The 54,038-nt window shown below is 40.0% G+C and overlaps 1 long non-coding RNA gene and 2 pseudogenes across 1 annotated transcript; all 3 read left to right on the forward strand.

Moving 5' to 3' along the window:
• The first annotated feature begins 4,894 nt into the window (after window positions 1-4,894).
• On the forward strand, window positions 4,895-9,038 carry LOC135319949 (uncharacterized). Its single transcript, XR_010379036.1, has 5 exons — window positions 4,895-4,954; window positions 5,808-5,936; window positions 6,346-6,407; window positions 8,241-8,316; window positions 8,887-9,038. It is a non-coding gene; the product is annotated as an uncharacterized LOC135319949 (long non-coding RNA).
• Window positions 9,039-10,761: 1,723 nt separating this feature from the next.
• LOC135319948 (actin, cytoplasmic 1-like) lies at window positions 10,762-12,089 on the forward strand (annotated as a pseudogene).
• A 10,770-nt stretch (window positions 12,090-22,859) lies between these two features.
• Window positions 22,860-48,092, forward strand: LOC135319979 (kinesin-like protein KIF21A; annotated as a pseudogene).
• Window positions 48,093-54,038: the final 5,946 nt, after the last annotated feature.

Raw genomic sequence — 54,038 nt, forward strand, 5'->3', positions numbered from 1 at the left:
AATATTAAGTTGCTAAGAATTTCCTGGTCCCCAGTGCTGGCCAGACTGTGTGGAAGGACGGTTCACAGAGATGTTTCTGAAGGTGCTATAAACTCTTCTCAACCTGAGAACAGCAGTTTGGTGTAGCGTCAGTCGGACCAATAAATATGCCCGTGCCACTGTGGAGACCGACGTGTTGTAAGGCTGAGAAATAGAGTCAGGTGTAAGGAAAGGAAGAATCAAGCTTTATGATGAAAGACGCTCAGCACAGGACACGTGAGGGAAATGCTGAGAACGGGACAGGGAATTGTGTCCGCGCAGGACCCGGCAGGCGTTCAACAACAGTGACGGGAGGAGTGGCTGCGGCGACAGCTTGGCACCCGCTGTGCTGCTGCAGCCATGTGCAGTGCGCCGTATGCGGTGAGATGCTGTGTGTGAGTGTGCAGTGCGGATAACGTGGGATGGGGCAGGGTATTTAACAGCATACCCAGAGTTGTGTCTTCTCTGATGGAACAATTTGTAACTCGTAGAAGACTTGAAGAATGTCACGGGCAAATGCGGGAAGCAGAGATCACTTGGAGACACCAGGTAATCTGCCTTCCTCCTGACAATCTGAGTCCTCAGCACCTGAAGCAGACGGTTATCGTGGCCCTGAGAACCCCTCACCATGGGGTGTTTCTTGATGTGTTGACTTTTTAAGGTTGCTCTTGCTGAGAAGAAGGCCCAAGACAACTGGGTAAGAATTTGTTAACTTCCTTCCTTTTGTGCACAGTTGGCCACAACTGAACCCAAGACAACTGGGTAAGAATTTGTTTCCTTCCTTTTGTGCACAGTCGGCCACAACTGAACGTGGATGTGTTTTTCTCCCACAGCTCAGGGCTCAGGAGCTGGAGAGGGAAAATGCTGAGTTGAGAAGGGAGAATGCCCACCTGAAACAAAGGTACAGAATTTTGACACATTTTGAAGGGTGTTTTGAGATTCTTAAGGATTGGCTGTTTTGTATCTAGTAGAGGAACTGATGATGTAATACTTATTGAAGCCATTCTTTCTCCATCATTAAGACTGGACATAACATTCAGAGAGAGGCAGGCAGAGGAATACATGAGGCAGGAGCCCACCCCAGGAGGACCACACAGGCTGTCTCCTCCCCTGAGAGGTAAGGAGCGCACTGTGAAGTGTGGCAGCTTCATTTCTGCTGCAGAAGCCACCGAATGGGCTTCTTGTCCCCGTGGGTAATTTTTGGCTTTCCTGGACACCACACCACACACTCACCACAGGGAACAGTGTCTCAGCTGGTTGACAAGATGCTGTTTTCTTCACTTGCCACCACCTAGCTGGGCTCTGTCCTCTGTGCCTCTGGAGCTCATGCCCCTCCAGGGACTGTGAACTGCCCCCCAGGCCCTTGGGTGGCTGGCGTGGCTGGTTTCTGTGCGCTGGAAGACATGAGCGTCAGCACCCTCTTCCATCCTGGACACAATATTGAAGGCTGAATTCTCCTTGTCATTGAGAAAAATAACATGCACAGGGTTTTAGAATGAAGGCAGTGTGTCCTGGTGAGAAAAAATTTTCTCTTCACTTGTCTTGGTGGATAACTAACTATTCTATCCAAGATCTGCTTTAAGACAGCAGGCATTTCATCACTAATTTTGCAGGTCCCTTTGTTCTTATAAAAAAAGTTGCACAGTGACCTAGAGTAGCCAGTTAGCAAGTGGCATTACTACGTGGAGTATCACGTCTAGAGTTAAAAGTGTAACTCTAAAATCTGCCAGTAGGGTTTCCATAAAATTCACTGTTCTTTTGCCACTTATTAGAATACTAGTCTTTCTCAGGCCACTTCTGTCGTAAAGATTTACATGACACCTGGTTACTTACACAAGACATGTGCTGCCAGAAGGATTGTAACAGCTTCCCAGCGGGCTGAGGAGGGAGAGGTGGAGCTCATGGTCAGGGGTTGTTGATACTCTTCCAATGAAAGACTCTTCCTATTTCAATATTTAGCCTGTGTAGAAACTGCGATTTCCCCTCAAGTGTGAGGTGAGTTCCCTGTGTTAGTGCTGATGTCCGGGCATCTGAGCCCTGCGCTCCCATCCTGGGCGATTAGTTATGGAAACACCTGAACCAGGGCTCTGGTCTCTTCCTCAAGGGTCAGGAGACCTGTCTCCCCCTGGTTCTGGTGGGGGGAAGAGTGTAATATGGTGAAGGGGGTCTTGGAAGCTTTGTTTTCTTCAGCAAAGTCTGCAGCAAAGCGTAATCTTCCATCCTTTCTTTGTTTTTTTGTTTTTTTTTTATCAGATTCAGGACCTAGTGCAGCTCCAGTGCAGAACGGCAACTCCTGCCCTCCTGAGGCGGCCACAGAGGCCCAGGTAAATGGGGTGATCATTCTCTGTTGGAACTCTTTCTGGCAACTTTGATTTTTTTTTTCCCAGCTGCCCTTGCTGGCCTCATCTCCAGATTGTGTGTTCTGTGACAGGTCTAGCGTGTCATTCCTTTCCAAATTCAAACCCTTGCCCAGGAGCCAGAGGGCTTCTCCCCTCAGCCCGTCACCTTTGGTGGTGCCTGCAGAAGCCATCAGGGAGTGAGTGCTTAGGGGCTGAGGACCGCAGGCTTTGTGTGTTTCTTGAAATAACAGGAGGAGGGGGACCCCTCACTCCAAACTTCCTTCTCTTGGCACGGCTGACTCCTTCCTGACCTCTGTCACCCGGGATTGCCCCTCGGTCACTGAGACAGATTCCTGTCATCATTATTTTGCTCTTTTCTTGTCTCAGACCAGGTGATTCGCCTGTTGAGAATGTTCATTCAAATCCTCGTAACTGAAAACTGAGCAAAGCCCTCCCTCCAGCTTTATCCCATGTGCTAGGGGCAGCTTTGAGTCCTCTTGGGTGTAGTAAGTGTCACAGCCCATCATTGTCTTTCCTGGGGAGGTAAATGTGTCTTCCACGCTCCCTCCAGTTGTCCTCTGGGTAGGAAAGCCTGACTCTCAGAGATGTTGCATTTGTAGTAGGAGATAGATGCCGGAAGGGATAGGGCCCGCAGCGAAGAGGCCTATTTCCCTGCAGCGGGATTCCGATTGACACCACAGTCCTTACCTTGTGCTCCCCATCCTGAGCTGGGCCGGTCCTGCCCTGGAAGCTGTCAGAGCTGCTCCTCTATCTCATCACACACCATGGGATTTTGCGCATGAGCTGAAATCCCTTCTGTGTCAGTTGTGGGGTTGAGACTTCCCGCTTTGCTTTTCCATAGGACACACGTACTGTGCGTTTTGTAATGAACTTAAAATCCAGAGCTACCTGAGAATCAGGATGATTGACTGCCTTCTGAGGACAGCCTTGTCCCCTCAGAAGCACTTTGCAGGCTCCCCCGCAGGCCTCCAGGGTGCCCAGCTCCCCAGGGCTCTGTGTGCCCAGGGGCAGCCCCTGCGGGGAGGACAAGGGCCCTTTGCGAGGTGGGGGCAGAGAGGGCCGGGTGGGCGCCAGGTGTGGCTCTGCTTCCACATGTGGAGAATGGGCTCTTCACGTCCATCCCTTCTCCGTGTTCCTGGTCACGCAGAGCCAGCTTCTGTGGCGCCGGGGAAGGTGGCGGGGAGGGCCGTCCTGCCCGGAGTGGCTGCCTGTTGGGAAGACGCTACTTTGTCAGTGTGCTGGCACCTGTCTGTGCATCCTCTAGGGCAGGCCGCTTTGCTTCCTCCACTTACAGACACCGGCGGTGACGTGCGGTGACCGTGTCTTATCCCCGTGGCAACCTGTGCAGGCAGGCCCCCGATGGGAGGGTGAAGTGTGTGACACTCTGCTGCTGTCTGGGCACCCGGGGGAGGGGAGGGTGCCTGGTGCTGACGGCTGCTGCGTTGGGTTCCAGCTTTTGTTGGTGTTGGTGCTTTTGTCTGTCATCCAACACTGCTCTCCATTCTGTTCTGCAGGTTACTTTTGATGCAAGAGGGCCCCATCCTTTCCCTGGGCCACCTCCACCTGAGCCACCCTTGTGCCCTGTGCAGCCTCGCCCAGCACCACCAACTGCTCCACTTGGTGAGACGAAAGCGTATTCCTCTGTTCTTTCTTGAGTCACTGAAGAAGAAGGGGAGATCGCTCTCCAGGGCTTCATAAAGCATGGGGAAACCTGACTGAGGACATTGTCATGTTCCTCTAGTCTGTTTGCACACACATTTGGACTGTGACTTCCCCAACCTGACATGGGAAGGAGGTGTCTCTTGTAGAGTAAAAAAGAGTCCTCTGACAGAAGGCAGAAGTGTCAGGTTTGCACATGTGCCTTCAACATGCACCGCATTCTGAGTTTTGAGAGAGAAGCACACCCGTATCATTTTCTCCAGTGAGTGGAGCCCTGGCCTTCCGCAGTTGATCATTAGTTAGGAAAACACCTGAACCAGTGGTCTGTGGTCGCTCCCTCAAGTGATAGTAGACCTGTCTCCCCCTTGTTCGGATGTGAGAAATAGTGCAAGATGGAGAAAGAAGGCTCAAAAGTTTTGTTCTGCTTCAGCAAATTAACATCTTAACTACAATAGTGAACAGGGAAGGAGTTTTTCAGTTTTAGTTTTCTCTATGCTTAGAAGGTAGCGTGCAGCAGGGAAGGGCACAGCTCATTAGTAGATGAAATGCATGCTTAGCAATCAGGAGTTGCTGGGATGAATCTCCAGTACCACCATTTAAAAAAAACTTCAAATATCAAAAATATAAATTGTGCAGCTCCAAATATGATATTAAATAATTTTACGTGTTTTTTTTATACGTCTTCAAAAATATCCAAACCATAACTAAGCTTTTCTTTTGGAAAATACTTTAATTCTCTAAAGTTCTTTCTGCCAATTTTTATATTGAAATATCCATGAATGTACATAGATGAACATGGGTATATAAAATTTACAGTGGTAATATTCTTATTAACATATATGTAACTACATTTTACAGATGGAATGTCAATCTGCCAATTTGGAGAAGGCAAAGATAAAGAATCTACTGATAAGGAGGTACTGTATTCCTAGGTTAATATTTTTCTTAGTTTAAAATATAAGCATCACGGAATGCTTAAAGATAAACAGATGGTTGTTTTCACTTTGCATTTTGACGTTAGCAATTGACGATGAAAATTTTTGACAGTTTTTAATCTATACTTCAGTGAAGTCTGTGCTTAATGTCAGATGCCTGCATCATGTACTTCTGATAATTTTCCTGACTCACCTGATGAAACCAGTGTCTGTATCTAAATTTTTGTTTTTGAGTTCTTTTCTGGTATGGTTTATTACAGGACATTGAATATAGAGTTTACTGTGAAAGTGAGGTTGTTTCCTTTTCTTCGTGTTTAGCAGTCCTCATGTGAAATTAATCTAGTGATATCCCTTGCTGAACCTAGGATATTGGGGCTTTGCATTCCCTTCCAAGCAACAGTGTTCTAGTTTTCCTTATACCTTATGATGTTGTTTCACACCTCATCCTTTTGCTCAGGCTGCCTTTCCTCAAACCCCCTTCACGTCCCCCTCCTCTGCACTGCGGCTGTCTTTTGAGACACAGTCATGTTCCCAGCATTCCCTGAGCCATGGATGTGCAACAGGCTCTCCTGTCCTTTGTGCCCTGACATTGTCCATTCACTTCACTTGTAGAGCTGTTCAGAATTTTCTGTGGTGATTCGCTTTCATGGATCTGTGCCTCTGGCCGAGTAGAGAGCCGCATGTGTCTTTGATTTGTATTGCCAGCTTCTCGCAGGATAGTGCTAGTGACCTGATAGATACAGTACGCAACTGTTGTGTTCCTGACTGATTGAATGACCATGTATGAATATGATGGTTTCTGAAGTTTGGTTCTGGTTTTACTTTGTTTTCATAGGAAGGGGCGACTGAGCCAGAAATTGAAACACCAGAAGGTGTTCCTGAGACTGTTGAAATTGCTCCAGAGGAAGTAACACTTCCTAATGCGTTGACCTCTGTTGATGGAGCACAGCAAACTAACATGTCGGTAAGTTAGTGAACATGTATTACCTTGTTTTCTCTCTGCTCAGAAGCTAGTTTCCTCTGTGGGAAGGGTATAGATCAGTGGTAGATAGAATGCTTACTTAGCATGCAGAGGTTCCTGGGTTCATTCCCCATTACCTTCATTAAAAAATATAGTTCATTGAATACTCTGAGTTGTCTAGATTTAAATATTATATGTGTTAGTTTTTAAGTGTTTTACTCGTACCACATGTCTTTATAAATATCTCAAGTATACCTTAGCTTTTCCTACAAAAAATGGTACAAGTTTTTGAAATTCTTTTGTGCTAGTTTAGTTTATAGAGATATCCATAATTTGCAATAGATGCATATGTGTATTCAAAATTTACATTGGTTAATATTCTCATTCATGTATCTTTAACATCATTTTATAGATGGCGTATCAGCTTTCAATTTAGGAGTAGAGGGAGATACAGAATCCCTTTCTCATCTGGAGGTACTATTGTATCATTATTATTATTACTATTTTCAAGTAGAAGCTTTGAGTTATGTTAATACATAAATTAGGGGATGCCCTGAGATTAGTTACTCACCTTTGCATTTGCCCATCAAACTTTCTCTTAGTTTTTTCATCCACAATTAAGAGCTTCATTGTGTGCTTGATGTCATACCAGTGCCTATGACACTCTGAACTTTCCAGGCTCACCTAATGAAACCAGTGTATGTAGCCCAGAAAGCAATGTTGAGAAGTCCCATGGAATTGAGTCGGCTTCTTGAGTTGTTTTCTCTAAAAAGTAAAGATGTATTCTTTTTCAGCCTGTGACCAATTGTGTGTTTCTTTTGTATAAATGGATTGGTCAGACTCTCAGGCAGGTGCAGAGAAAAGTAGGTTAGATTAAAAAGAAGAGTGTTTTTGTGTTGTTGCGTTTTGTTTTATGTTTTTGCCACATTGACCTTGAAAGCAAATCCCTGTGAAATGGAATTATTATAGTTTCCTTGTCATAGATCTTCAGGGATTACTTCACGAGAATCAGAAGCATGGTGAAGAGTGATAAATATGTGGGGTTAGTATACCAACAGTTTGGGTTAGTGATGTTTTAATGAGGTGAGCCCCTTTTGGATAGTTAGTGTGGCCTGCGTGTTGTGTTTTGATCATGACCGTAGTTGAAGCGACGTAAGTAACAGTGATGACGTGTTCGAAGCTGACAGCTGTGGGGAGAGGTAAGGAGGCCCTGAGCTCTTGGATCTGGGCGGCTGCTGCCTAGTGGCCCAGCACTGTGTTTGAAGTCAACAGATATGTCGGCATGCGCTAGCTGTGGGGACTTGGAAAAACTTGTTGGAGCTGTTTGAATGTCAGCGAGTTTGTTGGTAAATTGGTACTGACACCTGCGAGGTATGTGCAATGAACAAACGTGGTAACAAATGTGAAAACATGTATTCTGTAACTGGTGCTATCGAGTGTAAGACAGAGTGATCACTGGCAATGCATGGCTAAGTGTTGAGGACGCTTTTTTGACACCTGAGGACAATAAACAGCAGTGGAGTTAAGAATGGGAAAGTCAGAGTGGGCACGTGGATTTCTCATTTGGGGTGTGTCACGTTTCAGTGGACTTAGTGGAGATCTCTGATAGGTACAGAGTGTTTTGGTACTTGAGGCCATCTTGAGATTTTAGATGTTTTCACCTTAAAGAAATTCCTGCTCCTGAACACCCACTGCGTGCTTGGCAGTTAGACACTGAATGTACCGGTTGAGGGGTTAGGCTGTAGGGGTAGGAACAGAAGAACCAGTAAACAGGAATCCTCTGTCAGTCACAGTAAGTCCTTCAGGTAAAGAAAACGGAGAACGTCAGTTTTTTACAAAAGTGAGTGCTTGTAGCTAGGATGGGGGCGGGGCAAGAGTGGAATTTACATAGTCGGCACAGATAGGAGTGTGACCACAGCTGCCAAGGGAAGGACTGGAAGGAGCCAGTCACATGATGGCCCAGAGGAGTGACATTTGACAGATAACAGGGGGTCACTTCTGGTTATCGTTGTTCCCCAGCACCTTAGAGTGACGAGGAAGGAGCAAGTGGGTAGCTGTCCTTATAACCATTTTTATTATTTTTTGTGTGTAGAAAAGAAAATGTGCACAGTGAGGGCTGGGCACGTGCAGAGGGTTGGGAAATAAATGTCCTCATCCTTCCCTTATGACAGTCCCTGTGCTTTTTTGACGAGTCACATAACTACATTTAAAGGTTTTTGCTGTTATTAAAACATCAGTGTTTTTCTTACTACTTTGCTAATTTATTCAACTAGTTTTCCTAACTATAAAAGTTTTATCAAATAATAGATTGTGCTGAGCCGTTGTTTACTGAAATGAAGCAGCTTCTACAGTGCTGTCAGGACTCAGTGTGACACACTCCGAGGTTTGTTTTCATGCCAAGGATCTCATTTTAATGCTAAATCCGTATCTGTCCTTAGAAATATTTTAAATTTATAGCAAGTATACTTACTAAAATATTTGTTTAAAAATAAGTGTATTTTAAATTTTGCTTTTTTATAGAAGTGTAGTCAGTTTACAATGTTAGTTTCATATGTACAGCAAAGCAATTCAGCTTTACCTACAAAAATATGTATTTTTAAAAATGTCTTCCTCTTTGTGGGGGAATTCAAAGTGGAGTTAGGTGTTTTGAAGTTAATTCTTTGTTGAAATCTGAATATAAGTCAGTATTTTGCATGTGAAAATACTTGCTCTGGCTTTCCACGTTCAGTTTACTGAATCAAAAGCCAAATGAAGATAAAAGATAGAATTGATCTAGAGAATATATATGAAGTTTTCTATTTAAATGTTTGGTTTCCCTAGATATTTTTCTCTTATTTTAAGTATAATTGTTTTCAAAATAGGAAAATTTTTTAAAGTTAGAAAATGCAGGGATTTTTTTACAAAGGGATCCGGAAATCTTTATGCAACTCATTATTAATATTGATTTTAACAGAGTATCTCTGAGAGTCGACCACAGAAGTGTGTGGATAATTCATCTGGAGCTGCAGGTCAAACAGGAAAAAATACATTAAGTGAAGAAATAGAAGGTAAGAACTGTATTTTATTAAAAAGTCATTTGACAGAATGTTGATTTCAGACATGAATTCTGATATATTCTAAAAGCCAAAGAAAATCACCTGGTGAAGGTATAGTGAGGGGAAAGGTGAGAAAAGGAGGTCAGTTACATAACTCAGGCACCCACAGCAGGTCAGACTGAGATGCCGCTTAAGGAGCTGAGTTGTTGGGTTCACTTCCAGATGCTCTGTGACCAAAGGACAGTCAGGAAATGAGGGAAAGAGGGGATGAAGAATGAGCACAGCAGAGGGGACATGAAGTGAATGAAGGGAAAGGAGGGAGGGGACTGTGGGGGAAGGTGGGAAGGCAGAACAGCTCTTTGGAAAGAGGAAGAGTGTCTGAAATGTGAGATGCACCTGAAGTGAGCTTCCAGCACCACAGCTTGTCCGAGAAGCACGAATGTTCCCACTGTCCCCATCCTCCTCACTGTTAGGAGGGCTATGAGGGCTGAGGTGCCTGATCAGGCAGATCTGGGTTCTCCCTGCTGTGGGTGAACACAGGCAGGTGCGGGCAGCTGTAAATGTCTGGACCTTCATGTCATGTAGTGTGGTGCTGCCTTATAGGATGGTGTCACCTCGGCCAAGAGAAGAGAATAAGGAAGAGGAAGAGAGCAGGGTGTGTTATGGGGGGCGCAGGGAAGCTGCTTCCTGATTAAGAGACCGTTAGAAAGTGTGCACCTTCTAATGCAGTCTCAGGTTGGGGAAGCGTTACAGTGGGCACTTGAGGCGAGATTTCAGAAGGATCAATTAAGTCGAGTAGACTCAGTATAGACCAGGGTTTCTCAAATTGTAATTAGTCACCCGGGGACCCAGTGAACAGTGCACATTCTGAGCAGCAAGCTTGAGATTCTGCATTTCTAACAAGTTCTAAGGTGACACTCTTGTTGCTGGTCTTGAGACCCCGCTCAGAGCAGCAAGAGGGTAGACGTGTGTTTAGAGTAATCTGGAAGAAGAGCCCCTGGAGAGTTCAAGACATAACAGCATCAGGAAAAGCATGGCTTTGTTTTTCTATCTGAGCACGTTTATAGCCAGAGGGAGGCAAAGAGCTGAAGTAGAAATTACCCATGTAAGGTACTGTGATCAAGCAGAGAGGAAAAAGAAGTGGTGGGGGCCATCCATCCAAAGAATCCAAAAGGGGAAGAATTACGACCACAGATCTAGGGATACCTTTGAAGAGGGAAGGATGCAATGAAAGGAAGGAAGGAGGAGAAAGGTGGAAGGTAAGTGATGTGGGAATTGATGAGGAAACTTGAGAGAACTCATTTTAGATGGCATCATATGTTTGCACTGAAGCAAGATTAGATCATTGCCACTGCAGAGAATTCCAGAAGCAGGAAGGGGATGGAACTGGGGTAAACCACAGCCACTGCTCACAACTATCAGGCATCAAGGATGTATGTTGCATTGGTATTTGTTATTCAAATGAGATTAGTTTGAGTATGGAAACAGTGGCTTTTTTTCTTTTAGGATAGCTAATTTTTTGATAAGTTGGTTGTTTCACAAAAAGCCTTTTAAACATTAGCATGGGATACCAAACCAAACTAACTTTGGAAACAAAAGAAATTAATAGGGTTCATTCCCTAAATGCTAAAATTGTTGTTTTCAGTAACTACTACAGTGACTTTGAAATATAAAAGACTTTTAGTATCTAATAATTCTGTGGCAATCAAGTTTATTTTTTCCTTTTTTGATAATCATATTTCAATGTGGAAAACTTAATATACATTATTTCTTAGGTGTGTCTTATTTACCGTATTGCACTAATGGATCAAGGAACTTTGAGATGACAGCTGAGACCACTTCCATCCCGACAGCACGGGCCCCTCATTGCTCCGCCGTCGCCACTGGGCTGCACTACCACCAGTTCGCTGTGGGCAATGACATTGCTGCACTTGTGGTCGACAATGGAAACTGGCATGTGCAAGGCCGGCTTTGCAGGCGATGATGTCCCCCGGGCCATCTTTCCCTCCATCGTGGGACGCCCCTGGTACCAGGGCGTCATGGTGGGCATGGGCCAGAAGGACTCCTACATGGGTGATGAGGCCCAGAACAAGAGAGGCAGCCTGACCCTCAAGTACCGCATTGAGCATGGAATTGTCACCAACTGGGACAACATGGAGAAGATCTGGCACCACGCCTTCTACAATGAGCTGCGTGTGGCCCCCAAAGAGCACCCCATCCTGCTGACTGAGGCCCCCCTGAACCCCAAGGCCAATCGTGAGAAAATGACCCAGATCATGTTCGAGGCCTTCAACACCCCAGCCATGTACGTGGCCATCCAGGCCGTGCTGTCCCTGTACATCTCTGGCCGCACCACTGGCATTGTGATGGACTCTGGTGGTGGGGTCACTCACACTGTGCCCACCTATGAAGGGTATGCCCTCAACCATGCCATCTTGCATCTGGACCTGGCTGGACGGGACCTGACGGACTTCCTCATGAAGATCCTCATGGAGCGTGGCTGCAGCTTCACCACCATGGCCAAGCAGGAGATCATGCGTGACATAAAGGAGAAGCTCTGCTACATCGCCCTGGACTTGGAGCAGGAGATGGCCACCACCGCCTCCAGCTCCTCCCTGGAGAAGAGCTACGAGCTTCCTGACAGGTCATCACCATCAGCAGCGAGTGCTTCCGCTGCCCCGAGGCTCTCTTCCAGCCCGCCTTCCTGGGCCTGGAAGCCTGTGGCATCCATGAGACTACTTTCAACTCCATCATGAAGTGTGATGTGGACATCCTCAAGGACCTCTACGCCAACACGGTGCTGTCCGGCGGGACCACCATGTACCCCGGCATGAACAGCAGGATGCAGGAGGAGCTCACCGCCCCGGCCCCCAGCACGGTGAAGGTCAAGATCATCGCGCCCCCCGAGAGCAAGTACTCCGTGTGGATGGGCGGCTCCATCCTGGCCTCGCTGCCCACCTCCCAGCAGATGTGGATCAGCAAGCAAGACTACGACGAACCCGGCCCCTCCATCATCCACCGCAAGTGCTTCTAGGCGGACTGAGTTACCGTCCACCGTTCTCTTGACAAAACCTAACTTGCGTGGAAAAGGAGATGAGAGTGGCATAGCTTTATTTTGTTTTGTTTTTTATTTTCTTTAAAAAAATTTTTTTTTTGGTACTTGACTCAGGATTTAAAAACAGTGAACGTGACAGCAGGCAGTTGGATCAAGCATCTCCAAAGTTCTACCTTGTGACCGAGGACTTTGTACATTTTTTAAAATAGTCACCCCAAATATCATGAGATGCATTGTTACAGGAAGTCCCCTGCCTTCCCCAAACTACCCGGCTTCTCTAAGGAAGTCCTTGCGGAAGCCCACAAGGGAGGGTGATGGCATTGCTTTTGTGTAAGTGATGTTCTGCAAATTAAAAAAAAAAAACTTTACCTTAATACTTGTTTTTGTTTGTTTTATTTTGAATGGTCAGTCCCCCTTTTTTGTCCCTAAACTTGAGATGTATGAAGGCTTTTGGTCCCCGTGAGAGTGGGCTGAGGCATGGAGGCAGCCAGGGCTTACCTTTACACTGACTTGAGACCAGTTCAATAAAGTGCACACCTTAAAAAAAAAAAAAGGAAAAAATTTAAGTTGGTTAAGCTAGAGGATCCAAGAAATGTAGGCATATCAGTAGCCCACATGGGTATGGGAAAAAATATTTTTATGAACTATTATTCACCAATTGTGTACACAAGCTGATCAACTCATAACACTTTCTCTCATGAGAACTGAATTACACATTCAAATAAAGTATCATCACAACTGTGGGCTTCCTAAATTACAGGGGAATTGAGAACATGATACATCCTCGTGGTCGATGGTGTCAACTGCTTTAAAGATGTGCTTGCTGCATTAGTCTTCTTGGAGTCATGACTTATTCTGATTAAAGCTCACTTTTCTTCTCATCAATCAGCATGTTCCCATTGGTATATGTGCACTTTTCTATTTTATAAAGTCATTTGAAACATAATCATACTTTTGAAATCTTAACCTATATTCCTGTTTTTATTCATTATCTGTAATGGATTCATGTTTCTGTCTTGTTGCTGTCTTAACTGCCCCTCAAAAATAAAAACACCAAAACCTAACGTGTTCATTTCCAAAGCAAGCAGAAGGGTTACGCTCAGCAGTAACTCTGCGTCACTGTACAGTTGGCTTTCGTGTTTACATATCATTGGTTAAGTGTCCCTTTTGTGTTTAAGATTCTACTGAAGAATATCCTCACTTGAAGGTAAAATATTTTATACTTTTATCTTGAATTTTTTAGTGGTGGTACTGGGAATTGAACCCAGGACCTCGTGCATGCGAAGCAGGTGCTCTACCCCTGAGGTGTACCCTCTCCCCTTGAATTACTACTATAGATTATAGCAAGCGTACATTATGTATTAATCTGCTTCAAAACCATTCAGCCTACAGTTGGAGTGAGATTCTGTTCTTAATAAAACAGGAGGAATGGAGGATTTACAAACATCCAGATCAGGCAAATTTTGCAATACAAATTTAACTCTGAAAAGAAGTACACTAAAATATTTTAAATGCTCACAGTCTTCTCATTTCTAATTCCTTTTTGTTTGTAAATTTAATTGAAAGATTTGACAGAAATAAGACAGATTTTTGTTACTATCTATGTTTGGGAAAAGATGCTCATAAGCATAAGAAAAAGATTTTTACAATGTCAGCTTTAGCTCAGAAGTTCGCATTTCTGTTGGGATACACTAAAGTGCTCAGTTTGGAGTCCCTGTACTTCTTACGGATTCTAAGAGATTAATTATTAGATGCTGAGGTTTTTTTCCAGTGTTTTAAAATCCTTAATTGAATTCTGACCTCTATGTAGAGTAAAGCTTCACTTGCTAACATGTTAATTGTATTTCAACTTTAAAATTTCATTTTAGTGTTGTTACATTGATGATATTTATTTTTTTTATTTAATGGAGGTACTGGGATTGAACCCAGGGCCTTTTTCATGCTAAGCACATGCTCTACCACTGAGCTATACCCTCCCCTCTGAAGGAGATTTTCTGAAATAAATGTTTTACTCATATACAGAAAGCAAAATACATTTGTTTAATTTTTCCCAGTAGAATTTTCACAAAACATTACAACAGAACCACTTTCTTCATTTTATGTATTTAAGATTCTGTGCTAAAAAAATTATTAGCATGGAACATACATTAACAATTTAGTTTTATAAAAGGCAAGAATGGAAAGCTCATTTTAAGGAAAAATCCATTAAAGTAAAAAAACTGACCAAACTTTTATAAAGGGAAATTTTTCTAAGAATTGCAAGGTAATGCATTTAGTGTAAAATATGACTTGAATTGTTTAAGCAACAAAATCTGAAATTATATATATTCAATAGGCCAACATTTATTGTAGTTTTCATCAGATGAATCTAAATAGCATTACATATATATGTTCTCTATTATCTAAAACCAAAAAAGGTAGGAATTTATTTTATTTTATTCATGTGATTTTTTTTCTATTTAAGCAATCCCCAAGTTGATCTAGTCTCTAAAAGTATTATTTAAAAGTCACATTTTATAAGCTAGCTCTCTTTCCCATGATACTGTCTCTTATTTAATTTAAACATTATAAATATTATTTGACTTATTTCAGATGCAGCAGGAGTTGGAAAAAATATAACTAGAGAACTAGAAGAAGGTATGTTGCCAAAATGTATGAATTACATTTAGACATTGATTTCCGAAATAAACTGTGAATAGTAAATAACATCTCTTTCCATTGTTTGAATAACAGACACTGTTACATTTTTTCTTATCCATACCTAGTGAAAATTGTGAAAACAAAACCATCCATAATGAAAAATATACTTCTCATTTATTCATTATGATCCATAGCTTTAAAAAATCTCAAGCCTATGTTCTGTGTTTATTTCTGGCTGTATCCTTCCTCTCCTCCTGCTAGCCCTGTGTGACTGTCACCCTGCACATTGATACTGTCATCAGAAAACCTGGAGGTCATCAGCTTCTCAAGTTTCTGGTCGTGACTGAGGCCAAAAACCCAGACTCAAGCAATCACAGTCCATGTAGCTGCCACTGGTGGATGACAATTAAGTTTCCTGTCATTGGTTAATCTTTTGCCCTCAGGAAAAATTCCAAATTCCTTACCTTGGAATAAACACAACAATTGGTTTCTTGCCAAATATTCAGATGTATCTCTTTACTCCCCTGCTCTGCTGCTTTGCTCCAGCGTCTGGCCCAGCTAGACTGCTTCCATTTCCACATGTGCCCTTCCCTGCCTCTTGTCTTTGTGTTTGCTTCTTCCCTCTCCCTCCCACACTTTGTCCTCGTCCTCCAGGTATCTGCTTACATATCACTGCCACCAAAAGGGGCAGTATTGGCACAAAGCTGGATGTCCCTTCTAAGTGTTCCAGTTGTGCCCCCTTTTATACCTGCCGTGCTGTTTATGACTCTGTATGGAAGTTGCCTGTTTTTCCAGTTTATGGTTTGTGATTCTTCAGGGTGGACTGTGTCATCTTCAACTTGCAGTTCCAGTGCTTTTCACAGTGTCTCAGCACATGGTTGTTGAGCCAATGAATAATGAAAACCAGAAACTTCGTTCCTCAGCCACATGAGCAGGTGATTCAACGTGCAGCCCCGGGCAGATTCTAGAATCATCATCTTGCATTTTGTATTGTAGTCGTATACAGATACTTTTCATTCTTCATAACACTTAGGTCTCAGCTTTTTAAAAAACTAACATATTTAGTTACCTATGAAGTATTTTAGATAAAGAATCTTAATTCTGTTTCTTTCCAGCTACTGCTGAACTTGAATCTGGGTCCTATAGACCTTCCACTCTAGGACCCTCAGCAGCGCACGGGGAAGCCGCTCTGGGCGGCTTTGTGTGGGGCCTGGAGGCTCCCTCTCTCAGCTCTGGGTGCCTCTGTTGCTAACCCTTCCTAGCTGTCTGGCCGCTGGAAACCCACTCTGCCTGCTGTACCCTTAAGATGGGTTGTTTGTAACTTACTTCTACTCCTTGGAAAACAATTCCATGAAAACTCAATTGGTTTTCCCCCAGCTGTGGGCAGGGATGAGGAATAGCAAATTATTTTTTTTTATAAAAGATATAAATAATAAAAGAAGTCATAAAACAGCCCTGGGAGCAGCAGAGTCAGTAATGCCTCCCGGCCTAAAGCAGAAGTGACGGCTCAGTGTTCCATGGCTGCTGGGCATGCTGAGCTGGTTACTCCTTTCCTTCCTTACACTTTTTTCACTGAGAAAGAAATATGTGCATATGGTAAAAAAATTCAGAGCACAAAAATACACCAAGGAAAGATTTCCCTCATCCTGTTGTCTCAGCCCTCCCTGGAGATGTCACTGTTTACAGCCCTTTGTGTGTTTTTCCAAATAGGCTGTGCACATTCACACCTATGCATGTAAGTTCCTTTAACATTTTACTTATTTTTAACCTAAAGGAATTTAAATCCTTAAGTGGCTTCTGCCTTGTGATAGAAAAGAACAAATCTGATTCTGTATTAGATCTGTTCCTTTGACTTTAACCCTGTGTCCTGTTTCCTAGGCGTAGACTTGCCGGCTCTGCACCTTTTGCAAAACAATGTTGCCAATAGGCTGAAATATACAGGAGAGCCTGTTCTCAAGGCTCTGACCTTTAAGGATATTAGTACTTCCACATTCATAAAGATAACAAGTTGAAGAAGAGAAAGTAACTTTTGTTGGATTTACAGGGGCACCATGATCTGACTCACATGGACAGCTACAAGAAAGAAGGATTCCAAGAACAAAGAATTCCTTCACCAAGAAATTTGCAACAAGTGACCACACCCCCTCCCCTTTTCAGTATAAAAAGAGCTTGAATACTGACTTGGGGAATATGGTTCTCCAGGACGTCAGTCAGCCATCTTCTCAGTCTGCTGGCTTTCTGAATAAAGTCTCTATTCCTTTCTGATTAATTCATTGTAGTTTTGTTCATCTTTCTCCAATGATCCTTTCCTTTGTAATATGGAGGAAGATAAAGAATCTTTTATTTACATCAATTCCATTAGCTTGTCATCATTTGTGCTTGTGTATTAGAACAGATATACAACATAAAGAATAAAATAATTTCTATTTTCCTTTAACAAAGGAAAATTAAAACAAAAATCCCTTGGGGTGCAAATAAATTTAGAGTCAATTTTGATTTAATACTGATTCTTTACAGCTCAAAAAAGACAGGGGAAAACAAAATACAGTTGCTCTCTCCTTACCTTAAGCAACTTTTGCCTAAATGTTGAAAGTGATAATGATTCCTGATTCACCATTTTTCTCATGTTGAGACAGTGCGAGACCCTTTATGTTTAGCTCTCTCACTTAATCTTGACAACATAAAAGGGAGTGATATTGTTCATACCATTTTGAATATGAGGAAACTGAGAATCAGGAAGATAAGGTAACTTACTCAGTGTCACCAGGCCTGGAAGTGGAGGGGCTGGGATGAATCAAAGTATCTGATGTCAGAGTTCATACATCATATGCATTCACTATTTGATAGAGATCTTTGTGTGTAGATTCTGTTTTGTGTGATCTAAGATAATTTTTTTTGGGGGTGGTGGTGTTGAGTCCTCAGGCTGCCCAGAAGGATGCTCAAATTAAAGTACTTGAAGGTCGTCTTTAACAAACTGGAATAACCAGTGCTGCACAAAACCAGCCCTTATTCTACATGTCGAAAGATAAAGCAGAATACATCCTGAGCTAGATGCGCTACCTGGCCATGCTTTACAAGGTAATGTGGATGAAGTTTTTATTTAAATAAACTGCATGGTAATTTTGCTCTTTGAGTTTGCTATACTGTTCCCTTGTCCCCTGTAGCCAGATTGAACAGCTGCTGTATTTACTTACGCTTTTAATAATCATTCCTTTAATTTGCAAGCATAAATTTAGGGGGATGTAATTATTGTCATTGCAAGAAATGAGTAGCAACTTAAAAGGGCTTATTTAACAGTATTAAGCAACTAGATTTAGGAATAAAAATATCAACCATGTTTCTGAATTGGTTATTTAAATTGTTTAAAGTATTAACCAGTTTCATTACTCTGCATATCTAATTGCCTTAAAAATAAGTTTATAAGCGTTTGCTGTGGCATCTGTTCACACACCTTACAAATGGTGCATAATCTTGTCTTACGTGGGGGGTTTTAACATTGGGTCTGTTTTGGTTGGAGTGTTGCTGTTTGTTTCCCTTTTGCTGTTACTTACACAGATCCAGATGGTGCACCTTTAGGTAAGTGGGTTTAGCTTTCTGTTTACCTACAGCTGCATGAATTACCAATTGTTCACATACACTAATTGTGGTTCATCTTATTTTAAACATTTTTATTGGCGGCCAGCTGGTTTCTGCATGACCATTTTTTGAAATGTACCTGTGACCACAAACATACTAAGTCTTTTGCCTTTCTTACACATTTCTTGATTTTTAAATTCTTAGATATTTAAATAAGTACGTTAGTTAATTTTCTGTTTCATTATTTGAACTCCAGGTTCAGCTCCTGTTTCATAAGCCCTTCTTTTTTTTCTTATAGGAAAAAAAGGGAACATATATTCCTTTTTAATTTTTAAATATATCTGTTAACTCGTATCTGTTGTTTTACCCTCATAAATAACTTTGTTATTTATCTTTGGCATATATTTTTTTGGCATATATTTGCTAGATTTTTAGCTGTTCTTAAGTTTTATAAAATTAAGCACATATATTATAATTTGAAAAAAAAACTATCCAAAGGATTTTATAGGAATAGATTGAAACAATATTTATAATCGTAACATGGTATTTTCAGGTTGGAAAGAGCTTTAGGTTTCATTGAATATTGAGATTTTCAGTTTTTTTCTCTTGTCACTGCAATATTCACGTGAACCACACCCAGCCTGAGTAATATCTATGCTCCTCCTGATGATTTATATACACGGAGGGCCAAGCGTATCAGGGTAATTTTATTCCTTGTGATTTTTCTGAATGATTATTTTGGAGCAGTTTTTATTAAAAGTATTTCAAAATCTGATCTTAATTTTTTTTTCTAATCACACAACTGTCAAGATTTTTCTAAATACTTATACTTGAAGGAGAGGAATGTAACTGAAAGATTAAATGTAAGTACCTTTCTAGGTCATTAAACATAATCTATGAATCAATTTAAAATAAATTTATGTTAAATAAGTTGTTACACAAATAAAATAGATGAGCTACTTGATTTTCTTTACATGTTTACACTGTGTGTTAATCTCAAAATAGTATTTCCTTGAGATCAATTCTGTAATATAGATACGGACAGAAAAATCTCAAAACAGTATTTCCTTGAGATCAGCCCCGTAATGTAGATACGGACAGGCTACTCCTTTGAACCCGCTCAAGCTGTGACAAGGACGGGTGGAGAGCAGAACCGTGGCTGTATTAAGGAACCATGTTAGACTGCCCACGGTCCTGGATCATAACCTGAATTTTTACCATTCCAAGTTTTATCAAGCACGTTTCTGCTCCTCTTCCTCCTTGTTCTTGTTCTGCTCCCACCTTCCTCCTCCACCTTCTCTTTGTTCTTCTTCATCCTCATGGCTCCTTTATCCCTTTTAACTTGGAAGAAAAATGCAGTGCCTCCTTTGATGACCTTTTGTGCAGAAAAATATTAAACTGCTATTTGATGAGTGCTGTTACTTTTCACAGCTTTCCAACATCTGTAGCTTAAAGAAGGGTCGGAAACAGAGAGGGAAAACGCATTTAGCTAATATGACCTGTGACTCGTGACAGAAATTTTCCCTGAGGGCTGGGGCCGTGATCCAACCCCCAGGTTCCTGAAAGAAAGGGTGTGGAAGGAGAAAAGCACGGACGTTAAATCCGTGGAAGCTACATAGTCACAAATGCATTGCTTTGAAAAATACTTATTTAGTTCCAATTTATCTCAAGTATTGGACTGGGTGCTGAAATTGGAAGATAAGACAAAAAATCTTGCACTCACAGACTTGATGCCTTGCTGAGGGTGACAGGCCGTGAACAGCTTGTGATACATTGCAGTGAGGGCAGAGACTGAAAATTGTACAGGGAATTATGGGGGTACAAAATGGGGTTACCCAGCAAGAATGGAGGAACTGGTGAAGGCTTTCTGGAGGGGGTAAAATTTGAGCTGAAATATAAAGGAAGAAAAGAATTAGGCAAGAGACAATGTAGAAGGGGGTGCAGTAAAGAGTTGCTCTGCGCAGTGAGTAAGTTAAAGCGTGGGCATTTAGCCACAGTATTATAGGTGTGACCCCTTCAAGCAGGTTGGTGCCTGGGAGCAACAAGGCTGTGGTGTAGGGTGATGGGACATGAGGCTGGAGGGGGAGCCGGGCCAGTACCTCATACCTAATAGGTTTGTGTTGTAGTCTTTGAAGAATATTTTTATTTCCCCTTCCTTTTCCTCCTTTTTTAATGCTTCTAGAATATTTCCGTTTTTGGAGATTTGCTAGAAGACTCACGGGGTTCAGCAGATAGTTGTATTCATGGCAAAGATTCAAGAGAGCAATGTAGGAAGGATCCACAACAGGACTATGTGGGGAAAAGATGCAGATAAGCGTTGGGGGGAATCCATGTCCAGGCTTCCTTATGCGCTCTCCCTCCCATGAGAGATCACACAGAGCGCACGCTTCCCCCTGGAACAAAATGCAGCAACGTGTGTGCATTGTTTGTGCCCATTGTTATTAGCTTACATCCAACTGAAATATTCATTTGCATTACCTAACTGACCACTGTAATATTTTAATACATTTATCTTGTTGCATCAATTACCATAAGAGAAATAATTTTGGAGTTTATGACAATAAATTTGGAGTTAAGTGAAGAGCACCAGAAACAGTAATATCGAAACGAAGCTGAGTAATGCTTAAACTTCAAAAACTTTAAAAAATAATGGGATATTTAAGGAAGGAAAATGAATTATTTTAATTCATTTGTTTTGATTTTGAATATTGTCATTCTGTGTTTTCCACAGGCATATACATTTTCCCCCATATTTATACTGAGAGAGGACATACAGTTTTCTATAATAAGTTCCCGTTTCATCTTATGGTTAATTATCTGCACATAGCTCACTGTCTTCAGACCTTATGAAGCTTCGTGGTGAAGTGAAACCTAAAAACAAAGTAAGGAGATTTGAAAATACCACGTGAACACTCTTAATGCTGTTCTTCATGATTCCTATTGAACACGGAGGGCGCAGGCTCGGCTCTTCACAGGCTCGCAGGTGGGCATGTTTTCACCAAAGGTGTCACGTGTGGGAAGGTTAGTGCTTTATCGTGTTCCCCTTAGAACAAAAAGCTATATTGAACAGTTTTCTCCTTTATGGGGCTTGTGACCTACTCTATTCTTGCACTTTTCCCACCAGATAAGAGATGATTATGGAGAGCAGTCCTTCAAAATAGTTTAGATTGATAGGAGTTTTTTGAAATTTTAGCTTTCTAATATGTTCTTAAGTGTTCCTTATTTATTTTGTTTAATTGTCTCCAGAAGTGGTTTGAATAGGCCAACTCTTAATCATCATTTTGTTTTAAAAACTGAGGCTATAATGGATACTTGTGAAGTTTAAAAAATATGAGTAATACATACTGTTAAATGTGTAAGACGCACATGATATATTTCAGGCTGAGTGTTGGCAGCTGCTAGGTGAATTATAACCACCTTAAGATGTTTTTGGATTTTTGCAGTGCTTAGTAAATATCTGCTGAATGAATGGGTGGAATCAGGACCTGAAAGAACAATACTGTGCTACTGGGCAGGGTGGATTCGAGGCCCACAGTGGTCAGCCAGGTGATGCAGGTGAGTATTTCGGTTGGATGTAAGACAATTAGCAGGGGGATCAGTGTGGTTACCTGAAGAGGACATGCCCCATTTAAAACAAGTGCCACCACTCTGCCCTTGCTCATTTTTGCCATGATGGAATATGGGCCTAAGGCTACCAGATTCTCAATTTTTTTCAAGAGAAGCCTTAAATATGAATTTCAACGGAGAATTTCTTTATCTTTAAAATAATGGCCTTGCCAATCAAAGCACATTGACAGGCTTCATGAGTGGTCCTTGAGCCACCGGCTTGGTAACATGTGTTTTGCATTTTATTATTCTAAGTGACTAAGCAGAAGGTACCCAGACTCAAAGAAAACATTCTAGTGTAGTTTGGATCCAGTCTTAAGTCAGGGAGATAATCTCTTAAGGTAACTTTGTGTCTCGGGCCCTGTGAAGGCCTTGTTATTCATGCCCTTGTAGGATCCCCAGGAGAGATGTGAAGGGGTGGCCTCAAGGCCATCTCCTGAAAACACCACTGTGGTTAGGAAGGCCCGGGAAATGATTCCACTGGCAGCGGAGAGAATTGACAGGACATAAGACTGGCCTGCAGGGCTTTTCTTTCTTTCTTTCTTCTTTTTTTTTTTTTTTTGGCAGTGAAGGGCAATTGTCTTTATTTGCAATGGACACACTATTTAAAATGTGAGCCTTGCCAGTTCTGAGAAGAGAAGTGCCCCCCAAACCTGTGCATCCATCACTCTCATCTCCAAGCACAAAATAGACCGCAGCATTTCTTCAGAGGATGCTCAGCTAAAAGCACTGAAGGCAGCCCCTACCAGGGCCTGTGTGCCAATAATGAGAACAAGGAGGCCCCCAATGCCTTCTTCCTGTGGTTCTGGGCTTCGTGAGGTCTTGGTCGAGGGCTGCTTTCTAGCAAGCCTCGATCCTCCAGCCCATCGCTGAACTGGCCGCCCTCGCTGATCCGCAGCTGCCGATTCCCCTCGGGCCCGGCCGGGGACGGCTGCCAAGGGCTCGTGGCCCCTGGTGGAGGCGGGCCCGCGGGGACCGCTTAGGATGCGGCGCTCGCTGCCCGCGGCCGGCTCCATGGCGCGGGGCGGCGGACCCCGGCGGCGAAGACGAGCGCGGCGGGGACTCAAGTCAAGTGCGAGGCGCCGCAGCTGGGAGCGAGCGGAGGGATGGACTGAGGGCGGGCGGGCGCCCTGGAGTGGAGGTGCGCCGGCTGCAGGGGGCCTGGGGTGGTGGGGGGTGCGCGTCTGCAGGGCTTTTTCTTTCCAAAAGTTTTCTCTTGCTCTCTGCCACCCCTTTTGAACTGCGAAGATGCCTGAAAGGATCTCAAATCATTTATTTTTCACTCATTGAATAAACGAAGTTGGCTATGTATTTTAAATAGGTAATGCACTATGTTAAATGCAAGTGATGTAAAGTTGAATACAACAGGGTTTCTGCACTCTAAAGGTTTATAATGTGGCAAACACCTTGATTATCTAATACATTAGTGATAACATCCAACTCTAAGCATTTACAACAAGGTAGTCCCTTGATTTTCCTGGAGTATGGAAGGGAATGCTTATGGTGAATTTAGATTCTAGGGAAAATTAACCTTCACCTGCCTCACCACGCTGCCAAAAGCTAGCATGGGCTGGCGTTGGATATCCAACAGGCAGATTAAACATCCAGTTAAGACATCAGGGGGCAGGGTCATGAAAATGTGGCCACAAATATAAAAATCGGTATTAAAATAAAGTTTACATTAAATAAATCATCTAAGCATGGGAAAAATCAAAATTGAGTTGAAATCCCCTGCAATTATCTGTTGGTTTAATTTCTTTCTTTCTTTTTATGAGACATTGAGGGAGCGGGCCACGAGTGTCAGGAGAGCGCAGTAATGCTGGAGGCAGATTGCCTGGTTTAGAATCTGGCTTTACCACTTACTAACTGTGACTTCGGACTTTTAGCTTCTGTGTGCCTCTGTTTTCTCACTTGTGAACTGGGATAATGATAGTATATGCTAATATAATAAAGTGTTTACAACAATTTCTGGCATCCAATAAGCATATACAAATGTTGGCTATGATTATGACCCCCAAAAGTCTTCCCTGGCTGTAGCTCTGGCTTGTCACTGTCATACGTGCTATGTTTGACACACTTGCTAGGGAAAGACATGCTAAATGTTTTTACCTTCAGACACTAGTGCAGGAGATGCCTTCTTGCCTGGCCCTTTTACACCTGTTGCAGAAGGGCAAGAGGTTAGAATGAATACTGAGACCAGTACTTGTGCTAGGGAAAAAGAGCTCCCTCCCCCTTCTGGCTTCGATTCTAAGAGAGGCAGCATGCAAGTCTGGCCCAGCTACACTAACTTCCTTTCTTTTGACTTTTCTTTTCTTTTTCAATATATATATATATATTGCTAATTTCTTATTTCTTTTTTTAATTATGTAAATAAGATCTCTAGTTTTCAAAGTAATTTCTGCCAGGTGTCGTGTCCCCTAACTTTTTGAATATTCGGAATAATCTAAATGAGATGTTCTTTGTTGAAATTGCTGTGTCCTATTTCTAAGTTTTAGGGTCTTTCTTAAAGATTATCATTTTTATGAAGGCTGAGATGTGAATTACAGACAAAACTTATTTAGAAACAAATGTAGGTTAAAGTGCCACCTGTAAAATCATTACAGCAAACAGAACCTTGGAGCCTCTCCAGTTTGCTCTGAGTCATGAGTACATCCTCATTCTAAGAGCCTGGGCAGGTGAGTAGACTTTTGCTGACACTGTTAAAGAAAAATGCAGATGTCAGTTACCAACTTAATCCATTTTGAACTTTCCTAATCCTTTGCCTTGAAGACATTGCATGTCTGGGATGAGTGTATACACAAAGAATTGTTGTTGTGTTATTAAAGAGTTGAAGGAGGGAACGTTTCCCATCTGTGATCATCTTAACAAGAAACATTCTACTCAAAACAGATTTTATTTAGAAATTGTTCATAATTATCTTGAGAAGAAAGATTTTCCTACACAGGCCAGTGTGTGTGTTTTGTTTGTTAGTTGTATTACAACTACATCAGTCATTCACTGGTAAAGATTTTTAATGACTTTTTTCAAACTAACCCTCATATATGATCTAGCAAATGATTTACTATATGAACACATGACTGCATTGAGAAATAGTGCCAAAAAATGGCACATACTAGATGACTCTGCAAATAATAAAATATAACAAACTCCCCGCCCCCAACTTGAATATCTGTTTCTCATAACTTTCTTCATCTTATGAAGGTATTTTCATTGTCTTCCATTCAGTAAGCCCATCTGCTACCTTTAGTTCCAAAATTAATTTTGAAGATGGCAGAACTTTCTTGCTTGTGATTGAGGTGGCCTATGTGATTAACTATTGAATTTGCTGATAAAGATTGCTAACTAGTATGGCTTATGGCTTCAGTGCTTTTTTGATAAGATAACAGTAGAAGAAAAGCTTTTGGTGAAGGTAGTGATACAGAACTGAGACCAGATTTTAGGAACTCCCATGTGTTCAGCATTTAGTCTGTCAGATGAATAGCGACTTTTGGAAATTCAAGACTAAATCTATGATCTGGAATCCAGAATATCTTCTTTTTGCCTTTTTCTTTTTAAAAATGTTATCATTCATGACAGGTTGTAGAAAATATCTTTTAGATACTGTCTCTTCACATGATTTATTTTCAAGTTTTCATCAATTAAGATGCTTGTGTGATTCTGTACAAATTTAAGAGCTGGTCACATGCTGGTACGGTAACTCTTATAACACATTAATTCATGACTTTTATTGCATAAAATAAAATTATTCATCTAAGTAGGCCTATGACTTAAATGATCCAGAACTTCTAAAACGTGATTTCCTTTGATTAGAAAAATCAGGCACATGAAGTTTGGTTACATTTAGTTTTCACTTTCAGGTAGGAATCACTTTAAGCCCGTTCTGAGGATCTGCTTTCTAATTCCTTGGTGTTTTTTTTCCTTATTAGTATAAGTAGCCAAGGATAGCAAAATTTCATTTTTTTTCCAATTAAAATTCATTACCACTGTACACAAAAATCAGCCTTAAATTATTAGTTACATAGCCATTATTCAACATTTAAAATTTATAATAAAACAAGAATATTTTTAACCAAAACTTACATAGCTAACTAATACTTAAATACTAGTTAAGTAAAACACTTTTTGTGCTCACCTGTAGTATTCTTTTGTGACTCTGTAAATAATAATTCATTAAATTTCATTGTTTCTCATATTCTGATATTCTAATATTTTTGTTCTTGAAAAATTGTAAAGACAATTTTTCTTCACCTAAAGCAGTTTTAATCAAACTTAAAGACATTTAAAATTTAAAAATTCATGTTAGCTATTTGGCAGTAGAGCATTGATGTTTATGTTCAAAGATAATAGGCTTATATGTTTTTGATAAGATTGCCATTTTAAAAATTAAATATACAGTTGTCAAGCTCCCATTAATTAAAAATAACTCATGTAATATTTTCCTATCCTAGTTCTATCTTTTATTCCCAAGTAACCTTTTTCAAGTTCTACTTAGTAATCTATTAAAAATTTAGATTCAATTGCCAACGTTCTATGTATATATTTAAAATTAGATGATTACAGAATCTTTTTCTCTCTTAGTTCTAGACAGTCATCTCTGTCAGAAAAAAACCCACCAGAGCCTCCCCCCATAGCAAGAAGAAAGGTGTGTGAGAAAGCAGAAAACCCAAAGACCAAGGAACAAAGGCAGTCAGTTACTATTGCTTTTTTATCTGATAGGGTGTATAAAACATCAGCAGCACTGAGATGCTAAAGGACAGCAGTGGAATTATTCTCCATATTTAGGCTGACTCTGGGATTGTGACTGATTTGACTTAAGACAATTGAATCAGCTGTCAGCTTGTGGTCTTCTAATTTTCTTGGTCTCACACATACCTGTAAAATAAATTGATCATGTACTCTTATTTTTCAATTATCTGTGTATCTCATTGTGAAGTTAATATACCTTTGAGGAGAGGTTTATTAAAACTGTAACTCAAATAGTCTTCTAGAAAAATTTGAAATTAATTCTGACTGTTACTGTTATCTGAATAAAACACATTGATTTCACCGCTTTAAAGTGGTTGAAAAAAATCTAGTGTTAGAAGATGTGTGAGTTATGGTGCTTTCTTGCTGTTCTTTCATATTTAAATTGGTATTATCCTTAATTTTTTGTTGTTGAACTCTTTTAGAAGCTACGTGTGTGTTTTGTGAGAGTTTGTTTTGTGACGGTTAGTCTGCCTAACGGTATATAATATAATCCGATGGTCCACTTACCTGGGCATTTGTAAATTGCAACACCACAACACGCAGAAAGTTACAAATGGGTTAGAGCCCCTGTATCCTTCTACCTGCGGCACACTCACATTTCCCTCAGGTCACCTCACAGGCTGCAGAAGGCAGGTAGATCTCTGACATGGTCTTAAGTGAGATCATCAATGGCAATCTCTGTTCAAATATTGGCAAAGCCAATTTCTTCAGTATTAAATATGAAAAGAAGTTTTTGGGTATTTTCTGTACCCAAGTGAGTGATCTTATACCATCCCCTCCCCTGTACCATCATGCACACTCTCTACTTTGACCACTGGTTTAGCTGCCTTGAATGTCATGGAAATTGTCCGAATCATCCTTGCTTCCTGTATTTAAAGATGTAATTTATCGGTTTCTAATGAATCAAATATCTCAAAGAATAACTAGGAGATAGGGGATGGAGCAAATAAATAATTAAAAAATAAATGAATTAATCAGTTGAATAAGCAAATCCCTCTTAATCTCTCAGGGTCTCTTCCCTCATCTTTAAAGTGAGCATCTTGATCTCAAGTGTAAAATTGTATAATTTTAAATTTGCCTTGATTTATTCATACTGAGTTTAGATTTTAGCCAACAGAACTTTTTCTTTAGTGCCATCTTTTGGCCAATGTAACACAATCCAGTAGGGGAAAAGAATTAAATTGTTCAGAGTGCATTTTATCTTATGAAAAAGGAAGAGAGGAAGAAAGGAAGGAAGGAAGGAGTTCTCTATTGAGAAGCTTTTTTTTTTTTTTTTAAAGCATGTTTCTTATAACATTTCTAACAAATAAATAGCCACCTATTTAACTTTTTTTCCTTGTAGCTCAGATTCTGGAACTTCAGAGGCTAGCCTTCACCTCCTTCTTCCCCACCAAGCTGGCCCCGTAATGAACTGAATGTTTTTAATCGTCTCACTGTTTCTCAGGGAAACACATCAGTTCAGCAGGATAAGTAAGTCATTATGTTAAAGAGTCCCAACTATAGGTTATAATATTCCTGAGCATTTCAATACAATCCAGAGAGAACACTTAGCTCTCTCTGTGTGGGAGGTGGAGTCTGACTTGTGAACTCATGCTGTATTTTATGTGTTTTTCCAATGGGAAATGAACCATATACACAAAATTAGATGAATTTATTTTCCTGTTGAACATTATTCCCTGCTGTAGATTTGCATTGCTTCACTTCAGCACTTGCCTTGCCTTTTCCTTTTGCAAGTCAATTAGAATTGAAATATCTTTGTGATCACTTGAAGTTGAAATTTCTTGGGACTCTTCATGTTCATTGAGCCCATAGAAGCCTCTAATCCAATATCCTGCCTTGAAAAGTGGCATATTATTTTATCTTTGGTGGATATAACAGCTGACAAAGACCGTGTCACATATGTGTAACATGTTACCATTTGCTTGTTCTACAAATCCACCACAAAACTTGAGTCATTGTGTTCTTGAAAAATAAGAGTACCTTTATAGGTGGAGAGGTGGAGAGGGTAGAACTCAGGGTGGGCTGTTGGGGAAAGAAAAGTTGGAGGGGTAGGGAAAATACTATTTTCATCAAAGTTGAAGTGAAAAAGTATCCCCACATTGAGCCAGAATCTCTCTTGTAAAAATTTCATACTAAAGGTGTTGCCATAAAGTATTTATTAACTCTGACTTGTCTGCTTTGATTTTGAATTATAATGTTGTGGACGTATGTACTTGATATCCAGCCTCCCATGCCAACTTGTTTTCTATGCTATGATCTTCCTACATATATCAACAATTTCTGAAATTACAGGATACTGTTTAAGATCTGTCTGGCATGTTTGATCATGCTAAATGGCTCTGTAGACTTAGATACATGATTATTTTGAAGTAATCTTTAATCTACTTAATTTATGGATAAAATTCTTGATTAAATTTTAATATAGTTTAATCAGTATATGATATGTTCTTTAAGGTGATCTAGTTAGGTGATTTTTTAAATTTAAAAACAAGTATTAAAAGAGTCTTGAATGTTGTTAAATCATACCTCTCATTTAACTGAGAAAAGAGCACAGCATTAGGAATGTCTGTAGGAAGTCCATTTTCACTAGTGATATGAAGAATTAGTAAATTTTGTCCACCTTGTATTTACGGTCATAAAAGTTTGTCAGTCTTTTGATAATCTTGACAGTCTAATCATAGTTCCATGTTTTTTACTGAAACGGTTTATCAGCTACCAATCATTTAACTGCATTGTCATCTCTATAAATTAAAACTTAGAATAACTGACTTAACCCAAACCCTCACCTACCTTCTGAATCACTTTCTTTTGGGCTCCTTTTTGAGACTAGCATATTTCACCTGCTAGAAGTTAGGTCAAACACATTGTTTCTGATGACATGACATGCCAGCACTCACTCTGTCCTCATTCTTCCCAAGCCTATTGTATGATTCTACATGCTAAATATTTAATATAATAACCAGACTTACTGTCAGTACTGGAGGATTCAGGGTCAGGCTGACAGGAATGGCTCACTTATTTTTAAAATCCCACCAAAACCTCCCTGCTGTTGCTGAGGGGCTGACTAGGCAGAAGACCTCCACGTTTTTAAGATGAGTTAAATCAAAGGTTATTAAATTTTGACTGACTCACTCCCCACACAGACATGTATTTGTGTAATTTTCATATGAGACTCTAAAGTAATTATCAAGAGGAATAAAATTCATTAATGGTTATTGAAATGGGAAAAGTTTTCTAGTACTAGTCAGATTAAATAGCACCTTGAAGTGATGGATTTCATTTACTTGATGGCGTTCCTCTTCAGGGGCTACATTTTAGAAAGCGAGGACAGATCGGTTCCATGGATCAGTAATAGAAAGTTCCCCCTCCCCAAATCTTGGTAGAAAATATAAGAACAAAATATTGTAGCTAATTTAGGTGTATATTGAATTTGCTGATATCCAGTGCAAATAGGAAAGCAGGGCCCATTAAAGGAAATGTTTGCTGTGTTTCTATTATTCATACCATTGCATCAGCTCAGCCTCAGTGTCCGCCTGTTACCATCTGCAGTCTTTCTCCTCATAATTCTGACTCTTTCCCTGTAGATCTGATAAAAGTGACTCTTCTGTGTCAGAGATACACAGGTTCTTTCTGTCTTTCCTACCTTCTGACCTTTCAGTGATGTTCTAAAATGCCTTCCTAGAAACTTTAAGCAAGTCCCATTTTTGTTGCATTCATAACTGGTAAATGTCAATGCACTAACATTTTTAACCATAAATTTTAATATATATATATATAATATATTTTTGTGATCATAACTCTCAGACAAAGTAGTGGCAGACTTTTTTGTATAATAACATAAAAAATTGTGCTATTTGTTTTCTGTCTATAATCTAAAAGTTTTCTTTAAAAGAAATTTAGATCTATGAAAATTAATTTCCTCAGTGAATATTGCCCCCTCAAATTGTGGGAGGTGAATAGGTAGTTTTTCATGTTGGTTTATTGATTTTAAATAAGAAGTTTATGGCAGGGTTTGTGATGAAAAAAGGTATGCTAGGGGAAAAAGGATACTATGGTACCTAAAGTATAGAAAGAAATAGAAAGAAAAAGAGGTTTTAAAAAATAATTATTATTTTTAACTAGTAAATGCTATTTTAGAAATAACAATGTTGCATTTTTTCATGTTACAGATTTTTTGGACCCTTAATTTCTTTTTCTTTCTATCATTTCCTCTTTCCACTAATCATTTTGTCTCCTTTCCCTTTGCACTTCCCCCCCCACCATGTCTTATGGCCATTTTCCTGATCATCAGTAGATCCTCCAGAAGGCAAGTGGGGGAAGGGGGAGGAAATTAATCTCATTCACAGCATTGCAAGACTGCTGGTTTTGAATGGAACAAAAGTAAGCATTATTTTTCCTTCAGATCAGATCTGTTGTGTAAGTTTGCAGTGTTTAACCTTAACTTAAACAATTTTGAAGTTGATTTATATATTCCAGAATGTGAATAGATTAATTTTAATAGAAAAGAAATACCAAGGATGTATGTTTCCAATTTCTGTATTTTTTCTATTATCTTTTATATAAGGTAATCTCTATAAAATATTAACCCTAATATTCTGAGAATATGAGAGTATTTTTCAGTATCTAATGAATAAAATTCTTTATTTAGTGTTGAAATTCTTTTTCTTCAAAGGTCTGAAAAAATAAAAACAAGTAAGAATGAAAAAAAGGCATCCTGGTCTCTAGGCTGGGCCATACATTAAGTCACTGGAGGCAAGTATTTACTTTTGTAATATTACAACCTTTGACATGACAGAATTGTGTTGGATGTTATGTCATGAAGGGAACATTTAATAGATTCTCAGGATAAAGAGAATGATCTGAATGAAGGAAATTTTTGGAGACATAGTATTATATAACTGAGGGTACTGATTAGTTTTTTCTTTTTTTTTTCCTTAGGGTGATTTGTGTCATTAAATGCAGATCATACAACTCTTAGGCTGTTATCATGGATTTTTTTCTTTATAGTCAGCTTCTTAAAATACACATACATACGTACATACATACATATATACATACATATTCTGTTTTCGAAGTAACAGTAGCAGTTGACTGTGTATTAGATCATAACTTTTCAACATATGAAGCAATAGTTATAATTTGATGGCTTCAGTTCATAGCTTTTAAACCCCACATCAGTTAAGCTTTTGAAATGGCAGATTCAGACTTTTGAGGAGGTTTTGCTCCCATTACAGTTCTGGTTAAATTCTTAGATTACCAACAAGTTACTGAGCATTAGTTTCAAAAATCTCAAACTGATGCATGTATGCAAATAATACTTTGGATTTTGTCATTACACATCCATGTGGTAACAGTTCCTGGTATTATTTCTAGTAACGAGGAACTCCCTTCATTTTTTGAAATCAATATAACTAAACCCTAAAAATAAAGGATTTTAAAAAATCCTGAGCCTAAATTTACCTCCTTTAAATTTCTATCCATTGGCCTTTCATCAGCCCTCTTGAGCTCTAGTAGAATTAATCCAGTACATCTTTTTGTGGGTATCTGACAGATCTTTTAAATATTCAGCCATTTAACTGTGCTTTTGTATGCTCTCTCTAATGGAAGTTCTCTTATCATCTCAATAGTTTTAGATTCATCTGCTCCTAATATGATATAGTCTAGGATCCTTCTTTCTGCTTCCGCGGTTTTGGAAAAATCTCCCATTTTTCAGAGTTCTTCTTAGAATGTGGCATCCAGAGCTCAATCGCATTTCAGATGTGGCCTCAGCAGAATATAGTAACTCTCTTGCTTTCTTCTGAGATATTTACTTGTATTGCACAAGTCATTGAAAATGTTGGTAGAGGAATCAAAAATTGTTAAGCCATTGATCTCATATAAATAAACAAATTTATTTAGCTTGTAAAATTGAGTTAAGCCCCTTTCCTACTTGGAGCATTCTCTTCTATCTTCAACTTAAATTTTATGCTTATTTTTTTTCCATTGAATATTTTAGTGGTAGGTATGTACCTAAATGAATTTTGTTTGTGATTTTTTCTAGGCAGTGCATCTCTTTAATATATCAATTTAATAAACATGCCATGTCTGTCTTTGTTTCTGAGGAAAGACTGACTAGATATTGAAGACCTCTTTCCAGACTGACAGGAACATGGACCCTTTAGGTGTGGTTCTTCAGCACTGATGGAAAACTACCTTACTTACTACAATAGTGTTTTTCTTACTCACCACATCTACAAGGATGTCATTTGAAAAGCTTTTTGTATGGACCTTTCTGGAGTCAACATATATTGTAATATGACATTCTCCTAACATGCTGTCTATTGATTCTACAAAGAACTTCCCCATGAGATTAGTGAACTTCCCCATGTTATCTTATATGAGCATTTATATAAGCATTTAAGTGTTTATATTTATTTAATGTTTTCCTCTGTGAGACTCAACAAGAGTTACTCATCTGTAACCTCTGAAATCCACTATTTTTCTCCTTCCTAGAAAATTGGGTCTATGTGTTTTATCCCTTTTATTGATCCAGTGTACCAACAATGGTTTTGCCTCCACAATAGTATATATTTTCAAAACCCTGTGACATAGTGTTTCAGAAACAGAAGCACTTGAACTCATTGAATAAGTCTTAATTATCAGTTCTAACTTATCTTGGGCTTACATTTCTTCTTAATTATCCCCGCACCTTGCATCATGAAGGCTGTTCTCATTCATCAAGAAGATGGAAACAGAAAGCTTGGTTTCATGCCCGCATCTGCCCTCATAGTATGCCATCTGTCTTAGATGATGGGCATATTTCAGCGTAATTTTTCTTCCTGCTCTGAAGCACAGTTACAGTCAACCTACATATTTATTATGTCTTAATTCACACTCATTTTTAGTCTTCCTCATACAGTTATTTCAATTCAGATCCTGTCTTAAATTCTTGTAGGATAAGGACAGTGTTTTGATAAACTTTCTATTTCCACAGTTCACAGTCCAATGGCATAAAGCAGAAACTTAGAAATATTAAATTTATCATAAAGCTCCCTAAAGAGCCTCACTGTTCTCTTAACATTTTACTCTTAATTTTTTTTTCTTTGACACTGTTAAGAGTTTTAAAGTTTTTGCTATTTTTGAGCCATTCTCCCTTTAGAATTTCTGTCTATACAGATATTCTTATATTTCTTCAAATTGGTTTCAAATTTGCTTTCTTAGTACTTTAGGTGATATGTGTTATACTTTCTTCAGAATGTCTTTTTTGATGTAGAATTATACTCCAGCCTGACAGAGTCACATCTTCCAGTTAATCATCATTTATACTTTCTTACCTGTCAGAATTCACTATACTTGAATAGCTCCCAATATTACTTCATTAAATTTGAAAGAGATTAAATTACTAATAAGAAAATCCAGATGCAGCACTGGCTTTGCTCCTTGCAGAAGGCACTTGCTAGCTGACACCTGATTAGTTGATGCATGCCATCACGGCTTTTACTGTTTCACACTGTGTCCCTTTGCCTAAAAAATGAGACAAGGGACCAGTATGGATTTTATTACTAATTGCTTGGAAAGACTTCTTAAAGTCAGAGAAAAAAATTAAAAGTAGTTTCATGATACAGCTACTGAAGTAAAGCTCTGTTTATTTTTCTCCCAGCTCAGGGGCATAATCAACCCACTTCCAGCTTCAAAATGAATCAGAACGCCCCCACTTCAGTGTGTGCACACACACACATCTGAAGGGCGCACAACAGCTGGGCTCTGTGTGGGGGCTATGATTTCTCCTCACTGGATCAAAGGTGCTAGTTGTTGTGTCATTAGATACATAATAGATCTTTTAAAAATGATTATGTTGAACATGTTTTGAAAAAAATGTCAAACTGTTTAAGACTCATAAAAATCTGAGGGATAATATGGTTCAACCCCTGAATTATATAAAACATAAGATCACTGCATGGTAGGTAAGAAAGGAAAACCTCTGTTGATGTGATGTGAGTAGAATGGCGAGGGGATACATCTCTTCGGTAGTTGAGCGTCTTATGTATGCAACGCCCTGAGCTTAGTAACGCAGGCTGCGTAGAAATCTACAAAAGGCCATTGCAATGTACAGTGTGGCAGAGAGAGTAAGGTGGGTAGCAGCCCCCGTTTCTTGAAAAGTTCCTGTATGTCAGAGGCTGCACTGGACAGTATGCAAATTACATCTCTCTTAATTTTCACAACAACCCCAATGACACATATTGCATCCTCATTTTTACAGATGAAGAGACTGAAGATTCAAGAAGTTAAATAATTTCCCCAGATAAACTTAGCTAGAAAGTGGAAGAGCCAGGATTGGAAACCTAGGTCTATTTGTCTCCAAGCCTGTGCTCTTAACCCCTTTGGTAAAATGGCAGGCAGCTAAAATAATCAACTATAAATGAGATGAAAAATTAGAGACTAAGGGTTTTGGGGTTTCAGGAAAGGGAGAGATTATGCCAAGTTGTAAAAATACGGAAAGCTTTGATAAGGAGGTATTTAGGATGAACCTTACAGGATTGTTGCTATTGACAGGTAAGGACTGGCAACCAAGATCACAGAAGAGCAGAAGCAGAGATGTGGAGGCAGAAGTGGATTTGGGGGGAGGGGGCTGTATAGCTCAAGTGGTAGAGCACATGCTCAACATAAACGAGGTCCTGCGATCAATCCCCGGTACCTCTTCCAAGCAGAAATAAATGAATAAATCTAATCCTTAAAAAAAAGAAAAGAAAAGAAGTGGTTTGGAAACTAAATCCAATTGAGTTGAAAGGTAGAATATACATGACAATGGGCAATGAGACTAGGACGATGAGAAGGAAGCATGTATAGGAATTTGGGGAGCTAGGTTTTTTTTTGTTTTTGTTTTTGTTTTTTAGCATTTAGGGATGTTCCAAGACTCAGTTTAATCAGCGAACATTTTTGTTCATTGTCTGTGAGGGAAATACAAGAGTCTAGCTTATGCGTTGTGAATAATGGCCAGCAATTCCCCCATTAAAAAACAATTTACTCTGTAAAAATATAATTTCCTAATGATTCAAGTTAAATTGATTTCTCCAGTATAATTACACATTCAGCATGTCAGAAAAACAAAATAGAATAGTTTTACAATTATGTTTTTTGAGTCAAAGATAAAATCCATCAATGACTCCTGGAAAAGAAACGTGTGTGTATTTATGAGTATGGAGTGTTCAGGAGCTAAGAGCAGATTTTGAAACAGCTGATTTAGGATGGCTGTTTAAGATTCAGGGGCAATTTGGCGTAAGACTCTTTTCGTATGTCTATTTCAAAATTTTGTGTAATTATTTTTTTAATACCTCATGATGCATCCCTAGCTTTCATCCAATCCTTCACACCTCCTTTTCCCTTGAACCTGCTGCAAAGTGTCAGGGATGGAGTTAGGATGCCTGTTTCAGGTGAATGGAATAATTACTGTTTTCTTATCTCATTTTTTTCTCATAGAAGAGAAATTGTTATTGTTAAGTGAGTCTAATTTAGTTCATATCGACAGTATTTCCTCTTTTTTCCTTGTTTTAGATCGTACTTGTAAAGTATGGGATAATGTCACTGGGGGGTCATCCCAACAATGTCATATCTGTAAAATACTATATTATAGAAGTTTGGTCTTCACAGTGTCAACATCTTATATTAAGGTGTGGGATATCAGAGACTCAGCAAAGTGCATTCAAATGCTAATGTAAGTAACTTAAAGGCAAATAGCATAAGGGGCAAATAGTCCTTGTTTATAAATAGGAGAAAAGATAGGTCTGTGAGTGCATTTTTGTTTATTTATACCTGTCTACTTGCAAGGAATGTTAAAGTGTTTACAGTAAGAATGCCGATAAAGTAAGGTGAAAAAAACTATTGAGAAAATAATATATAAGAGCTCAATATTAAACAGGAAGGGAGAAGTCATATTTGGTCTGTGACTAAGTACACATTTCATATTTCCTCCCTAACCAAATAACTAAGGAATTAAATTTTCATAGTATTTATTACTTGTATAGTTAAATGATTTACATGCTTCAAATGAATACCACTCCCTGGAAAATGGCTGGAATCACCATTGTAGATGGTGAAGAAGTACTTGCAACATTTAATTAGCATGTATTGAATAACTGAGAGGGCTTTTTTTGTTGTTTTGTTTTTTTTTTTTAGGACTTATCACTGCCTTGAGGTTAGACCATATTTTATAACTTTAGGTTGTGTTGGATAATTGGACGATGAGTTTGTTTCCTGTGTTTCTTATCATGTATGTCTTTAAAATGTAGAGCAGATGATTCTTTTTGCCATAAGGTTGATGAACTGTTTTACATAATTAAAATTAGGGTGAACTCTGTTGGTTTAAATAAGAGTAGGGAGCATAGGAGTGGTTAGTTTTTTACTAATTTGTACAGTGGGGTTTACTAACATTAAATTCTATTTTGCATGTTGAGAACTACTAATTATTTACTGTATTGAATACAAGTCTCTTGAGGGAAGTTTTGTAGAAAAAGAACACTGTTATCTTATGTTAGAAATTTACCCATCCAGTTGACTGACTAAAATCTAATTTGAAAAGACTGATTATAACTTGATATTTTAGAAGTTAACTGAGAAAATGTTCCCAAATTTAAAAATACACTTGCCATTTAGAATTTAGCAGAGGAAATAGAAGTAAGTTATGGTTAAGCAATAGTAACTAATCCATATATGATTGGGTTAAAGTAAACAAAAACTAAAAATAATTTTAAAATTCCTCAGTGTGTTTAACTGAAAAGGGCAAATCTTACATATGAAAGAATATCGGTAGGCTTGCCCCTCAGGGGGCTTCTGGAAACTGCAGGAAAATGAATTACCTCTGTGGCACTGCATCACTTGCTGAGTTTTTAAATCATTGTCATCTAATCTTTTCTGAATCATATTGAGGTCATCCTTAATTCAGGACCCATAATTCCCAGTGTTTAAGGGACTTGCAAATTGAGTTTAAAGCCATGTCATCTTGTTTTCTTCATTCATTCATTTATTTATCTGTCAAAATGTTTATTTATAAGTGCCAGTCACGTGTGTGTGAAGTGCTGTGCTGGGTAAGCTGCTTACAGTGACCAGATCTGGTTGCCTGCAGCCAGTTTCCTAGGAATTTAAGGCATTCTAAGCCTAACTGTTACCCAGAAATGTGACTTACCTTGCTGTTTCACCTCTGTTAAGGTCTTCAGGTCAAGTTCCTCTTGGAGATGCCTGTTCTGCAAGTACCAGCCGGACAGTTGCTATTCCTTCTGGGGAAAACCAGATCAGTCAAATTGCACTAAACCCAACTGGCACCTTCCTCTGTGCAGCTTCTGGAAATGCGGTCAGAATGTGGGATCTTAAAAGGCAGAATTTTAAAGGAAAATATATTTCTTTTATATGGCAAATATATTTTTTCACTTATCATTAGTGCATGTGAAGTCTAATTTTTATAACCCCAGAAGTTAATATAAAATCTTGGGCTTTTCTGCTGAATACAACACTCCTAAATATCTCTTCTTTCCTCATTAGCAAACTCCCAATTTTCCTTCTTTTATCTCCATTGCTGGGGAAAATATATATGAAGGAAAACAGCCTTCCTTAATATATGTCTCCAGTTGTACTGTTTACTAAGAAGAGACCAAGACTCCCATCCTAACTGCATTAGTACCTTTGAAAGAATTATTTTTTGTAACATCAGTCATGCATCTTATATCTCAAATTTTTCAGTTTATAAACTTTACAACTTTGCACATAAATCCTCACAGGATTTTAGTGAATATGAAATAATATATATAAAAGATGAAGTCGTAAGAAGATGGAGTGAGTAAAAAAAGAAAAATGATATATTGAAGTATGAGATTTTATCCACTATTTATTTTAGTTCTTTCAATTTTGGCAGCAAGAGAATATTTATTTATTCATTAACAAATATATATTCAAGATCAATTATGACAGACACTGTACCAGCACCATGGTAGGTACTGGGGATAAAGGCTAAGCCAGACAAATGTGGGGTCCACCTTCTTAGAACTCATCTCATAATGGAGGATAAAGGCCACTGAACAGGCAATTACAGGATACTGAGTTCAGTCTGCAATTCAGGAAATTCAGATAATAATCCAATCTAGAAGGAATCTGTTAGTGGTAAATAAAGGGCAATTTATTTTAGAAATTTTGAGGAATAGCTAGTTATAACTTGTAATATTTTAATGCATGTTTGAGAAAGTATAATAAACCTAATTTATATATAAATAAATGAGAGAGAAAGAAGAAACACAGCCCTGAGTACTGTTTTAAAAATAAAAAGAAGAAAAATAAAATGAGTGTTTGTTTAAGAAAATTAGGAAAGAGAGGAAGACTTGGTTTATTCTTGAAGATGTTAAACTTGTAGCCAGAGCACCATGGAGGAAGAAACTTAGTCACCACAAGAGGCAGAAAAGATCAGGTTTTGAAAATCTTCACACTTTCTTTTCTGCTGAAAAGTTAGATCCTTTGAAACCTGCCTGATTTCAGCAACATGATTAAATACAGATTCATCTTAACAAAGTAACTAAGAAAAGAGTGTTCAAGAAATGGTAATATTCTGGAAGCCAAATATATCTCTGTATCACAGCAGCTTGATTTGAAGCAGGACTACGAAAAAAAGTTCATTGTCACCCCTGACATTTGACATCATATGCTTTTCTACCAGTCAGATACATTCCTGGTAATTTTCATATCTTTAAAATAACTGATGAAATGGACTACCTATGTCCTGGTGCACATGTGTACGCACATAGTGCCCACACATGTGTGTATACATGTGTATATAAGATAGGTGTACATATACGTGCATGTGTATGTGTGAAAATATGTGTGTGTAAAAAATAATCTTACTTTCTCCATATTGCTATTTTCTAGTTATATCAGTGACATAGTTGTTTTAATCCAATTTCACATCGGGCCTGATAACATCAGTCATATGTCTATAACATATGCAGACATTTAACAGGTTAAAGTTTACCTGGACTTAGGGTGGAGTTAAAATTAACCTGTAGCAAGTTTTTGGACTCTTGATGCCATTTTGTTTACTACTTGAATGACATTAGTCACTTTGGAATAACTTGTTTAGGACTTCTGACACTTCCATCGTAGTTTGGCCATTTTTTGACTGTTAATTTGAACAGACTTGTATAGAGGTGGAGTTAAATCAGAAGAAAATGAATGAATAATTTTATCAAAGAATATAGATTATTTTTGTTGAGACTTAGCCTCAGCATGCTAAGAAATATTTCCAAACAAAATTTTTTTCTTTCTTTCTTTCTTTTTCTCTAAGGTTTCAGTCCACAGGAAAGTTAACAGGACAACTAGGCCCTGTTATATGTCTTAACTGTAGATCAGATTTCCAATGGACAAGATCTAATCATCACCAGCTCCAAGGATCATTACATCAAAGTGTGTATAATACAGTTGTTGAATTATATTCTCCTATTGATAGATTTAAAGTATTCAGATACACCTAGGACCCTGTTCTCTTAATCATATTTCTTTTTTCTCATTTCTAGCCTTTGCTTTTTCTTCCTGATCTTCCTCACTCATAGTTCCTGATTTTGTTCTTATTATTTATACGTATATGATCACTTGTCACAGAAGATAGGTTGGGAGGGATTTTAAAGATTTCTTGGCTCAGTCATCCAACTACTGCTTAAGTCCCATCATCACCATCTTTTATACTGAACATATTATGGTCTTCAGGTTTTATGCAAGTAGCAGATGAAGAGAGATGCATAATTTGATTTTGGAGATGTTAAGTTTGAGGATTTCCTTGTGTAGACCAGTAGGCCATTTGAAAGGCAAGTCCAAGGCTCAAGATAAGTTATAAGTAGACATGTGTGTTTCAGAGCCAGTCAAACAGAAGCAGATGTTCAAGAAGTTAGAGTAGTTGATATGGCCAAAGGAGCAAGAAGTTGACATGACTCAGCCTTGGGAATCCTATAAGAACCAACAGGAATAAAAGAGGATACAGTGATAAAGAGATCTAGGAAGCATATAAGTGCTCCTTTTAAAGGAACTTTTATTAAAAGATGAGAAATGAGTTAGTGACTTGAAAAGAGAATGGTTAAGGGGATGGGATTTGTATTCTATAGACTTGAGCATGTTTAAATGCTTGGGAGATGGGCTCAGTGGAGAGGGAAAGTGTGAGCAGAAAAGGGGTGGCAGTTGATGAATCAGACCAAAAAAGAGTCCGACCAAAGATGTGAACCTTGGAAAGAAGTAAGTACACTTTAGCAGCTGAAAAGAAGGGATGGGAAAGAGAATGTCTGAGGATAAAAGCAAACTTTTGTAACTGGGAGGAGGGTCCAGAAAGTTAATTTTTGATCACACTAGCCTTTGCAGGACATCACAAGGTCAACAGCTGAGAGAGATGAGGGCAACTGAGGGGAGGGAAAAGTTCGGAATAGCAGCTCTGGGGTATTTGCGATGACCAGCAGGACCGCTGAGCCAACTAGCAGTGTTGAAATAACCATCATGTCACTTATTTGAATAGCAACTGGATTGATAACCAGCATTTTTATTATTGAACATACCATTTGTGCACTCATACGTGAAAAAATTGTTGCCTTTAAAAGCCTAATATGTCAGCAAAAGTAATCTGAAAATAGGGCTCAGTTTCATTCTGAGTCATTCATAGCCAGTTTTTTTTTAGTTAACTTAGTAAAATATCACAACAAAACAAATCATGTCTTGTTAATATACATCTCATGTATTTCTATGAATGGACACATATAGGTACTTATATGTAAGTTAAATAGGATGACTGCTTTCTTTCTGCTTTTATTTAGATGTTTGATGTAACTGAAGGGGCTCTTGGAACTGTGAGTCCCACCTGCAGTTTTGAGCCCCCTCATTATGATGGCACTGAAGTGATAATCATACAAGGGGATAACCTAGTTAGTGGGTCCAGAGACAATGGAATCAAGAAACGGGATCTGGCTCAAAAAGACCTTCTACAGGTAATGCACGGGACAGACTGGGTGCTTCAAAGTCACCAGTATCCTCTATAAGAACTTGAAGAGCCTCTAAGTAGAATTTCATCATTTAAGGATGATATCAGTCAGGGCTTCCTCTTCAAGAGTGTTTCATTGTCATCCATCAGGGTTATTAATTATGAAAAGGGCAACACTTAGCATTGAATGATAACCTCTTAGATAAGAGGAGAGTAGGCCCTGATAAGAACTGGAAAGTCTGGGATTGCCCTGTGCATTTGCTTACTAAATAAAATCGGTCTCAGAGTAAAGCAGTTACAGTTTCTCATTTTGTTTTGTTTTTGATTTAGGTATGCACAGTCCAAAGAAATCTAAGTGTAGCTAAAGTCAGAGCAGTGTAAATGGTGCCTCCTCTGCAGGAGCATGTTCATACCTCCATGAGTGGTGGTTCTCTCATTTCCTGTGGAATGATGGTTGGGTTGAAGTGTTTTGTCAGTACAATCAAATATTGGTGGCTTTCCCTAATTCCCAGAGGAAGAAATGAATTAGCATATGAACTTGTTCTCAGGTTCCAGCTTTCCCTTCTCTCCGTGTGGGCGCGTTTGTCCTGCTGTTGCTGTCACTTTCCTGCTGACAACCAGATGAAAAGCAAATAAACAAGTAGACTGTATGTTGATAGAAAAAACCTGGCAACAGATGCAGACATTGCGTTCAAAAGCTTTTCTTTTATAGATGTACATTCTTGGATGTAACTTCTATATTATGCATAGGAATATTTTTATGCATAAAATATGGTCATAATGTATGAGCTTATAATTATTGCCTACTCATTTTGAAATGTATAGTTTAGCTCCAGCCTTCAACAGAAAGCTTTAGGCTCTTGTTCTTGTTCAAAATTTAAGGCAGTGACTTTATGAGATAATCCTTAGAGACTACATACCAGGTTAAAGTTTCCAAACTTGCATGAAATACATGTTAGAGAAAGGTGAGATAATTACTCCTTTGAAGAGGAAGTGATGTTTGAAAAATCCTGTATACTTTCCAGGTCTTTTAGATTCTATAGATTTTTAATATTCTAACCCTTTAATGCTGATAACACTGATGATAACTAGTGAGGCAAATTGCAGAGCAAATTATAGACTTATTTCTTTAAATCACTAAGAGTGATTGCATACCAAAATTTTTTTTAAAATAGTTTCCAGGCCAATTCAGTGTTCCAAATATTGAATTTTGTCAGTAAAAACTTTTGTAACTTGTTTTCATATGAAAATTTTCTTTGGAAGCCTCCTCTTATGCTGATAATTTTTCCTTTTTCTCTCAGCAAGTTCCAAACACACACAAGGACTGGATCTGTGCCCTGGGAATGGTGCCACCCAGTTTTGCTCAGTGGCTGCAGAGGGGGTATTCTGAAACTCTGGAACGTGGATAACTTTGTGCCCGTCAGAGAGATGGCAGGTTATGATGGCCCCAGCAAAGCCATAGGAGGTAATTCCACCCACACTTTTACTGCTACTGAGTCAGCTTTCCCGTGTGATATTTCTCTACACTGGTTGCTCGTGTTCAGATTTAATGAATGCTCTGTTGTCAGCATCTGGGAATGCAGAACATGCGAAATCCTTCTTTTATTGCAGTCACTTTAATGGCTGTTCATGCTGTCTTATTTCTGTTTTCTGAGGCCCACTGTGGGCACTGAGTTCGGGCTCCCCAGGTACAAGATACTAGTGTTACTCCTGTATCAGCTCTCTGTTTACACTGGGAAGTCTCCTGCCAGATCTTCTCCTGGTGATTTTAATTTTTTTTAATCATTGATAGGTGACTAATTTCTAAAGTTTTTTTTTTTTCCCAGAAAGGCAACAAACTTGCCATTCTTCATATTTAGAACAAATTATTTAAAAAAAAAAAAGAAAAAACCTCTTTTTACCTCTCCCAACTCTTCTAAAATACATGGTATGAATATTTGCTTCCTCCCTATTCTGATGACTGGATTGATTAATTTATTTGCTCATTCATGATGACTCTCCTGTGTGCCAGGCACTGTCCTAGGCTGTTGGGAACAGCAAAGTGAGCAAAACATGAACAAACCCCAGTTTTATTCTAAGGAGATGAAAAGAAAATAAATAAGTAAAATATGTCAGATGGTGATGGGCGCGATGGAGAAAAACAAAGCAAGGAGGAGAGTACAGGGTGGGGGTGGGGACATTGCGCAGTGAGAGTGGTCAGTGAGGCCCTCCCTGAGACAGTGACACTTAAGAAGGTGCTTGAAGGAGGTGTAGAGATGCGACCATAAAAACGACATGATATGTGTATAAGCACTTTGGGAAGGAAAGCATATGTACTATAGTGTGAGGTGTTTGTCTCCTTCAAATAAAATGTGATTTCTCCTGAATATCTATCTTGAAAACCTCCCCATGTCATTTGTGCACCAATTATGTTACTTAATTTAACTTGAGCACCTTCCAGATTCTTTTATCCTAAGTGCATGATAACCCTGATTTTATTTTGAAGCCTCTGTCCTATTTCTGTGGTGTCTCTTATTATCTGTGATATTTTCCTCAAATCCCTCTTTTCATTTAGATTTGCTTTCTCTCATCTTTAAAGAACATCAAAGCCAATTTATTTTGTGTTTTTCTAGGGTGCTTACTTTTGATGCTTCATTGATGCAATTTCCAAGATGCATTACTTTCCTAAGAGTCATCGCTTTTGTTTATCCCCTGGGAAACTTGTTGTGTCCTTGACAGTTTACTGGAAATAACTTAATAGCCCTCAAAGTCATAGGACACTCAGATAAGACTATAAAAGAATTGTGCGTCCCTGAGGCCTGTCCAGTGAGGTGTGAGGGTACTGTAGTACCTTCCATGACCCAGTTTTATTTTTAAAGAACTGAAATTTCCCTCAGTTTACTCCTGGTGCATCAGATGCAGATGCATTTACCACATAACTTCAAATCAGGAAAACAGACAATAAAATCAGAGGGGCTATTTTCAAATTAGTTCTACATATTTGCTGTTTAACAAACGTGTACAGGGCTTAGTATCTGCCAGGCATTGTTTTAAGAGTTTTCAGGCACTAAAATTTTGTCCTCATGAGAACACTAGGAGGGGAGCATTGTCATCATCCCTGGCTTACAGGAGGGAAAACTGAGGCACTGTGTAATTCCCAGTCCCTGTAGAAGTGATTCTGTCATATCTGATTCCTGGATCTGTTGTCATTGATTTTTCTTATGATTATGGGTCTCATTTTCCCTCCTTTTTTATGTCAAGTAATATTTTATTGACTGTTGAACATGACAGTGTTGTGTTTGAGTATCTGGATTATATTATATTCCTTTAAAGAGTGTTGGGCTTTGTCTGTCAGGCAGTTAAGTTGCTTGTGGCTCAGCTTCATCTTTCTGAGACTTGTTCTGAGCTCTTCTTGGATCCCTACTGACTGTCTTAGGCGTGTGATGACACTCTCTGCTCTACTGGTCAGAACCTGAGCATCTCACAGCCCTCAGTGTGCCCTGGGAGTCATCTGACTTACACTTAACTAGTGATTGGTTTTGGGCCTGGCTTTACTCATGTGCAGCTTCGCCTCTATGTGTATTTATGGAATTTTTTCCCTGTAGCTCCACAGTTGTTTTTGCATGCTCTCTCCTCTTCTCCACTTGGTCTTACAAATTCCAATGACTTCATACTTCCCAGGTGTTTCTTACTATCTCTTCACCTCCCATTCTGTGATTTTTCTGCTTGGTTCCCCCGCCCCCTGCTGTAGTCTGGAAGGTGATTCCAGGACCAGAACCAAGTCCGTCACAGAGCTTACCTTCTCTGTTCCCCTTTTCTCAGGGATCACAAGCCTGAACTACCCATTGCCCAGTGTCTGAAAACAGATGTTCCTTACATTTTCTCAAGTTTTCACTTTGTTTACAACAGGAGAGAGAACCTGGCACAAGTTTTTCTCTCATGACTAGTAGTGGTGATCATCTTACATTTCATATGCTGAAAATTGAACTCCCAGCCTTTCTGAGGCTTGCTCTGTAAACTTCTCCATCTCAGTCAATGGCTTCTCTGTCTCCTCTGTTCCTCAGACTTGAAACTTTCATTCCTCCCTTTCTTTCACACTCCATAACAGCAAATTCTGTTGGTGTTGTACCTGTAAATTACATCTAGAATCCAACCACTTCTCGCCATGTCTTTTGCTGCCTCACTGACCCTAGTCACCATCAGCTCCTGGATGACTACAACAGCCTTCTAAACAAGGGTCTTTGCCCTTGTGTGATATATTCTCAGTACAGAAGCCAGAGTAATTTTTTTAAAACACAAGTCAGATCATGTTTCTGCTTGGCTGAAAAGCTCATGGTCATTGTCCATCTTATGTAGCAACGAGCCAATACTGGGCCTAGCCCCCTGAGCATCTGTTCTCTCTCATGTCACCTTCTAGCACCCTCTGCTGGGCTCCTTCTCTGACAACACTGATCACCTCTCTGCTGGTCTTTGAACAGAGCAGGCTCACTCCAGCCTTAGGGCATTTGCCCTGGCTGATCTCTTTGTCTGGAATACTTTGCCTTCAGACATTTTTCTAAGTTCTTTCTTCCTCAAGAAGAATCACCTTGCCATTTTATTTAAAATTGTGATCTCTCCTCTGACCTGCTATTCCTGCTCCCCTTTGCCATGCTCTTTTATTTTTCTATAACATTTATTACTTTCTAATAAACTTTATAATCTAATTATTTATTGTGGTTTGTTGTCTGTCTCCTTTTGCTAGAATGTATGATCTATAAAGGCAGAAAATTCTATTATTTATTTATTTGTTTATTTTATGTTCATCCCAGGCACCTAAAATAGTGCCTAGAGCACAGCAAGCTCTCAATGAAAATGTGCTGAGTGGATGGTTGAATGGGATAAATGAGATGGATAAATGGGTGGATGGATGAGCACAGCCCCTTACTATTTTCAATGTACATGTGCTGTGTGGGTGGATGAGATTATTATTTGTCCCCAAGTTTTATTCAGATATAATTGACATACAGCATTGCACAAGTTTAAGGTGTGCAGCATAATGATTTGACTGACATGTATAATGAAATGATTACCGTAATAAATTTAGGAATTAACATCCATCATCTGATGTAGATACAAAAAAAAAAAAAAAGAAAAAAGAAAAAGTGTGCCTTTTATTCCTGTGATGAGAACTCTCACAGGAGGGAAGACTATTGATTAAGAACTGGAAACCCTGGATTCTAGGCTCTGCTCTGTGCTCCACTGTGTTACACTGGACAAGTCAGTAAATGTCCTTCATCCTTGAAATGGACTGCATAACATTTGAAAAGCTTTTTAACTATAAAATTCCATGGCAAATCTTTCTTTTTGGCTTTGGATTTATTAGGAAATTAGAGAAAAGCAACACTCCCCTTTTAGAGCCATGAGAGACATGGTAGAAAAATGTGACTGCCTAGTGACTGGTCCCCAGTGCCCACATGTTGGGTCAACAAAAATAGTTTTCTCAGAAAAATTTTGCATCCTCTGTGTTCTATGATAGGTAGAGTGGTATTCCACTTCTTAATACCCTCGTTTTTCCTGTGGGCTTCTGCTGATTTCACTGGAACATGATTCTTCCTGACTGTTGACAGAGTCACTAGCTCCCTGGAGTCCCTGCCCGGCCCCTAAACTCTGACCTTACTCTGGGCTCTTTTGCCTAAGGACCTCTGACCTTGTCATATCAGTGTGATGTTTAGGAGACAGGAACCTGGAGCCAGACTGCCTAGATTCAGATCATGCCTTTATCACTTACTTTATGATCTTGGGCAAATTTCTTCACTTCTCTAGACCTCAGTTTCCTCATCAGTAAATAGGGGATAATAGCATTATCTGTATCTTTTGGTAGGCAAGGAGAATTAAATTCATTCATCTTTGTAAGGCACACATAGTGACAATGCTGGCACATTGTAAGCCTTTGATAATAGGAGCTATTTTAAAGTTCATTATTATGGGTAACTTTGATATAATTATAGTATAATGTATATTTTTACTTACACCTATTAAAGGTCTTTTCAGAAAATGTTTCCATGATAAGTAATTCTAAGAACTTATTTCTTTATATTTCCACATCTTTTCACATGTTCATTTTTAATTTATTATTTTGTAGTCATCGAACTGTGAGAATTTGGAAGGCTCAAAATTTACAAGATGGTCAAATGTCTGATGCAGGAGATCTGGGGGAAGATATTGCCAGTAATTAAACATGGATGAAGATAGTCATAAACTGAACACTGAGATAACACTCTGTGTTCTGTATGGAAAATGTCATCTTGCATTTATTAGGCAAAATTGTGAATGGGATTAACTGGGAAATATATCTGAGTCCAACTGCTGAATGTAAAGATATCTGCTTTTGTGACAGAAAATACATCTGGAATACAATGCAACCCGCTGTTTACTGTTCAGCCGATTTACCTATTTAAACATGTCAAGAATGTTAGTCAAAATGTGGTCTCTTTGTCTGGTATTTATATCAGTCTACAGAGGGTTCCCAAATTTGAAAGCTCTTTTAATGTAATGGAAAAGAGAGGTGACAGTATATTGATGATTTTTCACAAAATGGAGTTGACCTTAATCTACTCACAAAGACTGTTACACAGTTTGTGTTAAGTATTGCTGTTTATTTGTCGTGACCAAAGTTGTGCAGCTGCGCTGTACTCTGTGCTCAGGACTAAAATGCTGTTAAATTGTTTCATTAGTGCTGGGCATACATTCTGTGATGGAAACGTTTTAATTTCAGTTTTATTAGATAGGAATATTTCTTTCCCTTCTTATCTGATTTTTAGGGAGGGGCAGGCCTGTCTCAAGCACTGGGACCTACAGATCAGTGACCCCCTTGGCCCCCATCATCCTGGTTCACTGTTCAGAAAACATGTTAATCACACTGGTGTCGCCTCTAGGTTCCAGGTGGCAAAGGGGAGGGGTTGGGAGCGCACACTTAGACACCAGACTAGTTGCCTTCTGACCCAGGCTCTCCCTCTCCCTGGCTTTGCGGCCTCCGGAACTTCATTCTCCCTGCCTGTTTCCTTATTTGTAAGTGGATGTAAATGCAGTGCCTCTTTCCAGGAGCTACTGTGAAATCAAACAAATTAATATTAGGGCGATCAGCTGCCCTGCTTTGCCCAGGACTGTCCCAGATTTAACGTGGGACGTCCGGCATCCCAGGAAACCTCTGAGTTCCCGGACAGCAAACAGGGAGGGTCACCCTCATTAAAAATCTATACATGACCTACACGTGGTAAGTATGAAACAATATCTTTTTCTAAGAACTTGAACTGGTACCAGTGACATCACTTGCCCAGATAGGCTCCCCAACTTGCCCTCTCTCTCACCCCCTGGCAGGCTCACAACACTGAATGGGGAAAGGGTGGCTGGAGAAGGTATTTCCAGGCCCCTGTATGAAGCAATCCCTTCCTCCAATGGCCAGGGATGCCTGGAGGGGTCCCCCATCTGGAAACAACCTGTCCTGTGTCCCCTCTTCTGGTGCCAAAGTCTTTCTGCTCCAAACATCCAGCCCTGGGGGGTCCACCCCCGCAGCCCCGGAAGCTCCAGGAGCTGCTGCTCGGCCAGGCCCCCGCCCCTTTCACACTCAGGTAAAACTTTACCCGGAGGCCTTTGGCGGCAGCACTGGGCCCTGAGCTCCCGTTCAGGGCGTGGTAAGTGACCACTGTCACAGCGACATGAATGCTCATATTGAAAAGCCCGGCTTTCTGTCTCCCTCCCTTTCAGGCCAATGTCTTCCCTCTTAAGTCACTGGGCGTCACTCACATATCACCCTGCGCTGAATGCCCCCTAGTCAGGGACCCTTGCTCCCTCTGCCCCTCGCCTCCCACCTGCCCCTCCCCTCCCCCTTTCTCTCGGGTCTCTTTCCTCACCCCCTCCATCCTCTCCTTCTTCCCTTTTCCTCCTCCCCAAATTCTCTCCTCTTCCGTCCCCATCCCTTTCCTCTCCTCCCCACCCCCCACCCTCCAGCCCTGCCTGACTTGCCCCATCCCAGGCTCTGGGCAAGGGAAGCTCATGCTCTGGTCCCTGTCACCTGTGCTGTCATCACCAGGATGGGGGATCACAGATGGAGGAGCTGGTTGGTCATTCCTGTGTCTCATCCCCACTGTCTTGGGCACAGGCACGAATGCAGCCCTAAAAGGAAGGAAGGCAACACCAAACAGGGACTCCAAAATGGAAATGAGAAGAGAGCAGACTCATAGTGCCCTAATCTAAGGGATTTTACCCTAAATGCCAGGCCTACTATATGTGTGTCAGTCTGGCTTGTGTTTCTCTGGGGAGAGGAATCAAAGATTCCACCTGCTCCCCAAAATAGATCAAGAACTGCCACTCAGAGGCTCTGCTCATCCCAAGATCGCCCAACAGCCCTGGGAATCCCAAACTAACTCCACACTATGGGTACCAAAGCTGTGGGGCCGGGGCAGATAAACCCTGAGTCTGAATCCTCTGCCCAACAGGCTTCCCTTCCTTCACCCATAGCTTTTTCTGCCTTAAGAAGGAGCTTCCCAAAACAGAAACAGGCTCATGGACATAGAAAACAAACTATGCTTACTAGAGTGGGAAAGGGGGCAGGAAGGGGTAAGCTGGGAGTCTGAGATTCGCAGATACTATATATAAATAGATAAACAAGTTTCTACTGTAGAGCACAGGGAACTACATTCAATATCTTGTAGTAACCTATAATGAAAAATAATATGAAAATGAATATATGTTACATATATGAATGACTGAAACATTACACCACAAACTGACACAACATTGTAAACTGACTATACTTCAATTTAAAAAAAGTAAAATATGGGGGAGGATATAGCTCAGTGGTAATGTGCCTAGCATGCACGAAGTCCTGGGTTCCATCTCCAGTGCTACAATTAAATATATATATGTATATAAATGTGTGTGTGTGTGTGTGTGTGTGTGTATATGTATGTATATATATATATAAATAAACCTGATTGCCTCCCCAAACTAAAAAAAAAAAGCAAAAAAGAACACACACAAATAAAATAAATTAGCTAACCTTGTTGTTAGCCCAGGAAATTATATTCAATATCTTGTAGTAACCCATAATGAAAAAGAATATGAAAAGGAATATATATATATATATATATATATATATGTATATGTATAACTGAGTCACTAGGCTGTAAACCAGAAATTAATGCAACATTAAAAAACTGACTATATTTCAAAATTAAATTAAATTTTTTAAAAACAGATGCAGCCTCACTGGGACAGCCAGGGACAAAGGAGGCCAGAACCCACCACAGAAAGGGTGCTGCATCACAATCTCAAAGCCAGGAGAAATGGTTGTTTTCTCTGGGGGAGGAAAACAGAAACTTGGGAGGAATGGCGGGGAGTGGCTGTGTGCTATCCTATCTGTGTCAGTGCCCTCTTCCGCCCTGATGCCCATCAGCTACCCTGGGAGCTAAGGAAGCTAAAGATGGGTTCTCCATGACAGTGTCCACTCAGGAAGCACCTCATCTGGCATATGGATTTTAAAGGTGCCTTTTACTTAAAGGTGATCATGTCATCCTTGAGCTGAATTTCCAGGGGCTTTTGTTTTGGTAACAAATGGAGCTGCAAGACACAGGTGGTAAGAAGAGTATGATGTGTACCCGGGCCCCTCAGGGCCACCTGCCAGGTGCATTTCCACAGCGTGGCACCAGATGCCCAGGGCAGTCTTGAGACTATGAGCCCCTGTGCACTATGGGAGACAAGGGAGGTACAGGTGAGGCCACTGCTAAGTCTACTCAGCCCAGAATTCACACAGGGCAGGAGGAAAGGTGGGGCTCCACTCACTGCACAGGGCCTGCCCTCCACCTCAAACAGGAGAGGTGCCAGCCACGGACCCACCACAGGACACGGGTGGCCACAGGTGGCTTCCCTAACACAGAGCTAAGGCAGTGGACACAGGCCCATAAAATGCCCTCAAAAGTAGGACTCTAGGGTCAAATGTACCAAAGAAATGCCACTTGATAATATGCCTTTCTTAGATGGGTGCAAGGAAGATTAGCTTATTCAAGGCTCTGAGTAATCCTACAGCCAGCCAGCTTAACTCAGAGATTCCCAAACTTACTTGACCAACAGCTGAGTCCCTGTGGGTGCAGAATGACCATCAAAATTCCTGGAAACACTGTCTCCCCCGAGGCATGCTACCAGCCTGACCTCACTCTACTGATAATAACCCCAGGAGGTGAGTGTGAGCATTACCCCATTAGACAGATGAGGACCATGAGGATCTAGAGGAACTTGCACTCAAGGACAGGGATTTATACTCTACCTTTTGAAGAGCGGCGTGCCAAAGAGTTTCTATTCATATTTTAAAACCACTCTGTCCCCTCTATCCCTTGATTGCACCTCTTAAACTCCGAGATGGAGTCTAGTTCCTTCTAGCTTTTCATCCCTTGACATAAGCAATTTCCTCATCCAAAAAGCCAGTTGGAATTTGATTCTTACTTGCAGCCAAAGGATTTCTTACAGACACAGATTTTTAAACAGATTATTATGACACAATGTGACAAGTGCCTTAATCAACATATTCACAGTTTTCTACTGAGACAGAATAAAGAGAGAGAGAGAGAGAGAAAATCAGCTAGCTTGGCTTGTGGGAGGACCACAAAAGGTGATCCTTGAACAAAATCCACAAAGAACGTTTGTTCCCCAAACAGCAAAGTGGGGAAGCATGAACCATGACAGGAGCAAAGCACTGTGAAGCATGTGCTAGATGTAATACCTTCAGATACGTCCCTCTGATGAGAAAACGGAGTGAGACAGACAGTGCCCAAGGGGCCATCTCTGCTGATTGGCTGGGCCAGAATTTGAGCCTGGGTCTGTTTTATGTCAAAGCCCCAGTGAGTATCCCCACAGCATGCTGCCTCATCGCCAAACACCCAGCCACAAAATGGACACCTGCTGCCTCTGTGAACAGACACCCCGTCAGTGCCCCAGGGATGTGACTGTTCCTGTATTTAGTAAGGAGAATCCAATTCTGGTGGTTCCAGAGGCTGTGACAGCAGGAGGAAAGGTCCTAAGAAGCTTCTGAGAGTTCTGCATTTGCACCTAGAAGGTGTCTTCCATAGGCACAAATTCTTTGAGCTTCGAGGGACTGTGAGATCTTCCATTCCAACTATTACTTAAAGAGCTTCTGTGATTTTTATTATATTCTCAATGCCCAAGTTTCACCCCACTCCCATTGAATTTTACTGAATAATTTCAGTGTCTTCATTTAACCCTTTGTGCTGAAAAAAAAAAAAAAAAGGCAGGAAATTTAGAAAAACAAGCCTTATGCTGTAATTCTGCTCCACCACTTGCTAACCTGAGTAACACCTGTCACTCCCAGTTACTTGGTTATTTGATTCTACACAAATTATTTTACAGCTCTTGGCTTCCTCAGCTGGGAAATAAGGGTCATATTCCCAACCTTGTATGACTTGGAGGATTCAATGAGATAATGACTGGTCCACAGAAGGTTCCAGAGGCCTATCAGTTCCTACTTTCAACCCCTACAGTCTTTTCTTCTTACTTTCTCAAAGACTGTGTCAAATCAAAGGCAAACTATCTTCTCAGTTTGACTCATCAGGAGTTCCCCAGACAAGGGCAACGTTAAAAATGGTTAACAACCGATGCCACACAGGCATCATCAATCATGTTACAGATAATCGATCAAAAGCCAAATTACAGTCAAGACTGCTTAAATATTTTTTCTGTTCCTGAGAAAGAAGAGGAATTCTCCCTCCTGACTCTACCCTCCCCACGTAGAAATGACAACTGGCCACCAGGGGAGACAATGACATTGGCACACACAGTTACAAGTTGGGGACAGAGCACAAGCCAAAGAACAATGACAGCTTGAACCAAACCATAAGCTGGGCCAGTACGCACTGGGTACTTGCCATGTGCCAGCACGTGCCCAGCACTACACACGCACGTGCTTCCTTCACGCTCACAACCATCCCGCAGAGCATGTGTGACAATTATCTCTATTTTTCAGAGGAGAAAACTCAGATCTAAAGAGGGTAAGCAAATTGCCCAAAGCTACAGGTAGAGGGTAAGTGACAGAGCCAGGACAGCAACATGGGTTTGCCTGATAAAGCCTGTGACCATAGCCATCAAGTTCTATCGTCTGACTGTTTCCATGATTAGAAGCTGAGTCTTTTACTTCCCCCCTCCCCACCCCATGGCTGGACATCTGTGTCTTAGATAACACGAACTCTTCACAGAGGCAGCCCCAATCTCCCATCAATGCCCATGTCTTAGGTCAGGTTCCAAACAGGCAGACCTCAGGACAAGGATTTGGGTGCATGTGACTTATTAGCAAAGTGCACCCAGGAGAAATCAGTAAAGGACAGAGAGAAGCAGGTCAGAGAAGGGCAGGAAGCCACTCAAGGGTGTGATCACAGACAAAGGCCCCACCAAGGGTAGCATTGCCCTGATTCCATAGGGGCAGAAGTTGCATCCCAGGGTGGTCCTGACCCAAGACA

This window comes from Camelus dromedarius, chromosome 35 (genome assembly GCF_036321535.1).
Source record: "Camelus dromedarius isolate mCamDro1 chromosome 35, mCamDro1.pat, whole genome shotgun sequence".
In the NCBI taxonomy this organism is placed as follows: Eukaryota; Metazoa; Chordata; class Mammalia; order Artiodactyla; family Camelidae; genus Camelus; species Camelus dromedarius.